We start from the raw sequence: 57,284 nt of genomic DNA, 5'->3' as shown, positions 1-57,284 counted from the left end.
ATTGTACTGTGTAATTTGTTAAATGTTTAATTTTCGGACCTTTTTGACTTTTCATTTCGGGCAATTTGACTCTTAGCGTTTGAGCTTTTGTCATTCGACCTTTTTGACAACAACCCTGACAGTCGTTGAGATTAATGTATTATTCAACAAGAAAACATAAATATGTTAAGTTTGCTTGCGTTACAGATCGCACGTCTGAACTTTGACATGGCCTGAACGACATCGATTTGCCGACAACTGGAATGTTGTTTGGATAGGATTTAAGTCTCCAAACAAGGCTGAACCTTCACGTTACATTATAACTTTCATTGATTTTACAATCCGAATATTTCATACCAGTCCTGAAAGGTAGCGACAATGGTATGCTGAGGCATATGAAATTAAGTCCCTCGGTCAATGTGATGATGTCAATATCAGCCAATCACTATTACGAGGCTCAGTCACAACAGTTCAGTGCGCGCCGTTACACCTTGTAAACAATAACAGAAGACAGCAGCTTAACCTATAATCACTATTTTACACAACTATAACAATCTACAATTAAAGAACCAAATACTTATAAAGTTTGTTCCTTACGGTTTGTTCCCTCCGACTTGAGTTTTCAGGTCCATGTATTGGACTGGAAATAGCACAGAGCAACATATATTATACAAGCACCTAAACCTAATAATCCACGATTGAGGTAGGCTGACACTTTCCTAAAAATGCATGATTCATCAGAAAATTTGGGTGTTAGTCAAATCGAGGCATTCACTGGACCTCGTTTGAAACTAATTACTTCAAAACTTAACTTTCTTCAAACAAACCGATAAAATTGTTTGGCTGAAATTTTGGAATCTATTTAGCGTGCATGAAAGAGAAGATGTTCCTACCAAGTAAATAGTGACTCAGTTCATGCGTTCGTGGACATGGAGAGATAGACTGACACTAACTCGCCTCGTGTATTAGGGAGAGTAGTTTCCTACTCTTCAGCTTTTCTTGTGGATTCATCTTCATCTGCAGGACAATGATGGATGTGATATAAGATGATGGATGTGATAAATATAAGAATTTTAATAAATGTATTATTGCCTGTAATTTTCTCCACACACAACTAGTTTTTGGACAGATAAATCGGTAGCCTCTAGTACAGATTCTGAAGCAAATATAACCAAGAAAGACCATGCAAGTGTAGAATATGTGGGAAGTCTACATTTCCACAGCTTCTGAAAAATATACCTTGATGAATTATACATGTTCTGAGAGCGGAGCATTATTGGGAAAGTGACAGAAATCATTTCGCTCTGTAAAACAAAACTAGTACTGCTTACCTAATTCAGAGATGAAGTATTGGTCTGAGCAAACAGACTGGAAGAGCATCAGGGGCACATCTGCACACCAACAAGCTCTGTAGTCGACTGACTTGGAACGTTGTCATGTAACCATTCTATGACGTCATTTACATTGTTCCTCTCTATGATGTCACTGATTTTGTTGAAGATGGCTCGCACTGCGATGACTATCCGTATGGAACTTTCATATTCCACTTTACTTGACCAATTCGACACTGAGGGCGTTCAATAAGAGATTACATCATTAGAATGCAAGCCTGGAATTGTCTTGATAAGTGTTTCCGATCGTTGCTTCAAAAATGCTAATTCTTGCTATGAAAAGAGGACATTAATAATAACACTTTTTTCACAGCACGGTATCTTTTAGTCAGAACAGACAGAACCGGGTTTGATCAATGAAGACTGACATTCACGTTGCTGGTTTGTTAAAGTGCCAAAGTGATTTTTTTAGCCGTGTAGCTGCTACACACTAATCATCATGTTCTTGTCAGCTGTTTAACCCTCACTCAGCAATATTCCATCCTATATGACAGTCTATACATGTTTCAGTCTGGACCAAACAACCCAATGATTCACGTCATGAGCACCAGTCCGTGGGATAGGAACACACTGGCAGGCATCAACCAATAACGAATGAATACCGGCACTACTACTCCTTGATAGCGGCTGGAAGCAGTGGAAACACATGTTATGCTCATCGAAAGTTAAATGTTATGTGATGTTGTTACTCTACGTGCTGAAATAACGTTTTAAAGGTCACATATAATCTAATAGGGTACAAATGCAAAATCAGTTGCTGACATCATTATAAATGAAAACCTATCAATAAAACTGCTCATTTCGATCTTTAATTACCTCAGATCGACCTTTTTGTCAACAGTGCACAATTCCCAACCGCAAACGAAATTTCAACCAATCAGAGCGGCGCGTCTCCGTGACGTGATAGTGGGTGTACAAATGAGGGTCTGTGCAGTATTCATCTACATTTCAGGGGTTAAACTATTTCGTTTACAGGTTTGTACAAACCTGAAATCGCGAAAGCTGTTGAGAAAAATGAAAGCTATATGTGCTCACAATCTACTATCATTTAGTTTTGTCTCCTGCTTTGCCTAGTTTTCGAGTTACAACCCTTGTTTTCATAGACGATTCTGTCAAAACCACTTGGTGTCGCTAGGTTGTAATCCGTGTTAGGTGTTATAAACCTACACGTTATTTGTCATTATTCACTTGATGCTCAGTTAATGAATTTATAACAGGAATAATTAGTGGTAACGCCAATTAGATTACCCGACAAAGGCCCCCATTTGGCATTTCTTTTGTCTGGATCGATCAAAGGATTAACCGATAACACGCTGATTGATTAATTTGTTTTATGGGGATTTAAATGGGGGATTTGTCAAAAGGTAGTGTTTATGTATGTACATTTACTAATCTATACTGAATACACTCTGTCGTGTCTGTGTCTGTGTAAAACAACACCCTTCTTTCAAAGGATTAACCGCCAATACATTGATTGATTGCTCATTATTGGCTAACTAAATACCTTTTTAAAAAGAATGACGCACATTATGCAATTAGTTGCCAAGTGTGCTATCTTGGGTAACCAATGAAACTATACAGCAATGTGAAAAACCTGAAACGATACATCACGTTTTCGTATATTAGACTGTTAAAAGACACATCACTTGGGAAATCTGCAGATGAATTATATATCACTTGTTTTTGTGGATATTGATGGATGCATTCCTCGAAGAAGGTAATAGCCTGACATTGCTCCTATAACTTTAATTTTAATATTTGCATTATTGTTTTTAATAAGTTGTCGTAGCTTTCAACAGAATCATTGCTTTCGTCGTTAAGTGTAATGATGCAGACGACATACACTAGGGCGTGCGTGCGAATTATGATTCATATAGGAAAACTATGAAATGTCTACATATTACATTCGCAGATCGCTTCTTTTTATTAAGTTTCAAAATGCATGCAAGTATGATTATAAAGTAATAAGGATTATGAGACCAAGTGTAAAGACGTATATTGACAAGTGTCAACATACTGGTGAGTGAACGTTACAAACCAAGTAAATTTAACAAGTGAAGAAATTTATCGCGCAGTATTTTCACTTCGACCCCGACCTTGCTTAGGTTATGTTACAGGTTGTGTCATACAAACGCCTTTTGGTAATGATTCAAATACATATTTATGTAGTTTTGATTTTCTAACTTGATGAGAACAAACACATTATCTCGTTAATTCAAATAGATTTGACTTCACGATTTTCAAAAATGGCAGCGCCCTGTTTTGGGATGAATGCTGTTTATGTTTGTTTTCACCGACTTACAAAATCAAAATTACTTTCTACTGGTAGTAAAATATGTATTTTATTGATGGACATTAGGATTTTACATGACATTGCTTATAACAATGGATACAATTTCAGTCTTGGAATCGGTCAATATAAGGGGTCAATATTACTTACGATAGTATTGTCACTTCGACCACAACCTGTTTCCGAGGAAGGAAGCGATATATCCATGCAAAAATGTGTAGTAAGCAGTCTTGATTTTATAAACTCGATGAAACTTGAACTCCATTTTCTATCCTGGAAGCGTGGTAGGGGGCGAACCATTCGATTTAGTATATACCACAGGCTTCCATAAAGCTCACTTCGCACACCCTAACAACCAGTTTAAGCACAAACTACGGAGTCTGGTGGAAATCTGTGATTAGTGACACCATCACCCGAACCCAAGGAACAAATGACGAGCTTCCTACACATTTTCTATAAATTTAACAGAAAATCGTTCCTTTTATGACGTCACTGTAGGGCTCTGGCGACAGAGTTACGTAACCTGTCTACGGTTTCGTTTGCGGGCGAGAGAGAAGCAGATGGCTTTTTAGCAACTTTTAAGTGCTTGGTATTAATTAACCACAAGTTTGTTTTTTAAAAAAAAGGTGTTTCGTTTATGACTAACCAAAAGTCTTTCATATGCAGTGGTAAAAGAGTACCGAAAAATTGAGTTTAGTGGTTCTTTAACATTTTACATACAATGTATACGAAACAGAGACATCATCACAGAGACAGTGCAGCACTGACCAGTATACAATCGTAAACCCCTAAAATTAAGACTTCGTAATCATGGAATAAAAGAGACCTTTGACAGTAGTCCACCAGAAATATATCAAACAGGTTACCAGTCCTACGAGAGTCTTCAACACATAAGATTGTGTTGTGTAATGTGTAGAGACGAGGCTCATGTGACGGTAATAATGGCAGTGGCGTCATAGACAGAAACATTGGATATGACGTCATAGAATGGTTCCATGACAACGTTTAATGGTTCCGAGTTAGTCACCTACAAAACTTGGTGTTATTCAGACGTACATTTGTTGCTCTTGCAAAGCTTCACTTTTGTTGCTGGTCTGTGTCTGTTTGTTCAAGTCAACACTTCATGTCTGTATCAGGTAAGAACTTACACTTTAACTGTTCCAGTTCATTTATTTTTTCTGAAAAAAAAAAACAAACTTGTCGTAAGAGGCGACTGACGGGATCGGGGGTCAGGCTCGCTTATTGGTTGATTCATTCCATCGGTTTCACAATTGCGCAGATCGATGTTCATGTTGTTAATCACTGGATTGTCTGGTCCAGACTCGATTATTTACAGACCGCCGCTATATAGCTGGAATTTTGCTGAGTGCGGCATAAAACTCAACTCACTCACCCTGAAAAAAGAGCTGAAACGTGAACATTTCGTTATCTGCGAATTCTGATAATGTTCCCACTTACCATTTCATCTTCAACTTAGTTCTGCGTGGAGTAAATCTCAGTCCGCACTGCAAATATTTCAATTCCAATTCCAAATCTAATATATTTATATTTCAGCCCACAGATGAAGATGTATCAAGAAATACGACTTAAGAGTAAGAAACTACTCTCCCCAATCCTCGAGACGAACGAGTGTAAATCTAACCCTCCAAGTTCAACAATGCCAAAACTGCACCTGGATTTACTAGGTAGGAAATATTCATCTTGTAATGCTGCACAGAATCAAAGAAAATTGTATATACTCGGACCTCGTTGTATCGCGGCATTCATGGTATCGCGGCAAACGGTATTTCCGGTTTTCCGATCGAGACACGCCTCGTAGAGATCATTTGCATATGTAAATCGGCAGTCAGACGTCAGTCGCTTGTTCACGTTTTGGAAAACAAGCACGATGTATCAAATCTTTATAAGTATTATCCAGGAGAAATGTTAACATAAAATTCTGGAATCTTTTGGAATCTGTTTCAACCCCATCCATGAAATAATTGCAATAATATTTACGTGTCGTTTATGACACTTCCCACTTGATCTGAACTAGGTCGCCTGCATCTTATTGATGCCATATAAGGTAACGGAAGTGACATTAAGAGCTATATGAATCAACCGGTGGATGGCAAAATTTGTAATACAAATAAGGAAAGAAAATGTAATATGATCCCTGATCAATGAAAGCGAATTTGCACACGATGGAGTCATTTCCTTTGGTAAACGTTAACCGGCTTCGTTCGTCTAATGGCTCTCGCTGAAACACTATCAAAGTTAAAATAATATTTTCTACACAGATGTGCTGATTAAATGTCATGGTAATCGGATTTCATGATGAAAAAGGCCACATAAGTACCAAATTCTTTTGACGATTACGGATATGCTAAGTACCGCGATACAACGAGGTCGCAGGCTACCACATTACCTCATTCCAAAACCTCATTCTTGCGTTTGAATATATGTTTTTATTTTTGTTACCAGTTTGGTTACCACGATCTATTTTCACTATGCCATGTTAATTAATTAAATGCCAATGTAACCCCATGAAGTGCTAATGTAAATTATGGAACAGGATGATATATTTTCCGACTGTTTTCTTCGTTTCTTTTATAGCATTCGAAGTAGGTGCTTTTGCTTACCTATTCAGTTGAATAGCGTTTTGTGTTTGAAGTAATATTTGTTTTTGTTCTGGCAGCTCAATATATGGACCTGAAATCTCAAGTCGGGGATTTGGAGGAAAGGTAGGCACAGTTTCGATTCAAACTTCTGTTGTGTCACAGAAAATGAATACTGAAAATTAATCTAAAACTGACACGTTATTCTCTGTTACTGATATGTCGTTGAAAGATGTGCATGGGCTTACAGTTACGAATAAATAGAGATTTGTGAAACGATAACAATTTAAGCACACTTACATTCAAACTATCAGCACATCCTTTTTCAGTCTTCTGGATCACCTGTTCAATGAAAACCAGAAGTTGAGAGAGGAGAACGAACGACAGGCCCGACAACTCCGGGAGGAAAACGTCTTAAGGCTGAAGGCAGAGTCGGAGAGACAGGACTTTAGGCTGGAGTATTACAACTATCGTCTCAGTTGCACAATGGAGCAGGCCGAGGTTCGGGAACTGAGACAGACGCTGGAGAAACTGACAGGCGACTGGGAGAAGGAGAAGCAGGCAGAGGTGGAGCAGAGGAAGAAGTTGGAGGAAGAGCTGGCAGCTCTCCAGCGGCAGACTGCCTCTCTGACCTGTCACGCTCTTGGCAATAAGCAGACCGGTTCTTCCATCGTCAGTCCTCCAGTTCAGCCAAGGAAGACTCGAAGACCTTACACAGGAAAATCTAAAGACAAGGTTCAAAGCAATATCTCACATGTCAAGACAGACTCCTGTGCTTCCGGTGACAATGTGGTGAAGGCCAAGGTCATGGACAAAAATAATACCAAGTTGAAGGTCACTTCTGGTGTTAGATCCATTGTGAAAGACTCCAAGAGTGAACAGGACGCTAGAATAAAGCCATTCCGATCCTCTAAGAACCTTTCTGTTAGATTTACAAAGGATGGGCCAGATGGAAGAATCCGTCAGGAAATGTAATTACGACAATTGGCGCAAGGAACAAACTTTATAAACTGTTTTATTTTTGGTTCTCATAATCATTGATTTTATGTAATTGTGATTAAATGTCACTGGCTGTTTGATAACATCTGGTGATTTCATCTTGTCATTGAAGAAACTGCTTTTTGTTTTTATTTAACATCGCAGCAGCTATAATTCCTGACATGTGGGTGAAACTATCACAAAGGTGGTGGCAGTCAGTCATCATTGATGTTCACATATCCTAGCACTGCTTTATGTTCACACATTCTAGCAATGGTCTATGCTGACATATTCTACCACTGGTCTATGCTCACACATTCTACCACTGGTCAGTGCTCACACATTCTACCACTGGTTTATGCTCACACATCCTACCACTGGTCTGTGCTCACACATCCTACTACTGGTCTATGCTGACACTCTCTGCAACTGGTCTATGCTCTTACATCCCATTACTGGTCTATGTTCACACAGTCTACCACTTGTCTATGCTCACATTCTACCACTGGTCCATGCTCACACATCGTACCCCTGGCTTTCGACCCACACATTCTACCACTGATCTATACTCATACATCGTACCACTGGTCTCTGCCCACACATTCTACCACTGATCTATACTCATACGTCGTACCACTGGTCTCTGCCCACACATTCTACCACTGGTCCATGCTCACACATCGTACCCCTGGTCTCTTCCCACACATTCTACCACTGATCTATACTCATACATCGTACCACTGGTCTCTGCCCACACATTCTACCACTGATCTATACTCATACATCGTACCACTGGTCTCTTCCCACACATTCTACCACTGATCTATACTCATACATCGTACCACTGGTCTCTGCCCACACATTCTACCACTGATCTATACTCATACATCGTACCACTTTTCTCTGCCCACACATTCTACCACTGATCTATACTCATACATCGTACCACTGGTCTCTGCCCACACATTCTACCACTGATCTATACTCATACGTCGTACCACTGGTCTCTGCCCACACATTCTACCACTGGTCCATGCTCACACATCGTACCCCTGGTCTCTTCCCACACATTCTACCATTGATCTATACTCATACATCGTACCACTGGTCTCTGCCCACACATTCTACCACTGATCTATACTCATACATCGTACCACTGGTCTCTTCCCACACATTCTACCACTGATCTATACTCATACATTGTACCACTGGTCTCTGCCCACACATTCTACCACTGATCTATACTCATACATCGTACCACTTTTCTCTGCCCACACATTCTACCACTGATCTATACTCATACATCGTACCATATGTCTCTGCCCACACATTCTACCACTGATCTATACTCATACATCGTACCACTGGTCTCTTCCCACACATTCTACCACTGATCTATACTCATACATCGTACCACTGGTCTCTGCCCACACATTCTACCACTGGTCTATGCTCACCGATTCCATTATTGGCATATGTTAACATATTCTACAACTGATCTATGCACAGATAGGTTTCTGATATGCATGTGCCTCAACCTGTGTGATATAGGTGTGCCCATAATTCTGAGTGACATAATATTATTGATGCTAACGTATGTGCGGCCTCAGCCTGTGTGATATAAGTGAATGAATAATGGGCAGGGCTTATGTGCTACGTCACATATGAGCAACAATAGTTGAATAGATAGAATAGGATAGAATGCATGTTCCAATGACTAAAGTGTCCTGATTCTGTGAGTGAGTAAGTGAGTTTACACATTTATATGGAATACTGCACACTCAGCAATATTCCAGCTATATTAATCCATGGGCCAGGTAGGGCAATCGGTACCAACTCAGGGGACTAATTATGATTATATTTTTATGTAGCTTATCATTATAGAAAGAGATTCTGATATGATAGACTTTTGAAAACTTCAGCGTTTAGATGTAGGTCATCTTAGTACACATGCCCCCCAAAACGCATTCAAAATGATGGAGTTGACTATATTCCTTGTTGAGAAAGACAAATACATCTAACCAAATGTATAGTGCCATTTTTTAAAATGTTAAAACAATGTTGTTTGAGTTATTCATTTGCAAGTTTTTCTTATTTAGTTGGGTAAACTTTGGAAACTTTCTTTCAGCCAAAATTCATTATTTTATAATAAGCTTATATAGTGGCTAATATACAGCGTACCGGATGCGTACCGGCTGACATACTATTTTGACGTCGGTCACAGTATCAAACTGTTCCCCAACGATCTGTGGAAATACATTTCATGGGGAAACTACATGTTTTGCACCCGCTAAGATCCGGGTTAGATGTGATCTTCTGTAATCTGTGCTCGTGAGGCGACTAACGGGATCTCGTGGTCAGACACGCGCGTATCCCAGTTGCGAAGATCGATGCTCATGCCGTTCTTCACTGGATTGTCTGGTCCAGAGGACTATTATTTAGAGAGAGTCGCCTTATAGCTGGAGTAAGCATAAAACTAAAGTCACTCACGCACTCACTTTTGTTTGCTTATCTATACCCTGTATTCATTCAAAGCTGGGTGGATTTAGTCTCACAGTATACTTTGTCCAGGTATTCTGCAGATTACGTATGTTGTAACAACAAATTGTTTCCATTTGTTGTTGAGCCCAACATCTGACCATGCACAAACAAATTCATTTTGTATCAACACTGAAATATTCTGGAAAATGCAAACTTTTTCACACCCTGTCATGTTTGGTTTTGTCTTTTGGCTCATTTGATCACCACCAAAACACAGTCACTTTTCATACACATTATGAAAATTATTAAAACATCATGGTGAATGGTGCCATGATGTATGGTGCCTAAACGGCATATTTGAAAAAGTATGAGAAGAATTTTGAGCCTAATAATTTGTTTTATGCAGTCTTAAGTAATCATGTTTAAAATTCAAAGAAGGCAAAATTTAATTAGTCATTTGTAATTCAATTCATTTAATTCAATTCAACTACAGTGTGTTGATTAAGCTGAAATGAAACACTGCATTATTTCAGCAATATCGCAGTTAGTGAGTGAGTTTAGGTTTACACCGCACCCAGCAATATTACAGCTATATGGCGGTGGTATGTAAATAATCGAGTCTGGACCAGACAATCCAGTGATCAACATCATGAGCATCGATCTGCGTGATTGGGAACCGGTGACATGTGTCAACCAAGTCAGCGAGCCTGACCCCGTTAGTCGCCTCTTACAACAAGGATATATCACTGAAGATCAAGTTCTAACCCGGACCTTCACGCGTCCTGCACGACATAAGTTTGTCATACAAATGTATAATTACACACCCTGTAAAGGTTTATACCCAGTCCTGTACGTAAGTTTGCATCTAGTCTGTGAAGGATATGTGTACCGCCGTGTCATCAGCAGAGGTAATAGTTTACTAACATATACTCAACCAAAAAAGTTAAGGACGGCCCAGATGTTCAATATTTAAGCATTATATGGATCATAATATGAACTATTAGATACATAATGAAAATTTGGGTGGTCCGTAACTCTTCCTGAGTATATTTTGATATAACTACGGTTTGTGTCTAGTTATATATAACCGATCGAAATAACTTCTTTAGTACTTAAAACAGTTACTACGTGTCATTATTCAAAAACGTCATTGATAAACCGATCACCTGCAACCTCGCAGTGAAAGTTGTGCGTCCGGACAAGTGGAATGTATAGATTTTTAACTAAGTACCCCGCTGTCACTACGTGAACAGTTTATGGCTTGCAGTGAAGTCTCCAGTTAAAGCGGCTGAAATGTTTAGGTATCGCTAAGGACGCTGTGAAAGGTAGGAGCGAACAGTTCAAGTTTCCTAGCAAACATGGATGACAGCAGGGAATTTATAACACGAGTTGACAGTGGTTATAGCAGTATATTCCACGACGAAATCCTGAAGCTACGAAACCACCCGAGGAAACAGGACTGCGGGGGTTATTGTCGCTAGGCTAGGTAGGACACGTGTTTATTTTAACACCCAGAATGTCCCTGTATATTACACGCTTGGAAACTCAATCATTGTTCCAGTGACTGTAAGCGCCAGCTCTATATGCCTAACCTCCGTGTCGTGACCCTAACGGCTTTACAACAGCGTTTATTAAAATGAAGCTTAACGGCCTTCTAAACACGGGCGGGTATGCTCGCCCACAGCAGGTTGGAGGTTATACCAGGTATATTGGAGTGCAACAAGGTGGATGTATGTACACCATGTTCTTTCAAATTCCGTCTTAGAGACGACAGGCACAGGTAATGTTCACTAGGCTGTGTCATTCTAATCTTTCTGGTCACCGATAAAATCCGTTTCTGTTTACATATGATAACAGGTGTGGTGTTATATGCTTTAGAGCATTCTGTAGTATTCACAATGAAATACATAGCTGATTATGATTGCCTAGATAATCGCCTCCTTACAACACTATTAAGTCTGTTGTATGCCGGTAACTCTCTAGCTATAATCCTTTCATAGATTTTATATACACATGCAGTGTGTACAACGGGACAACGTTACCTCTCGGTTAAGATGCAAAACACGTTCTTTGCTTGTGTTTGAGTTGGATCCAACCATGCTGTCACATTCTTAACAGGATTAGTGCAGTGAGATTGCTTAATCAGTCGAGGATACACACGTTTGAATGACAGACTGTGCAAGGTAAGAAATAATTAACACCGTCAATGGATCTGTTTCTCAGTAGTTTTATACTAGTTTTCTTTTCCCGTACTTTTTAATGTACAATGTATGAGGTGAGACTCGGAATTAACAATCTCTCTGCCTGTCTGTCTCTAATCTTGTATAGCTGATGTGCTCACAGTCGAGTGTCGGGCATGAATATATTCTTAATACAAGCCCCATTATAATTTGTGTCACAATAGACCAAACATTGTAGAGTAATGTCATGAAGGAAAAAGCGACATTAACTTTCATGCAAAATACCTACATGTATACATCCATGTTTGATTGTGACTGAAACTTAAAATGTCTCATCCGAAAACGGTTATTCAAAATTGATCTACTCGAGACGGATATCATTTGGATAATATTCGCTTATCTTAGGTTTGGACTGTTTTTCCCCAAGTTATTAACGTTTCAAGAATGTTCGAAGTTTTTTGCTCAACAACCTGCTGCATTAAGTCACGTCAAATAAAAAGCCTTGTAATATAGCTCTTTATTTCAAAATGTTTTTCAACACAAAGACACACAAACAAAACAAAACAAACAACACCAGAGAAACAAAAAAAAAAAAAAAAACCAAAAAAAAAAAACGATATCACCAGTTAATTGGCCATTACAAATAAAAGTCTTTACAAATAGGTCAAATGGTGTTTATCAGTCTAAGGGCTATTCCTTTAAAAAGACATTCAAATATAGATAGAATGCCAAAGATAGATAAAAGAATACACCTATCAGTATATATCTGCCCGGTATTCATACTTATTTTGGTATCTAAATTGGTATATACACCAATGCTGATTAATGAAGTTCTTGAGACAACACATAGAAGTTGGTATTAAAGGTATAAGACAAAAAGATGTCAACTTCTTTATTATATAGACAACGGTCCCGGACTATTCCTTGCCCCTTCACTTGACGAAGGGACAAGGTACAGCCCAGAAACTTTGTGTATGTACAATAAAGAAGAAGGTGACGGCCCTAATATATGCTGATTAATGTTTGGCAGGCATGGTTGCCATATTGATGTTGTTCAGCTTCAATGCTGATATATTGTAGGTGTTTGAACACTGTTTAGTACATGCAACAATATATCATTGGGCCCGGACACGGAGATAGATTATTCTTGTGTTTCATTGTGTCTTCTAAGCATGCTTCTTCAGGGACTGCTTGAGTGACTTCCAAGTATATAAATATATGTTTCACAAGCTGGTTCAATGCACCTGAAACACTCACACACGTAGAAAAACGTGATACGGGTGGACTCGGATATTATGTGCTTAAGGCGATAAGTGTAACGGTTCTTGTAACTAACACACACACGCACACACACATTCTCTCTCTCTCTCTCTCTCTCCCTCTCTCACACACACATACATACAAGTAGAGTTTATCGACTGCTCGTGTAATTAGTTTTTACTGACCCCTACAGCTTATATTCACCGTTCTCTCTCCAGGAGTGTGCTGAGATTCTCATGGGCGGTTATGTCCAGGTAAAAGATCTATTTTGAAGATGTGAACACATGTACGTGGTGGGCTTCAGCACTGATGACTTTCGGATCTGATCACATTCTTCGACGATGTGAACACATACGAAAAGGACTTAAATGACCTGCATATCCATACTAGAAGAACCTGAACATTCATACTGGAAGGGCATGAACACACATACTTATATGACCTGAATATTCATACTAGAAGGATCTGAACATTCATGCAGAAAGACATGAACATTCATATAGGACCTGAACATTCATACTACAGGGATCCGAACATTCACACAGGACGACATGAACATTCATAGCGGAAGCACCTGAACATTCACTCCAGAAAGACCTGAACATTCATACCAGAAGGACCTGAACATTCATACCAGAAGGACCTGAACGCACTTTCGTATAGTATCTGATCATTTACACTACAAGGACCTGAGCATTTATAAGTGAAGGATCTGTACACACTCGGGTGGAGGGCCGGAACACGCATTAATGGAGAAACTGGACATAAAGATGGAGTAGCCGAAGATAACACAGATGAACTGATCGGTTGTCTCAGTGATTCAATGAAGGATCCGACAATGCTTCAGCGGAAGCCGAGACAAGACCCCGTGGTACGTGAGTTTTTCAAGGCGGTGAGAACGAGGGACCATAAGAAGGTGAGGTTGATGCTGAAGAACAAGACCATACAGGACCCGGATGTGAGGGACATGGACGATCCGCTACGACCAACGGCGTTGTTGGTGGCTAGTGAGATGGACGACGATGAAACAGCATGGCTGCTGCTTAAACCGAAAAACAAACCAGCTGACGTGAACGCCGAAACCGTTCGAGGGAGGAGGGCGATATGGTGAGTTACGAACTGACCATTTTTATTTCTGATTGAGCTGATTTACGATTTCCGCATTTTCCGAAGTGTATCCACCAAGGAAATGTTTCTTTTCGTTAAATAGTAAAAACTGGTCCAAAACGTTTTTCTTTCCCATATTCTCATATCACCAAAATTTCGAGAACAATATCAACGATTCAAACACATTTTCTAATTGTTTCAATGAAGTCCTGATAGCCAGTGAACCCTACTTACGAACACTGGGAACATCTAACTCTATTACACAACAACAATCTCTTCACATGGTGTGTTAACTTGGTTCTGTATCAGAAGATGTTGAAGTATCGGTGAATGTTATTTATTACATTATTTACGTTTAGAATTTACAAATGCTATTTACGTATATTACTTAAGAATGTATTTTACGAGTGCATGTTGCTTCTTTCCGTGTAGGTGGGCGGCGAAACACGGAAGTGAGAAGCTGGCAGACGTTCTTCTCAGGAAACCGGGATGTGAGGTGAACGAGCTGGACAAGGAGACAGGTGGGTGTGAGGTGAACGAGCTGGACAATGAGACAAGTGGTGTAAGGTAGACGAATTTAGAAGAGAAGGGTGAACGAGCTGGACAAGGAGACAGGTGGGTATGGGGTGAACGAGTTGGACAAGGAGACAGGAGGGAGTTAGGTGAACGAAACGAGCAAGGACACAGGTGGGTAGGGATGAACGAGATGGACAAGGAGACAGGTGGGTGTGCGGTGAAGAAGTTTTCTCGATAGGACGACACAGATTCTGTCTTGTAACAGCGGGATCCAGATGACGTTTTGACGTAATATTGGGTACGTGAAAGTAGATCCACGGAGGGTCGAGGTTTGGCTGTGATGCTATATGGCAACAGTTCTTTCTATTTTTCTTCAGGCAGTGCCCCTCTGTTTCGAGCCATTATCAGCAACGCGGATGCAGTGGTTCAGCTTCTCATCCATCATGGGGCAGACGTCAACATGCGCAGACTCGGCTTTGGCGTCGGTGCAGAAACTCCCCTGATCAAGTATGATATAACCTTTGATGGTTTCAGTAGGCCTTACAGCATGTAATCGCACAGGGTCCCAACTATTATTAATGTACTGGGAGGGGCCTGAAAATTCTCATGATTACCGTACTACCCGACAACTGCTTAGCACTATACCTTCGACTGAAGATGACTATTTTGACTCTTACGGGTTGTTCTTTACTCGCCTCTATCCCAATTCACCTAGAATCTTAAAACAACATTTTATGGTCTGTTAATTCAATATGGAATGATAAACTAGTGTCATCCCTGTGAACAAAAGGTCTTCTAGAATATTCATATATTATCCTTAGTATAGTCATGGCTCAATAACAATTATATAATCTCTTATATGACACTCTGCGAACATTATCTATACTGACTCAAAGATTAAGAAACAAACATAACAGCATATTTCAACCAAACACATGTGTCACACGAAGATTCACAAAGTGTAAATAATCTACAGGCAGTTTTAACTTGATTTATAATTCTTTTCCACACAAAATTGTTTTGTGAAGTAGTGATGTATTCTTCAAGATATATTTGAATTACTACTTCACGTGAATATGTTTCACCTCAAATATGATTAGCGATTATTATTCATATTTAGCGAAGACATGGTTGCTCGTGTCAAGCTCCTTAACGAGATTATGATTACGCAAATCTCAGTTCACCAAGCTGTAAAATGGGTACCCGTGAGGATGTGCTGGAAATGTTAGTGATTCGTTCATTGTAACAGGTAGCATGGCTGTACGAACCCCATGGACGTGGTAAAGTATCGCATAGTACGATGGTATCCTATGATGGCAGTAATGTACGTGGGGCGGCGGGGTGGCCTAATGGTTAAAGCGTTCGCTCGTCACGCCGAAGACCCGGGTTCGACTCCCCACATGGGTACAATGTGTGAAGCCCATTTTCTGGTGTCCCCCGCCGTGATATTGCTGGAATATTGCTAAAAAGCGGCGTAAAACTAAACTCACTCACTCACTCACTGTAATGTACGCAGTGCCGTGAGACGGCAATGTGCCTGGATATCAACGCCATATAAGCGAACTATTACTATAATTATGGCTGACTTTATAGAGCATCTAACATGTCCTTCTCAGAAGATTTTCATGCAGTTTCTTTTCCGTTGCAAATGAAAATATTTCAATGATTGAAACCACTCTTTAAAACCTTTTCAGGGCCGTTCAACTGAACAACAAGGCAATTTGTGAAGCCCTTATCAATGCCTTGTGTAACATCCAGGCAAGGACAGACAACAACCTCAACGCCCTCCACTACGCCGTGGCATACAGGCGCTACGACATCTGCGAGGTTCTTCTGGAAAACCAGATCAAGATCCATGCCAAGAGCACACATGGCGTCACACCAATGGCGATCGCCATTGAACATCACAATGCAGCAATGGTGAAAATACTCATTCAACATGGCTACAAGATTGACAAGAAGTACAAATGGAAGGAAACACCCTTAGAACAGGCAATAAAACTCCATAGTGAGGCTTGTGCAATTACTCTCGTTCACTCTGGATGCAGCATCGACACTCTGCGGGGGAAGCCATCTTACTTCTACATGGCATTGAACGAGAAACTATTTTCCTTAGTGAAGCTTTTAGTTGATATACGACCTTCCTTTCTCAGTGAAAGGTGGATCTGGTCGAGGCAATGGCCTGTTGCAATATTTCAGATGCCTGAAGTCTGTGCATGGTTAACTAACGAGAGTCGCAAGCCGAGGAGTTTAAAGACTATATGCAGAGGGAAGATATTCAAAATATTAGGAAGATCTCCCAGTTCAAAATCTGACAAGCTCCCAATACCTGACGGACTTAAAGAATTTCTGAAATATAATCATCATATTACAGACAAATTTTATTGTCGAATACCGTTAGATATACAAGAATGCCCTTTCGACTGTCCTTCCAGCTGTCCCATCAAGTACTGCCCTCCTCTAGACATTTCATCATCAGACTCTGACGAGATTGAGTTTTGAACCGATTGGAGTTCAACTCCACTAATGATGCAGTGAACAGGTTGTGCTGAGCTATTTGAGTGCCTCCACGGTCTAGTAGAAGGAGCGTCAGTGTGAAGTGTGGGAGATAGGATCGGTTCGACCCTTTCATAACAAAAGCTGGTACTTGTTGTTTCCCTGCCTGGCGTTTGACATGACGGGAAAAGATCAACAGCTAACTGGCCCAGAATAAGGAAGGGTGTTAACATGCAGCACTGTGTGTCCACAGAACTATAACAAAATGGCATTGGCCTGTATTGTGGCGATCTCAAATGCACTTGCCCCTCCACACACACACGCACCCACACAAAATGTAGCGCAGTCTAAGTTATTAAAATTTGCCTAAGTATTATCCATTTCACTCAAACACTAGTCTAACAAACCCAAGTAGAAGCATGAGATGGGTAACCTTTGAGCGACCTACGGCCGTCCAATCAAATGCGAGATGGCCGAACGAATTTAACCAATCTGATAACAGCTACTGAATGTAAGTATAATAATCTTGAGCTTAAGTTAACCCTATTTCAGGGGTTCAAAAATATGTTGAAAAGCCACTTACCCCACTGCAAGTGACTTCAAGTGAGTAACTTGTCCTGACTAATTTTCCACTTGCCCTGATTTTATGACATCATGCTTGATGTTTATGTTTATTGGCTATTTATTGAAGAGCGATAATTTCACTCTCTACTAGCTTGACTTTATTGTTATTGCGAAATTTAATAGCTTCATTATTAGCAGAATCATGAACCAGAAGTCTCCCCCATGGTTCACTATCTATTATCAGTGCGAAGAAGCGTGCACGATTGTCTACCAGCATATGTCTAAAAATGTACCAGTTCTTCATGGTTCTTAAACTCATGAAAGATTTAGTATCAAACCCCTTTTTGCTTGTTTGATACCAAATCATTAACTCGTTTAATAAAAATGGTATTACATCGACGGTCGTTACTATCCTGTATGTACATCGCTTATTAACATCTAAAATGAACAGGACTAGTGCTGTGTAGAACATGGTGTGAGTAGGTCTCCCATGATTCTCTGTCACCAATCTCTGAATAGGAACTGACTTTGTGTGCTGGCGATCACGTGCCCGACTCTGGGAGTGTGGATTCAAATACTGGCTGGGACTCAACCCCACAAAAGTACTAGCATCTGTACTTTACTAAGAAAGTGTAATCCCAAATATTTGCACTTGAAACCAAACACAACCCACACACTTTCAGGTTTTAATAGTATATCAAGTCAAAAGACCTTTTGGTACTTCAACATAATGAAAGCACCAAGCCTACAAGAGTATAAAAATAGAGATAACACAGATGGGCTGAGGTCAAGTAGACCATACACACAGAGAGCACTTTGTATTCCTCTGACATCATCACCAATACCATATCTACAAAATGCTAGCAATTGGTCACTAGCAACAACTATTTTGTTTGCTGCTTCAGCAGATTTCTTCTGATTATGAAACATTTCTATTCTGTTTTACTGAGTATATTTGGCTTAACACTACATTACATTACATATACTTGAACCATCCACACAAAATCAGACCAAAATAAGCGATTACAATATATGAAATAGTTGAACATCCTAATTATCTGCACATGAAATACTGATTAGGCCTGACAAATTTTATTTCTTGTTTTATAGCTCTACCAGTCATATTTTCACAAGAATAAGAAAAAAAACATTTCCCACTCAAAAAATATAATCCTAATGTTTGTATTGGCCAAAAATGTAAACTTACAAGAAAAATTTTTTAGATTGTTCTTTTTTGCCCCAAATACACTTCATATGTTTTTATGCTTTTTCCAGTACCTTGTGTTGTGTGGGTATGTGCGCTATATAAATATCCAATATTAATAAATTGCCAAAAGTAAAATACCTTTAGCATAAAGAAGGAATGTTACTTTGACTGCTGATATATTTTTTAACCTCACGTATTTAGATTTCCCCTATGACAAAAATCTGTAAAACAAGAAATCAAATAGGTTGGTTTAGCCTTAGATGAAATAATCTGTTCATCATCTAGGAATTACATTTTGCCTTTATCAGACAAAAATACAGTAATAAAATGTTGCCATTTTAGGTATCAAAACAAATAGCACTAACATACACATATCAATTTCATAAAAGGTAAATTTTGATAAAAAGAGAACACATACTAGTCACTCTTCTTAAGCAGGTGATTTTTGAGGTAATTATTGAAAACTTTGATCAATATTTTATAACAAGCAATGCAGTTCCCCACATAATCAGACCAACGTGAAAGATTACAATTATAATCTTTCTTATAATTACTGTAATTGAGCTGATCAGCCTAATTATCTCACATAAATAAAACCATTTGGTTTACATCTGGAATTTTAACCATAATGCAGACAAAAAAAACAGTATAAAAATGTGGAAGACTAATGCATCACAAAATAAGACTAATATACATGTATCAATTCAATAAAAGGTAAATGTTTTATATTACATACATATGAAGAAAACATACAGCCATACTTTTGAGCATGTGATTATCGAGGTAATTATTGAACAACCTGATTATATTTTGTACCAAGCCATTCAATTCTGTTTTGCAGGCTTTAAAAGCTGCAAAATTGCTGATGTGACATCAAGCAATATTTGATCACTCACTGTAATCTTAGCTAATGAAACTAGTCCATGCAGAACTCACTGATGTAAAATCAGCCATACAAATTTGTGCAAATTCCTCCATTAGCTAATATGAAAGTAAGATGTATAACACAATGAGAAACATTGCAGTGTGTAAAGGGTGCAGGTGCTTGCTCATTTGGCTTAACTACTTGGTACAAGTAGTGACACACATATACAATGGTGAAGGAGTTGTTGTTCACAATGACACAACTTTATATCATATGGTCAGTTGTATTTTTTGTTCACAATGTCCATTCCAGATAGAAATCTTTCATTGTCCTTTAAAATGGGAGTTGCTATGCTGAATTCCAAAATGACACTTTAGATTTTGGGTTTACAGCTGTGTTTCCATTGAAGCGATCAACAGGTAACATGTTGGTCAGACAGCCATTCCTTGGATTACTGAGGCATTAGCCTCTTCACAGTTCCTCGTAGTCCATCCAGGGCCAACAACTCACCTGTAATCAAGCAGTTGATGAAATGCAGTTAAAATCAAACCAGGGGTGGTGGGGTAGTATAGTGGTTAAAATGTTCACTCATCATGCCAAAGGTCTGGGTTTGATTCTCCACATGGGTACAATTAGTGAATCCCATTTTCAGGCAAGATATTGCTGTAATATTGCTAAAAGCCTCATAAAACAATACTCACTCACCTCAGATCATCAAGCTATCTGACAAACCTTCCTTGGTTTAGTCGACCATCACAGCTTTCTAAATGAATCTGTTTTGCAGCGATGACTGTTCAAATGACATCACTAATTTCTTAATCTTGTTAACATGATCTTTTTCTCAATTTTGTTAATTTCTTGATGATTCTGTTTAAACCAAACCATAGGAAAAACACACAAAACACAATTTTCCCTTGGTTATAGCTCACCTGCAAAATGAACATGATGAAGTATTCTTGTCAAATTCATTAAGCAGTGAATGGGTACCCAGTGGGATAAGCAGGTCATATGACCTCACATACAGCTTGGGATAACCATAGTATTTGACGCATAGTTTGTCCCTAGAGCCACTGAGTATCTTTGACATGGATACGAATGTATTACACATATATATGTGTGTGAAGTCTATTCCTGTTGTCCTCCATGATATTGCTGAATTTTTTCACCCTCACTCACTCTGAATTGTTGGTGTTAAAAGGACTGTCAGGACTGACGGATCTCGACTGAGTGATGCATCCAACAAAGGTAAAAACTTATCTAAAAGAGTCACATTTTTGCATGAACTTAATGTGAACACATCATTCAACTTTAAGTCACCATAGTTGCTGACTTATTCCTCATCAGAAATGACACTTATATAAGGACATTGTCATACTGCCTTCTGATCTATTGAGGATATAGCTCACCTGAATTTATCCTTATAGTTGCGTCAGCCACATTGACAACACAGGGGATCCCATATTCTCGTGCTACCACCGCACCTTTAACAAACAACTGCGGGTCAAGTTATAATCCCATGAACTGATTTCAGTATTCTCTTTCTGAAGTTCTTTTGTAACTTATGTGTTTACTGTGTGATAAAAGGGACCAAATGTGTTTACTGTGTGATAAAAGGGATCACATGTGTTTACTGTGTGATACAAGGGACCAAATGTGTTTACTGTGTGATACAAGGGACCAAATGTGTTTACTGTGTGATACAAGGGACGAAATGTTTTACCATGGATACAAGGGACCAAATGTTTTTAGTGTGTGATACAACTGATCAAATAATTTTACCATGTGAGAGCAGCCCACCCATTTCTGTGACAAGTCCAGCTATTAGTGGGAAGTATGGAGACCAGCCCACGTCCGTGCACATGACAACCAGTATGTCACCAGCCTGGAACATACACTTGTTACCATAGAAACCAACATATATGCTGTTGTGACATATACACATGGGATCATCAAGACACATGCACATTTAAATCTATATTATGCACAGGTATGTTCTTCCAAGCACACAGCATGCAAGTATATTCTAAACTGATATACAAGAAGCAGTTATATTCTTAACGTCTTTGAGAGGCATTGAGAAGTGTGGGCAGTAAGGAAGGATGACAATATGTGGATGAACAAGTTCTTTAATGCTATGAGAGCAACCTTTCAGTGTAGGCTGTAACACCATTATCAAGCAAGTGATCGAAACGACACTCTCATAGCAATAAGGAAGTTGTTCATCCATATATTGTCATCCTTCTTTAGTTACATTCATGCATACATGACAGAAGTATGTCACCTGTGTTCAACACATGAGTATGTTCTTACTAAATCTTATTTGTATGCCACACACTGGAATATTCTCACCTGTACACAGGTCAAAGGTAAATCACCTGTATACAACATGTTCATGTCCTCGTCTGCACACAGGTATGTTCTCACCTGTATATTGCCAGCATCTTCAAGTCTGGTGATGATTCTGGCAGGACCCTGCACCTCACCTTGGCTGACTGGCATACCTAGATGCAGAGGTGAGTGTTACCATGGTTACCAATCAACACAAATGCTCATAGATAACCAACCTCATTACCCTCAACAAATTTCCCTCTCCGAGGAATCTCAACACTGGTATAGTGCTCACAGTTCCCTGGAGTATCCAACTTTTTGATCCCCATGAACCTCATCACCCCTAAACAACAGCCATTTACAGGACAAAAATTCAACCACTGACAACAGATTGAAAGGGAGCTGGTAACAGATGACACACACTGAAAGTCTGACTGTTTCACTGCCAGCCAGCACAGGCTGAATTAGAACTAACCGTTTTTATTTAAGTGTGTAAGCTCTTTCAGTGTGTGAGCCTGTAACTCATTGACTGGCACTGTGGACACTAACAGACAAGAGATGCTACACCGTCTGTATACAGTGGACAAGAAGTGTATGGACAGATGGTCCTTCATGCATGGTAAATTAGTTTAACACATGTTCACAATTGCAATAAGAATGGCTGTATGTTCTAGCTGTGATCTGAATGATGAGCAGTAGGGTATAAAGGCATATATAGGGAGGAAATATCTCACAATTATTCGTGCAATCTCGGAAAGCAAGAACATTCAAAATTATAATATAAGAACATTCCAAGGTGGAACAGAAAATGTTAAGATTGTTTTCATCCCAAGATTGTATGTAACACTCTTAATCACCTTCAAGTACATCTGCAGCATTGGTCACGGAGGTTTCTTGCTTGTCATCAATCTGGTTACAGAAACAAACAATTTATGCTGAAAGTGTGCCACATTACTACTGTTCAAGAGGGCAACAGTCATGTACCAGACACTGAATCATAGCATGCTCTTAAAACACATAGACAGGTGCACCGACCAAATTCCAGTTGCACTCAGTTTATTGCAATATGTAATGGAAGACATATGCTATTGAATCATATACATTTTTATTCAGAGGTTTACCCACTCAAAAATGGTGCAAGTTAGATTAATAACTAGGTTACAACATATGTCATATTTGGGAGTTCACCTTCTAAGTAAAGGTGTGGAAGTTGCGGAGGCTGAGTGGGTTAGATGGCTGACTTTGTGTGCTGGCGTTAAGGTGCCTGACTCTGAGGGCACGGGTTCGACTCCTGGTCTGGACTCAACCGAAAAAGTACTAGAATTTATACTTTACTAAGAAACTGAAATCCCAAATATGACATAGGTTTCATTTGACCACTTTCTAAATGACATTGTGTAATCATAACTAATTTGCACTTCGCAATATTGGTTTACCAGTCCAAGTTACAAAGCACTAAATCAAGTCCTGTATTATGTTTATTGATCACATAGTATACACTGGCTAACATCCCCTTGGCAAGTGATCCCTATGGAGGGCGTTAACATATATACACACATTTGACTCATTGGAATCTGTTGGAGTATTATCTCCAAAGCCATTTTTGAAAGAAGGTGGAAGGCTTTAACAACTCACAGGTTCAGGGTGGCCGATGTTGAGTTTGGGGAACCTAAGAGACATCTGCTTGGAATGTACACGTCTCCTCTTGACAGCCCTGCAGTGACCGCAGTACAGTTATACACATACTGTTGTAAACCCACTGTTTTATATCCATGGTCACTACTGTTATAAACCTACTGTTATACCCTACTGTCACTACGGTTATAAACCTGCTGTTATACCCTACTGTCACTACTGTTCTAAACCTATTGTTATACCCTACTGTCACTACGGTTATAAAACCACTGTTATACCCTACTGTTATAAACCTCTTGTTATACCCTACTGCCACTATTGTTATAAACCTACTGGTATACCCTACTGTCACTACTGTTATAAAACCACTGTTATACCCTACTGTCACTAATGTTATAAACCTACTGGTATACCCTACTGTTACACACCTACTGTTATTCATCCCATCTTGTGACACCTGCTGTTATAAACCTACTGCTATACCCTACTGTCACTACTGTTACACACCTACTGTTATTCATCCCATCTTGTGACACCTGCTGTTATAAACCTACTGCTATACCCTACTGTCACACACCTACTGTTATTCATCCCATCTTGTGACACCTGCTGTTATAAACCTACTGCTATACCCTACTGTTATAAACCTACTGTTATACCCTTATGCCACTAATGTTATATACCTACTGTTATACCCTACTGTCACTACTGTTATAAACCTACTGAGTTATTTATCTTGTCTTGTGACACCTACTGTTATACCCCTACTGTCCCCACTGTTGTGACAGATATCAGTTTCACTTAACAGTTGTAAATACCCAGTCACAAGCTCTAACAAACATGTGATGATGTTGTCCCATTGTACTGTAAAAGGTTATCTTCTCTCAGTAAGATCATGGAGTGAGTGACTTCAAAGACACATATGGGAGTTTTGCTATGGGACGACACAAATAGAGTTTGCTATGAGACGACACATATGGGAGTTTAGCTATGGGATGACACATATGGAGTTTGCTATGAGACGACACATATGGGAGTTTAGCTATGAGACGACACATATGGGAGTTTAGCTATGAGACGACACATATGGGAGTTTTGCTATGGGACGACACATATGGAGTTTGCTATGAGACGACACATATGGGAGTTTTGCTATGGTACGACACATATGGGAGTTTTGCTATGAGACAACACATGTGGGAGTTTTGCTATGAGACGACACATATGTGAGTTTTCATATGAGAAATAGCAAGAAGAAAAAGACTATTGCAATAGTATTCCAATAGTTACTCGAATAAGACTATCGAACAGTATGTTACAATACATGCAGCAACAGACTATCGCTATCCCAATGGTTGTTTTCCCCTTGTATCTAGTGTACAGATCTGTAGTACTTCCTACAACAACCAAACCATTGATCACTAAGTCCTATGGATTGTGTCGTCAACATACTTGATGATAAGGCGAGCTGATCGTGTGGAGATGAGGGTCCCGATCTCCTGGTGGGTGAGGAAGAACAGGAGATCTTCATCCGGAATACGACCCTGAGCAGAGGATGGAACACACCGTAGAAGACTCAACTCGTATTTCTTATTTGAACATAAATTTTGCTTTAATTTCTGCTATGTTATTTGTTTGGGAAATAAACTCAAGGTAAGCACCTAGTTGTTCATCTGATACTAATGAATACTTACTTTTCATCAACATTGAATTGAATTTAATCACTTTAAAAAATTTCAATTAATTTTCATTCAGATCTGAACAACAGTTTCTATTTACCATGAAACAGAAACAATCATGCTATGAGTTTGTCCGTGCCAGAAATGCCCGAATAGTTATTTTATCTTTCATAGCTATGTTTCTCAGAGAGATGAATATATCCTTACTGGACATCCAGAATACAAAACCTAATTCTGAGGATTTATCGACCGAAACATTCAATAACAGTGTAAGAGACCATGATCTGGGGCAGCCATCACTCACCTCTGAGACCATAAGGGATGCAAGTCTCCAGTATGCCTGCTTGAACTTCTCAGACATCACCACTGAGGTAGACTGCAACATCACATACCACAACACTGACCGATTTATCAAGCTGGTCCTCATTTACTGAAACTTGCCTTCACCCAAGATGTTAGCCATCAGCAGTATAATATTTTTGGGGCACGTTAGTTGTTTTAACATCAATCTGAAGCTCTCTCCATTCTCAAGACAAATGTTTCCTTGTTATCCCCTTTGTGAGTAGTTCTACATTTCGTATGCCATCTCTACACCCTGGAACCTACTACCTCAGTATCTACGTGACCTCACAGAACTTTCTACTTTTAAATCCTTACTAAAGATTCGCCTCTTCAGAATAGTCTATCAAACAATAATTCACTGAAATATGTTCCATGTATCTGTAATCCTTTATTCTCTCCTAGCATCTGTTTTGTTCATATTTCTATGTCTTACGCTTTGATCATGCTATACATAGAAGACAGCACATTACATTACAAGCATGTTATTATTTCACCTAATCAACCACTGCCTTTAAATGATTCTGGAAAACAACTCAGTCATGGATCATGTGAACAACAATCCTAGGTAGATCGATTGATTGCTTAACTGTTGTTTAATGCCACACTTAGCAAGTTTTGGACTATACTGCAATATTCTGTACATAAGTCTATAGCAGACATTCCAGTGATCAACAGCATGAAGACTTATCTCTGCAACTGGTGTGTGATGACATGTGTCAACCTAGTCAACGAGTCTGACCACATGATCACATTAGTTGCCTCTTACGACAAGCATGAGTTGCTGAAGACTAATTCTAACTCAGATCTACATTGAATTAAAGTGAGTGAGTGAGTGAGTTTAGTTTTGAGCCACTTTTACCAAAATCATAGAAAAATACAGAAATTGACTTCACACATTGTACCCATCTGGGGAATCGAACAGGTCTTCGGCATGAGCAAATAGTTTAACCACTAGGCTACAATGTGAACTAAATACCTTTATCATGTATTGGTTGTGTTAGGAATCCTTACATCCTTATCTGTGTTTTGGGGAGCTAAGTCACCTGAAATCTTGTAGATGGAAGATAAAGTTTCATTATAATAATGAGATGTATGTGTAAACATTTTTTTTCACTAACCATTTTTTCAGTTATTTATACTTACAGTTCATACAGTCAATGTGTGGCATTTAGGTACAATTGTGCTGATATACAGGTATACAAGCATTTGTTTGTGAATGTCACTAGCATGTCCAAATAGCAGCATGGCGTGTGATCATGTGTTGGGATATAGCTGTCTGTCACGTGTCAGCACATTTGTGTGTCATGTGTCAGCACATGTGTGTTAGTGTCAGTATGTGTGTTTCATACTGTCAGAACATTTGTGTTAGTGTCAGTATGTGTGTTTCATATTGCCAGCACATTTGTGTGTCATGTGTCAGCACATTTGTGTTAGTGTCAGTATGTGTGTTTCATATTGTCAGCACATTTGTGTTAAGTGTCAGTACGTGTGTTTCATATTGCCAGCACATTTGTGTGTCATGTGTCAGCACATTTGTGTTAGTGTCAGTACGTGTGTTTCATATTGTCAGCATGTTTGTGTGTCATGTGTCAGTACATGTGTGTTAGTGTGTCAGTACATCTCCATGCATTATTGCATCATCTCAGTTACCTTGCCCCATTCTCGCTCCCCGACTGCGGATCTCGCCTTTGGCAACAGACCTCTCAATATCAGTCTGCAAGAAACTCAGTGGTCAGTCTGGACACTTCCTGATAATTTCTTAGAAAACACTCGTAAAAACATAGATAACCAACTACTTAGAATAAGATATGATTTTCTTATCATAAATCAACCTGTTATTCCATAATACTGTTTTTTTTCAATATGGGTCATGCGTCATTTTGTTCAGCAGTGAAAAAAGTGTATTCTTTTCTTGATTTTATAAATATGAACTAAATTTTCTGTCTATTATTTTCATTTATTCACTAAATATTTGGAGGCAAAGGAGATACAACTTACTTTTGGAAGAATGTGAGAGGTGTTTTGAGCTTGGAAATGATCTGGGACACAGATTCTGATGGTTTTGGTTTGGAGTCATATGACTTGGTTTGAAGAATCGTCTGAAAAGGAAGGACATTACTAGATCTATGTCAAGATTTGATACTTCATGTCAGTCAATGGTTGTTTGAAATGATTAAACAATTATTTTTCTCAAATAATTGTTATCAATACTGCAATTTCAGTCAAACTGAATAGCTCTAACAACTCAAAGATGTTTTGTATTCAGATTATTCATAAATTACTTTAGCTGTAAATCTGAGATCTGTAATTGCAGAGTTGTCTACCCTTGCTGACCTTAATAACTTTGATGAGTTTTTCAGTCTCTGACTGCCATGATTTCTCCCGCATCTCAGCCTGAAAACATTTAAACAGACAACATAAACTAGATGTTGAACAAGCACCACAAATGCTTCATGCTGGACAGTTTCAGAACATGCAGAAAACTCACACTTCCACTTTCTCGAAAAAAAATGTCTGATATCTTGGAAGCAGCGTTGGATTGAGATGGGAGTGAAGAGGGTACTCAAATTCTCTTCTATGTGACTTCTCATTGACAGGATTGTATAATCTTTTATTATCGTTAATCTATATGTTGTTTTAGTCACGATATGGCTGAAATATTGCCAAAAGTGACCTTAAATTTAACTCACTAACTGTATGTGACTTCATATCCTACATGTTAACTGCACTGTTGACCAGATCACCTCATTACCTTACCATCACCTTTTAACATGTACCCCTTCTTCAAATTCCAGGTGTAAGGATCTAGGTTTGTTTCTAAGCTCATTTGGGTAACTGGATATCACATTTCTGTTGTCTTTTACAGGCCGGAGCAAGATCTGTTTATGACTACCTCACCTCTCGTATACATCTGTGTCCATGACGGGCGAGGAAGTCAGAAAACTTCCTCTGTATTACTGGATGTTTCCCCGACTTCACCATCTTCACACAGTCCTGCCCAACACATCAATACCTTCACAACTACTGACACAACTAATTCAGTAAAACCTGAGAACACTGGCACCTGTCTAATCTGGCCCACTGTCAAAACTGGCATAACATTATGGTCATGTCATTTTACAAAGACAATATGATCATTAAAACATTGCCTAATTTGGCACCGGTCTAGTATGACTTTCTGGTCTCAACAAGCCATCTTAAATGTACTTAACACTAATTAAATCTCCTTAGCACACTAGATGATCAGGAGGTAGTGATGTGGGTGAATCAAACACTCTAAACCGGCATGTACATGAGCAGTCCAATCTAGGAACAATAATCTAATACACTAATTAAATTTCCTGGCATGCTAGATAATCAGGAAGTAGCAATGTGCATTGCAGTAACTGTTTTCAAGTGAGTGACATGATAATAAACAGGCATTTAGGGCACAATTACAAAAGATCAAAAGCATTACATAGATAGACAGACTGACAAGTGTAAATGGCAGCCATGTTGAAAAATGATCATCACTGTCTAATCTGGCACCCTGTCTAATCCGGCACCCTGTCTAATACAGCACCTTGTCTAATCCGGCACCCTGTCTAAACCAGCATTTTAATATGTTATTGTACATCTGAAAGAACCAGCTTGAAGCATAATCTGTGACAGATTATGATTCAAGCACATGCTAGTAACAGGTTGACAGAGAGGATTACAAGTATCAGATGAAATACTATTTCCTACACCAAGTAATTCGTTTTAAACCAAAACAATAACAATATATATTTCCACCATATTTCCATGTATTTTTGTACATTTCAAAATCAACAAAACCCATCAGTTATTCTGTGCCTACATAGGTGACGTATTCCGAGCTTGGCTTGAATGGGTGAGTGGTCATGATGGTTGTTGAGGAATTATAATAAGGATCAAGCGTTCTGAATAGATGTGAATCTTACATGGCTGCTTTAACACTGAATATTGTCACTGCAGTGAAACAAGGAAGCTCACCTGATCTGACAGAGTCAGGAACTCCTCAAGCAGACCTGACGATGCAATTTCCTTGGCCAGATTCTGTATAAAAACATCACTTACATCAGAAATATCTATTATATCAGAAACATCACTTACATCCGAAACATTACTTATATCAGAAACGCCACATACATCAGAAACATCACTTACATCAGAAACACTACATACATTAGAAACATCACATACATCAGAAACATCACTTACATCAGAAACACTACATACATTAGAAACATCACATAATTCAGAAATATCAATTATATCAGAAACACCACCTGCATCAGAAACATAACTGGCATCAGAAACATCACTTACATCAGAAACATCACATACACCAGAAACATCACATACATCAGAAATATCTATTATATCAGAAACACCACATATATCAGAAACACCACTTACATCAGAAACACCACTTACATCAGAAACACATATTATATCAGAAACACCACCTGCATCAGAAACATAACTAGCATCAGAAACATCACCTGCATCAGAAATATCACACACAGGAGGACATTACCTAAACCCTTAACATCACTGAGAAATATCATTACAGGTAAGCTACATCAAATGATAAAGACAGCATTAATAATTTGCATTATTCACTTGGTGAAGACTGAAGTAGTCCTGACACACAGCACATATCTGATTGTTAACAAGCCAACATCCATCCATAAGAACACACTTTCCTAAATACAGCATTACCTGCATGCCTGATGGTACATCGGCACTGTACACGTCTGTACACTGGGACAGGAGCATGGCAATGTCTCCATAGTGTTCCATCAGCCACTCTGTATATACAAGACACATTAAGGAGATGACAGAGCAAACTGACACAGTTGTAGCACTTTCAGCAATATTTTAGCAAATATCAAAATGGGGAAACAGGTAATTGGCTTCACACACTGTATTGATATTAGATGAAAGCCATATTTTCAGTTTAAGCACCAGCCCTTTAACCACCAGGCTTAGCTTTATGAAGCCAAAGATATATTCCATATTATATTTACAGCTAGAAACTCTAGAGGTTACTATTGGTGCCTCTAAATACTGTTGGGGACTCTTGACTCTTGACATTCATTTTGGGGTCTCTAGGGATCGCTTGAAGTTCATACTGGGGATCCAGATACCAATGGGATCACTTGAAGTTCATATTGGGGATCCGGATACCAAGGGATCTCTTGCAGTTCAAATTTTATTATCCAGATATCAAGGGATCTCTTGAAGTTCATACTGGGGATCCAGATACCAAGGGATCACTTGAAGTTCATATTGGGGATCAGGATACCAAGGGATTACTCGAAGTTCATATTTACCAATGGGATTTCTTGTAGTTACTATTGTGTCTCTAAAAATTAAGTCACCATAACAAACACATACCTCCCTTCCCCTGAGTGAGCACAGACATGAGGATCGTGGCCCAACTTCCGGAGCGGGAACTGTTGATCAGCGTGTACAACCATACCTGGAACAATAACATTTCATTTTCATGGTACATTTATGAGTGAGTGAGTGAGTGAGTGAGTGAGTGAGTGAGTGAGTGAGTGAATGAGTTTAGGTTTGTTATATCGCGGTGGTCTGTAAATAATCTAGTCTGGATCAGACAATCCAGTGATCAACAACTTGAGCATTGATCTGCACAACTGGGAACAGGGGTTGACATGTGTCAATCAAGTCAGCGAGCCTGACTACACAATCTCGTTAGTCACCTCTTACGACAAGCACAGTGGCCATTTATGGGAAACGGTTATGAAATCTGAACTAAAATAGGAACAAGAATGAAAAAACACGATAGGTTCTGAGAGCAATTATGAGAGTATGGGTGTGCCAGTTAATATATCATCATTGTCAGAAAGGCTAATTTCTCCACTCAGTGTTTCCTATTAATGAATTCTTTACCCTTTCCGTCTGATTCTGCATTCCCACTTTTCATGTAAATCCAGTCCACTAAATCCCAGTTTCTGTAATTACCGACAATAAATACTGGCTGCCTCCATACATGTGCTTTGTCCTAGTATAAGTGTCCACAGTCTAAACGCAGTTCTTTGGCTGAATCTGAACCCCTGATAATGTCCAGAGAGTAGCTAGGCCCTTATTTGGAATCATATATGTTTCTCGTTAGTCAAGATTAACGGTGATGCTGAACCCTTGTACCCATTCTGGACAGTGGAACACTACAAATGCAACGACTATATTTAGATATATGATCAGAATTAGGAGCTGTACAGTTGCTTTGTGAAATGGTACCTAATGTCCTGAAGGTGTTATAACTGACCTCCCAGTAGACTTTCAACTTGCTGTGGATGTCAGCATACAGTGTCTCAGCTTGGTCACATCCTACACCCACACTGTACGTCTTCAGACGTTTCTCCCACATCTTTGTGTACTTGTTGCCATCCGATGATGTCTGCCACAATAAATGAGATGCTTCTGCAAGTGCTTTTTACCACGTAGCTGGTAATATCTCAGATATATCAAAGTGGATGATTAGGTTTAGATCATGACAGAACAGTATCGATAATGTATACTCTTGATAACTTTAACACGCATTGAGCTGTGTCATACATTGTTATACACTGTTGGCAAATGGGTCCTTCACAAAGCGATCGTAGCAAAATATGACTATGCCTATCGTAACTGTTACATAACACTGACTTGCGACCATCAAAATGAATACTTTGAGAAACAGGCCAGTCAGCTCTTATGACAGGCTTTGTGTAACAGGGCCCGACTGCTGAGAATTACAATTTACGGTAAAAAGAAATAGAAATATATAAACTTACAAATATAATGGCTTATGAATGAAACTAACCATCATATGAGGGTTTATTTGCAAAATGTAAAATGTGCAGTTTATACAGAAAGACATAACATACTTTAAGGAGATTGAAGAAGTTCATAATTTTTCCAAAGCTTGATGTGCTCCTGCCAACATAGTCCTTTACTTCCTCAATCCTCAGCTGTGGGAGAGTCATACCAAGGAGAGATAATTCTGCAATCTCCTTCTTGGTCCCTGCTGCTGCCAGTATCAGAGCATCAACATGCTGCAAACACAACAGAAATCTTGGAAACATGACCTGAACAAAAACAGATTCCTGCCAAGGAGTTTATAATACACAAACCAATGACTGATAGCATAAGCAGCTAGCTGATGAATATGAGTCAGCCAGGTCACATAAATAAAAACACCTCATCCCCATTTCAGGCTCTGATTTCCGTTATGAGTGGTGATGAGAGGTGAGATTAGGGGTGAGGTGAGATGAGATGAGATGAAGGGTGTGGTGAGGCAAGGTGAGCTGAAGGGTGAGGTTAGGTAAGGTGGGGTGAGGTGAGCTGAAGGGTGAGGTGAGGTGATGTGAGCTGAAGGGTGAGGTGAGGTGAGGCGAAGAACAGTTAAACACACACAGCTGATACTGAACCAACCAGTCTGAGGTGACAAGAACCATCTCTTCACATCTTTCAATATGGGCAAGGTTCGAGGCACTGACCTTATGCTTTCTAAGTAGACATTGTATACTCAAGACAAAGGAGTTGACAAGGGACAAGAGCGCCCAACCTTCCCAAACAGACACACACCATAATTAACTGTCTAATGACTCACATGCATGGAAATAAACAGGTGGTTACAGCAGGAATATAGGGACTTGTTGACAGTGGTGATCCTCTGCCGTGCGCCACAGCCTTTCATGAAACCCTGGAAGATGAATAGCAGAAAATTTTACACTCTGAAGATGGGGTACAAGAGTGCTGGAGATCTAACCAAACTCAATGGGAGATGAGCAAAAAGTAAATAAGGGATTACATCAGTGAAGATCTTACATTCTCAACAGTTGAGGACACAACTGAAGATCAAATACTTTCAACAGTGAAATACATCAGTGAAGATCTTACATTCTAAACAGTAGTGGACACAACTGAAGATCAGTTGAGGGCACAAATGAAGATCAAATACTTTCAATAGTGAAACATATCAGTGAAGATCATACATTGATGTAGTGTACGGAAATGGAGTGAAGCTAAATCACCAGCAACAGCTTCACATTCCCTGTGTAAACTTAGTCTCAGTATTATTTGTTACACTCCTCTACTGAGTCTTTGAGATTAACCAGTCAGGACACAACCAACCAAAGTTCGAAAGTGGACATTTGCACACCCGTTTTTACTTCAAAAAGGTTTGTATCCGAACAATTCTGAGTGCTATTTTCCGTACTGTCACCTGTAGGTGATGCACATGGAGCATGCTACAACACTGTCAACAGTGAGTGAACAGGCGCTGAAAATAGGGTTTATTTGTCAATATTCAAGCATGTCAGCTTGCAGAAATATTGGTTATTGGTAAGCATGTTATCAGATAGCCCTAAGCGTATACACTGCAGGTCAAATATCTGTGTTTTAAGCAGATTTGCATTTGTTGAGGGATCAGTGTTAGTGACTGGGGAATTTTGTCAGTTGCTTCAAACCCTAAACAGCAGCTGTCGTCTGACTGGTTAAATCTGTTTGTCTGTTTAATGTTTATTGGATGGTCATAGGTCGCTCAAAGGTTACCTGACCCGAACTTTTACTAGGGCTTGTTAAACTCAGTAGAGAAATGTAACGAATATTACTGAGACCAAGTTTACTTAGACTGTTAACATTCCCTTTATAGTTTCTTTGCCAGATGTCAGTTTCAACATAATATCAGTTTAAGCAGTCAAGCATGATGCTGAACAGTTATCATCCGATGAAATATCCTTACACAGCACTAATTGTGGCCTTGCAATCCACATCTAGTTTGTTGTTTGTTTAATACTGCACTCAGTAACATTCCAGCTATATGGTCTGCAAATAACTGACCTGGACCAGACAATCTAGAGATCAACAGCATGAGCATCACTTGACAAGACTGGGATATAATGATATGTTCAGCATGAGTTGCTGAAGACCAATTCTAACCCGAATCTTAATGGGGCAGACATAGCCCCACTATCACAACAGTAACAGATGGCTGTCTCATGCTACAGGAAGCCTGTACACAATCACAGATCAGCCAAACCAGTGGGTGACAGCATGAACAATGATCCGTACCACTGATGCAGGATGAGACACCATCTGAGACAAGATTCATCATGGCAACATCAGCCACTGTGTGGCCACCCTCCAAACATTCAGCCTTGCAAATGGGCATACCTGTAAGCTGTAGTCGATGGCCTGGAAGAAGAGGCTCCAGGTTAGCGGGGTGACAGCGTTGGGCATCATCTCTCTGGAGGCAGGAAACAAAGCCAGTTTCAGCACATAATTCGATTGTTTGAGACACTTCACTAAATGCCATAAACATTCCTTCAATAGTACTGTCATAGACATCTCAGGGCAGAAGCAAATATTGAGACATGAAATATTGTTGAATAATCCTTTGAAGACTACAGCAGTGTTGGGATGTAGGGACCGAAAATGTTTACCCAAGTGTGGACTAATGCCCACTTTGAAGTGTCAGCCAAATGCTAAAGTATCAGACCCTGCTCAGACATGGCAGTCAGAAGTCTCTCCATTCATATCTTGGCTTACTCAGATAATAAGCAAATAGTTAAGATAATAGACAAACCGTTAAATCATCTCATCTGCACCTGCAGATCATCAGTGTGTGAAACAAATGATTTTGCTTTCATTTCATTCAGGGGTAAATATACCCACTGCCCAACATTCCAGTCCAGTGTTTTTTCCTGTCATGCAAGCAATTTTGTATGTCTTGCTGTACTGGTTTATTTGAAAAAAAAAAAAAAGAACAAGAAAATCATATGGTATTGTGGAAAAATTATCAGGGCAAGTGATTTTACACTGGAGTACACTCACAATTGTAAAGTCATTTCCATCCCTGTAATTGCTGTACTGACTGGGTTTGTTATGTCATTAGTTCTAGTTAAGATTGGGAAAATCTGATGATCACTGAGAATGCGGTTCGATGTCCTGAATACCCTGTAAAATATATTGTTGGTAAGCTAGTTCCAGTGGGAATTTCAACTCTATCTTTCTGTGTGAGTGAGCCTCACCCTATGTTCCCAGTGGTGAGCAGCTCGTAGTCGGCAGCCAGAGGGCTGTCAAACTCATGTAGAAGCTCCTCGTCTGTCTCCTGGTCGGCTGTTGTGATTGGCCGAGACTGGAACAAATGATCAAATCAGCTGAGCATTTGCACATATGAACAATTTCCACTTCATGGATTTGGATTCAAGAACTGTCTAAAACTGAGAATTTACACTCACCTTGCCTAAATCACAGTGTTTATTTGTTTGTTCATGAGGCATCACTTGAGTCTGATTTGTTAGGTAGGTACATGTATATAACAGAACGTCTACATCAAGGGGCAGTAAGCTTAAAGAAATTTTGTCACTATAGGGCTGAATTATTTGCAAAGTGACTTTAAATTTCAACTCACTCCAAAGTGATTTTGGTGTCCATTAACATCAGTTAAAGATGCAGACAATGACCAGATACAGGCCCTGCAACCCTCTCCTCATCTTTAATATTAGTATCTGTCATTACTGTCGACCTGAACCTAGAAAAGTGCCCTGACCTCAAACAAATCCAGTTCCCTTACAGACAACATGTGTAAATTCAGCAAATACTGGTCATAACAGATGCAATGGCTTGTACTGTCTAAAAATAACAAGAGAATAATTCAATTTACCTGAAGAAGGAAGATCTTGTTCTCAGCCATTGCCCATTCAATATCTCGACTGTTGCCAAAATATTTCTCCAACTGTGAAATAAGAAATCAGCATGATTCATACTGGTCATGTTTTTTCAAAGACACATAAATTGCCAGAACATAGTTTCATGTCTTCCACGTCCTTAAAACTAAAACCATTCCATGCTGTAGAGACAATCTATGCTGACAATATAAGCACTGGACAGATATTTACAAAAAATAATAATCACGATGATGATAGTGAAAGTGGCATAACACCAGCATTTAAGTTTGACTTGACGCGGGATGACGGCCATAAGTAGAGGCATCATAATGATCATGACCCATGACCCATGACCCATGGTCACATGTTCCTGCCATACCTAAGGGATATAACTCTATATACAGTAGTAAACAGCAGCACTTTAGACATCTGGGATAGCCTGACTGTAGGCAAGTACTTTCATACAACATATGCCGTGTAATGTTCTCTTGTGTGCCAATTCTGTTATACTATTAATGTGAAAATAGCTAACTTTCAAAATTACTGTTTACTTTTTCTGTGTCCATCCATCCTTCACCTGTACTCACAGCTATACATCTGAAATGCTGTCAGTGTGACAGTAAATTTTAACTTGCTCACTCACCTGTATTCCAATGTGACACAGACGCAGGACATTGTCATCTGAGAGACTTGCCACAGCATCATCGGCAACAACATTCTTCTCCTCAACACCACTGGTCCCTGAACATGTATAGACACAGGTTGAGCCCAAACCCTGGATATCTATGTACAAACACACTGCTCCCTGAACATGTACAAACACCAGTTGGGTCCAAACCCTGTATAACTATGTCCATATTCCAAAGCTACTATCCTCATGTGTATTTTAAAGACCTGTCACTGGGAATCAACCCAAGCATTGTGTATACACCTAAACAACATCATGTAATAATACCAACTACTGATTTCATTTTCATGTAATTCCTACCTTCAAGCATATCGGTCAAACATCGTGTAATTCAGGTTACCACCAGTCCGGTAGAGTGTGGGTGAGATTAAGACTCCGGGGTCTCTATTCACAAAGTGTTTGCAACATTACGACCTGTCATAACTCTATTGTTTACCATAGGCTTATGCATGCCATAGCACTATGAATGCGTTGTGGCACTAGGAAGCTTAAAGGCACCATATTACACCACACTTCAAAAAATAAATAATTCATGTCTCTCAGTAATACTATCAGCCCTCAGGGAAGCTTCCAAATAATATATATTAAAAGTAATTTAGATTACAACATTATATGAAAATGTTTGAATGATTTAATGCAACGTTGCATTAAATCAACTCTCGCACCGTCCTCTGGCCAAATATTATTTCCAGCATATCCTATAGAGTTACGTCCCTTAGAGCACTCTTTATGAATGTCCTACACCCAACTTGTGACTGAAACCAGTTTGGTAAAGACCAACAACACCATGTGTGACAGTTTTTGATGAAGGGGGTAATTATTTGCAATCCATACATGGCACGTGTTTTCTGTTTGGAAGCTGTTTACCTCAAAGTTTCAATTACAGATTTCAAACAAGCCACACGGTATCATAAGTCTTTCACTGCATCTACAGGAAGATAAATTGAGTGCATAGTCCCCAAATACAGGCCAAAATATTGTCGAAAATATGTGACATTGTGCCTGTAAGGCACTGTATTGGAATAAGTTTAGTTTAATCGTCTAGCCATATTGCAGCAGTCTGTAAATAATTGAGTCTGAACCACACAATCCAATGATGGGTATCAATCGACACTGTTGGAATATGGACATGTGTCAACCAACTCAGGAAGCCTGACCACCTGATCCTGTTAGTTCCCTCTTACAACAAGCATGGGTTACTGAAGATCAATTCTGACCCACATCGGGTTGTATTGGGTGGGATGTCTGGGGTCTCTTACCCCATCTGTACCCCATCAAGACAATATGACCAGTACCCTAATGTTGTAGCATATGACAACAAACCTGTCATGACCATTATCATGTTCTTCTTGCCGAGATGTCTGTCTGTGATGTCCAGGTGGTCCCCCCATCTCCGCCTTACTGTGAAGGTGTCCGGATCAGCCTTCCCTGACACCACAGACTGGAGAAGAAGAGTCAGTGATTACCGTATATACCCGCATATAATGTGAGTTTTTCGTACCTGGAATGAGGGGGTCAGGAAGGGAGGGTCGCATTATACACGGGGTATAAAATCTTATGTTTTTCCAGCTGTTTCACTTTCAGTTTCCACTGATGATGTCAACCGGCATTTGATAGCCGTCCAGGCACTTTACAAGAAAACTCGCAACCTGGGGATTGGGAGATGGTCTCGGACATGGGTGTTGGGTTTCTTGTTTTGTATGAGGTGGTGGACAATTTAGCATTTAGGGTTTCGAGCTTGGGTTTTTTGACATGCTTTTTGGATGAAAGGGTTGGGGGTTTTGTGAGGGTGTAGGGAGTGAACATGGTTTCACACCACTTTTAGCAATGTTCCAGCATTATCTCAGTGGGCACACCACAAATGGGCTTCATACACTGTATCCAGTTGGAGGAACAAACCTGGGTCTTTGGTGAAAAGAACGAACACTTTAACCACTGGGCTACGCCACTGATGTATGGGTGTGTGGGTTTTCTTGGTTAGAGAGAGATTAATGGTTGAGGTTTATGGTCTGCATGTAGTGTTCTTAGTCAGGGCATGGAGGTTGAGAGAGTGGGGATCAGAGGTTAAAACTCTGAGCATGGAGTGATTAGATGGGGTAGGTTGTGGAGGAAAAATGAGGCAAAGAAGAACTTAAATTTCCATTACTTAAAAAACAAACCTCAAGACAGTCATTTATACGTGTACTTCATAATAATATATGAACAATTCTGGAATAGACACAACAGGTCTTTAACATTTCTGAGGTACTTGGAGGGCTGCCATAGCCAAAAGGTTAAAGAAGTTTGCATGTCGTGCATGCCGAACATCTGGGTACGATTTCCCACAAGGGTACAATGTGTGAAACCCATTTCTGGTGTCTCCCGCCTTGATATTGCAGGATATATTGCTAAAAGTGGTACAATACCAAACTCACTCAATCACTATGAGGTACAGCTAAGGGGTGCAACTCAGCACTCAAAGGTCAGCAGCTGTAATGATCAGATTTAACAGTTTTATACTCATAATACCTTAAACACACAATGGTTATCTCCCCTACCTCACCAAGGCCAAAGTTGGCATTGAGTGTCAGCTTGCTGGTGCTGCCTGAGATAGGATCTGCCGTGAACAAAACACCTGAACACAAAGAGTGAAACACTGTTAACACCTAAACACCTGGTGTATAAACACTGTTAACACCTTAAGTGAGTTTAGTGAGAGTTAGTTTATGCAGCATTCAGCAATATTCCAGCTTTATGGAAGTGTTAACATCTGAACATAAGAGAGGTCAACACTGTGAACACCTTGACACAATAAGAGTCAACAGTGTGAACACTTTAACAAAATAATAGTAGACAGTGCTCTCATTGGAGCATAAGGGCAATTAACAGTGTGAACACCTCAACACAAGATGAGTAAACAGTGTGAACACCTGAACAGAAGAAGTGAAAGCAAGCAGTGGGCTTTACCACAGACAAACATTTACGAATGTAAAGTAACACTGATTAGTAAAATGTATATGACTCAGAAAAACTTGAGTACCCCAGAAATTACAAGGCTGACACTTAACTATTTACTGCCTGAAATTACCTGAGACTTCTGATTGGACCATTTCTTGTATGACCACACCCACAGCTGTCCTGATTGGCTGGCCATGTTGTCTGGACATATAAAAAGTCTGATAAAGGTTCTGAAAGAGCTTATATTACACAGGCACCAGTGGAAAGAAGTATGTCATTTCGGTACTAGTTTCAAACATTTCATGATATCAAAGAACACTGTGCAGCCTCCACTGGGAGGCACAAAATGATTATCACCAATAATTCAGCCATTTTCTGTTATTTTCAAATTGGTTTTTTTTTCATATCACTGGAGTGCAGTGAAAGATGACAGTACTTTGATGCCTATCTATCAAAAGAGTGTATACAAACATGCAGTGTAAAGTAAACAGGCTTTCTTTTAGTTAACACTCACCTGCGATACTCCACAGCTTGGAATGTGTAAGCAGAGGCCCAGCATTTCCGTACTGCATCAAGAATCTATGGAGGACAACAGAACTAATATCACAATATTCATGTTAGTAAGTCCATTTCTGACCCTATCAACATTCCCAATTACTGTTAACACAAACCAATGACCCCCATCACTGACCCCCATCACCCACTCCACTGACCAACAACACAAACCAATGACCCCTGTCACTGACCCCATCATCCACCTCACTGACTCCAGCACAAACCAATGACCCCCATCTTTGACCCCCTATCACCCACTCCACTGACACCCAGCACAAACCAATGACCCCCGTCACTGACCCCCTATCAACCCTCTCACTGATGCCCAGCACAAAACCCATGACTCCCATCACTGACCCCTATAACTCACCTCAGTGACCCCCATCACTCACCTCTCTGACCCCAGTGACACCTAGGAATGTCTCCATCTGTCCAGCACTTGATGCTTCCTTGCCATCTTCACCTGCAACAGACAGACTTGTAGTAACATGCTGAACATGTATACATGTATTACAGCAAAATAAGGGGCAGTTGGGTAGCCTAGTGGTTAAAGAGTTGGCTCATCACACTGAAGTCATGGGTTTGATTCCCTACATGGCTACAATGTTTGAGGTCCATTTCTAGTGAGATGGCTCTAAAATTGCTATCTAAAGCCATTCTCAATCACTCACTCACCCTGACAGCGAAATCTGTGTGACGGTATTATGGTCACTCACAGTGGTGCATATTCTTCTGCCCAAATCAACTGAAGTTAATTACAGAGATTCATTGGATGGGTGACAGTGTTTGGCAGCTTGACACCTGAGAGTTCTAAGGGCTTCAGTCTTGCCCACAATGAAGCACATGTGACACTTGTGGTCTCACCCCTGTTCATCCACCAGTGAATGGGTACCAGGAGGGACAAGATGTTCATATGTCTTCACCTTCTACTTTCTTGCAGGCAGGTTAACCAGAGTAATGACATCTGCACATTGTGCGTAATAAGCACCACTGAGGTGGACATACGGTGCTCTACAAATGCATTATATATGTCATCTGTAAACCAGCCTTGTAGCATCTGGAGCCAAAGTCAAGCAGAACCAGTACTGGTTGGAGTACCACACAAGGGGAAAAGACAACTTCTCTGCAAAGTAGACACTCTCAGATCCTCTCATACATTTCTGCTTCAGTTCACCACAAAGTAGGGACTGTAGAGACCTCTCATGCAATTGTGATTCTGGGTAGCACAACAGTTACCTGCAGCTGAGGATCTGATAGCAAATCTCTTTGATTCATAACTCTCGGTGAAGAGAGAGCACAGACTATCCAAGATAGCCGCCCTCACATTCTCAAAGATAGGTGTGGTTGCAAAAAGTTCTACTGTGTCAGAACAGGCACTGGACAGGTTGTCATAGTTACAATCCCTACAAAAGAATAAAGTTTTTTGAGGATCGTTGTCAAGGATGAAGAAATTTCTTAAAATTTCTTCATAATGAAGTTAACACTGATTACCTGACAGGATGACACAAAAGAATCAGCTTTCAGTCTAACTTGCACATGGCCTAAGTTTGACAGAATTAGAGAAGAGGATGAACAAACGATAGAGGATTATCATTTTGCAATCATTGCCATATATGACCCTAGTGCTGTCTATCCAGGCTCTTCTGACAAAATTGATACTTTAATTTGCTGAATGGAGAGTGATCACATAGTATTGTGTGGAGATTGGAATGTCATACAAAATTATGACACGTATAATTATGAAAAACATAAATACTCCTACAGCAAGAGTGAGTGAGTGAGTTTAGTTTTACACCACACTCAGCAATATCCAGCTATATGGTGGCAGTGTGTAAATAATCGAGTCTGGACTGACAATCCAGTGATTGACAGCAATAGCATCGATCTGCACAATTGGGAACCAATGACATGTGTCAACCAAGTCAGCAAGCCTGACCACCCCATTAGTTGCCTCTTACAACAAGCATAATCGCCTTTTATGGCTAAGGCAAGAAAACTGATAATTAAATCAAAGGCTGATTTTGATTTCCACAATCCACAAAGTGAAATAAACCTGTGGACCAAATAAATCCCCTAAAACAAGGAATACCAAATGCTTTGGGGCATCACATAACATACTACTGTCTTTGTTAAAAGCCAAAACTGATCAAAATTGAAGTTTCAAACCTGACCATTCCCCATAACGGTTACAATCAAGATATCAGATATTATATGCGGTAAGGTTTTTTCAAAAATTAATAATTATTATGAGATAAAGATTATGTAAGCATGATAAAGACTATAATTACAGAAATGACAGCACAATACCAAAAAAAGATAGCTTTGATGAATACATCATTGATGACCAACTACATTTAGAAACTATTTAAATTATTATTATTGTTATTAGGGGTGGGACAATTTGGCAATAAAGAAAGATAATGTAAAAAGCAAAAGAAACAAGTACAAACAGATCTTGACAAACTGTATATATAGCTAGATATGGAAACCGCTCAGTTAAAACTAATACACTTCAAGAAACTGACATGATAAGCCATCCTTTAGAGAAAATATACCAGAATGAAACAAAACCTTGGGTGGTCAGACTCACTGACTAGGTTGACACATGTCATCGGTTCCCTATTATGCAGATAGATGCTCATGTTGTTGGTCACTGGATTGTCTGGTCCAGACTCGATTATATACAGACTGCCGCCATATAGCTGGAATATTCCCGAGTGTGGCGTAAAACTAAACTCACTCACTCACTCACAAAAAAAAGCAGTTCTTTTTTCTAACAAAATGATGGCATCAGAATACTGATATTTTGTGAGCATACATTGGCAAAATTTACATTATTTACCCATGTACTCTCGGTATCTCTCATGAATACTTACAAAATACTGCCTCTGATTTTTTCAATGGATACGTCCAGACAATCATTTGACTGGGAACAGAAAGGAGAAATCATGATGACAAGAGAAAATACATTGGTACGATTACAGAACAGCAGATACCTTCCACCATCTTTGTTTACCAAAGCAGAAGTGGGTCAAGGTCATTTTCTTGCTTGCCTGTGCTTCCTATACATCGACACATCAAGTGACGTCAATAGCTATATGTTCTAGGTATCCGCTATTCTGTATGTGTACAAATACATTTATTTCAATGCTTGGATCATGAAGTCAAACTGTATTAAAGTTATTTCACTTAATAAAGTATTGTGTCAAGATTAGACTTAGTGTCAAGATTACACTTAATCACTGACAAGGATTATCATCAACAAATGTTAACAGCATATCACAAAAGACTGGTGATTTATGAATTTGACATATTCCAGGAGAGCATAACAACCTATAACATTTAAAAAATTTGCATATTACACAAAAACGTACTATCAGACACGCTTTAACAATTAATATTTGACAAATGCACTTTTTAAATGTTCCACATACATATTCCAAGTGTATACAACAGGTGTGTATGGATTTACCTGGAGCTGTCTGTTGAAGGCCGCTAGTGTGACACAAACACCACTCGGTACTGTGATATTCAGCTGAAAGACGGCAAAGTCAGGTGAGGTGAAATGGGAAGTAACATCATACTTAAGAATATTTCGCTCATATGACAACATGCATGTGTGTGTATGTGTGGCTGCTTGTACTAGCTCAGGCTTAAGCTGGTTTTATATTGCCAGCCTAGTGAGGTATGTTGCCATAGTTAAGCATGAATACCCCACTCAGACACAGTATATTGACTGCTGATCAGCAGTTGTAGTACCCATTGTAGTACCAGAGATCGACAAGTACGCTATTGTAATGTCTTTTGGTATGACACAGGTGAGGATCGAACCTGTGACCGTCTGCTCCACCCACAACACCACGGAAGAGGCTTCAAGGCCCAAGAGGAGACACCATAACATTTAGCAACTGACCATTAGTTATGCTGGGATAGTTGCGATAACAACTTATTTATTTTAGGAAATATGGGAAGAATTAACAAAGCCCCTAAGCTTATACCTCAGCCATGACCTCACATAGTCAGCAAGTTCATGCTGTAGAGCTACCCTTGAGGTAAACAGAGGGAGTGAGGAAGTGGTTTCACGTTGCTTTTAACAATATTCCAGCAACATTAAGGCAGTGGGACACCAGGAATGGGCTTCACACATTGTACCCAAGAATTCACATAGTGTGATGAGTGAACACTTGAACAGCTGGGCTACCCCATCATTGCCTTAATAGAAGGAAGTGAGTTCATACTGTCATATCTTTGTTAATGACAAGGAGAACCAAACCTCTATAAGCATAAGCCTTGGATTCTCAGGGAACTGAAGGACTGAAGTTCCCATGTTTGACCTTGGTCCTGGATGAGTGAGTGAGTGAGTTTGGTTTACATCATGTTTAGCAATATTCCAGAAATATCATGTTAGGGAACATCAGAAATAACCTTTACACATGTGTAGAATCAAAACTGGATCTTCAGCATGATGAGCAGATGCTTTTACCATTAGGCTATCCTATTCCACATTATCCTGCTGGATTATCTCTGTCTGGTTTTAAGAGGTCATGTATACAGACAGTAAGGTTCATGATTTGCGGTCTACAACATTTGTCAATGTTCACAATATTTAACTTTAAGGTCATGGCGTAATGGCATGCAACACATGAAGATCTGACTTGAATTGATCTTCAGTAACCCATGCTTGTAGCAAGAAGCAACCAATGGGATCTGGTGGTCAGCTTCAGTGACTTGGCTGACACATGGCATTGTATCCCAGTTGTGTAGATCGATGCTCATGCTGTCAATCACTCAAATGTCTCATCCAGACTTGGCCATATACTGACTGCTGCCATTTAGCTGGAATATTGTTCAGTGCAGCATAAAACTAATCTAAATCACTCACGAGAAGTTATTGTTCATGCAATCTATCAGTGGTGTGTCCAGACCAGACTTCACTTTTTCTCTCACCTCAGCCTGGACCTGTGAGAGTAGAGCCAGCTGGGAGCCCTTGCCTCCTACAAGCTGGGAACAAGCACAGGCAGGATGGGTGAAAGTCAGAATGAGGCTGTCCTTTTCATGCACAGTCTCTTCACTAGAGGGCTCTGTCAGCATCCTGACTGATGTCTGCTGGATGTAACTGGGGCCATCAGGGTTTCTGTGTAGGCAGATGATTTTGGAGTTAAGTTGCCATCATACTATGACAGTCTGGTGCAGACATTTGACTGTATAAATTAAAAAGGTTCAACAAAAACATATTTGAAAGGACTATGCACATTAAAACTTTTGAAAAATTCTTCAAACAATCACTGTCAAAATGACTAACTGTGTGATCAGTTCATTAACAATTCCATGCACTAATGATCTTCACCAGGTTCTGGGTGCACGTGAGTGGCTCATTGACTTTGAATGTCAACATGGATCAAGCGATTGTTCTACCTGTAGAAGTACTCCACTAGCCCTCTGCCGTCCCGGCCATTGACTGTGTAGTTACAGAACACCTCCATCACCTTTCCCCCACGGTCATCATGGTGATACCACACAGGTGTTATGCCTGTCCGTACCTCGATGGTGTACAGCTGATTGTCTGTGATAATACAAAAGCTAAAGATTCACTAGCAGAGTCATATATCTGTTGATAACGAATGGCTACACCACTAAGGACCAATAGAAATCAAGATATATTCAAAAATTCTAGGTTTCCATATATCAGCAGTCAAGAAGTAAGTTTGTGTTAGATGCAGAGAGGTCTTTCACGAAATATGGACACCATACAACTTTCAGTGTGAAATACAATGAAAGTATGTGAAAGTAAATAAACCAATGAAAACAACAGAGTAATATTGTTTGATTCCTTTCAGGTTATTTGCAGGTTTGTTTATCATTTCACACTGCACAGCAATATTCCAGCTATATGATGGTAGTCTGTAAAAATTGAGCCAAGACCAGACAATGTCATTGATCTGGGCAACTGGGAACCAATGACATTTGTCAACCAAGTCAACAAGCCTGACCATCTGGTCCCTTTCGTCGCATTTTACAACAGGCACAGGTTGTTGGAGACCCAGTCCCGATTTCTTAAAGCAAGCCTAAGTCAGAATTTTGACTTTAGAGTTATTGCTCAAAATTGAGAAAACAGGAAAATGCATTTCCCAGAAGGAACTAAAATTGATGTCAAACACACACAAAGTACACAATTTCAGTTTGTGGATAGATTACTTAAGTGGGTATGGACTTTTTTTTATCTTAAAGTACAGACGAGTTAAAAATGCAGCTGTTTCAATTTGTCAAACTCAGTTTGAAACTGGAGTAAAAACTTAAATTTGTTCTGAGAAATCAGGTCCAGCTCTAGTTTGGATATTTTGACAAGCGGCTGTCAAACTGAGTGACTTCTAAGATATTCAGCTCCTGATGAAACTGTCCACATAAAACCTAGATAGGGTTATCTTTTTAACTGTAGGCTCACATCTACTCCACTAACGAGATTTTCCTAGAGTTAACTCCTCTAACACCTGACCTGAAGCTCATCTACACTAGTGAGACATACCTGCAGTAAAGGTGAAGCTGTACTGTTTGGGTGGGGTCCCATCTTCTCCTACCTCCCACAGTTTCAGGCTGACGTGACTCACTGACACAAGGTCCCCATTGGGGTAGGACACGTACCCAATCATCAAACTGGAGACACATGAACAGAATAACTTTCATGACTGTAAAACCCAGCTAGTATACAAGAACAGTTAGACCAAATACTAGAAATCAAACACAATCCTGAATGGTACAAATAAAGATTTAGATTATTCTGTGTCATGTATTAGGATTCAAACCGACAGTAAAACATTTCATCTCCATACAAATAAATCTTTACTCTGAAAGCCACATGATATATTAATGCGGGGGAGGCAATCATTGGTTATTTAAACCTGACCTGTTCAGAACCGTTTAAACCATTCGTGACCAATTCATGTTATTCTGGGAAAAGCCAAATAGCTTTTCGTCTTCTTGTTGGAGGTTACGGAAAGGGGCGAGTATAGACGAATGACATTAAACATGTATAAGACAAAATGTAACGTATGTCAACTTCTTCTTTATTCTTTACACAATGTTTCTTGGCTATTCCTTGCCATTCGTCAGGTGGATGCTAACTAATGATGATGATTTGGATGGGTTATTTCCATTAAACATGGTTGCCATCTTTGTTCGTTTGGCGAGGCAGCTGTAAGGATGGTTCGTGGGCGCTCATGTTTCTAAACATGCCTCTAGTTTTCCTTGAATAACCAAGGGGAGACAATAATGGGTTACAGGTTTCACAAAGGGGAGATAAGAAATGACTCATGAATCTAAGTCCCACTATTTCCCCACAGAGGTATATCATGCACTGTTATATTATCCTGCCCTGTCTAGACTCCAAACAATGGAGTAAGGCCGGTACTCACTGTGACATTGTATCTGGATGACTGACAATCCCCACCTGGGCCGTCAAGCCAGTCTGAAACACAAACATAAGGCCAGACCAATTTTTATTCTTGTTTTACGGATCCTGGTCATATTTTTTTCAAGAATAAGAAAACTAATAAAAATTGATTTTCACTACTCAGAAAATAAGGTTCTACTTTTATATAGGCCAAATATAAATGTGAAAGAAATTAGTTTTATATGGTATATTTTTTGCCCCATACGCACTTAATAAATTGCCAAAGTGAAAAATTTTGAACACTTAAAAGGAATATTACCTCTAATTGTGATTTTTTTTATATCTATTTTATCCTCATGCCTTTATGTTTTCTAAGGACAAAAACAATAAATATAATTGGCCTTGCCTAAATTTGTTATTCTCCCCTTGTGACTTGCAGTCCGTTTCACTGTCTTCAAAACTCACTAGTACCCACTAAGTATTTACTTTGATTGAAATGACAAACTGGCTGTTTCTTAGGTACTATATATGATCCAGGGTTAGCTGCAATGGCTCACCTCCACATAGACAAAATGGATCATGTATCGGTAGAAGCTTCTCCAGTCCCTCACACCTGAAACACAAACAAAGTGTTCAGAAAGGGATCGGTAGATGGCCTCCCAGACCCTAGAATATATATGAAAAATTGAATCAAAGGGAAATCTTGAATAATTTTGCCAGCACAAATGCCTTGTTTCTTAAGCATTATTCTGAGGCCTTGCACAGTTGTGGTAACAGACACCAGGGTCACTTTTGTATCCATGAGAGGAAGCAGGGTAGCTAAGTGCCTAAAGTGTTCATTTGTCACACCGAGATCAAGGTTCAGTTCCCCACATGGGTACTAGATTGAAACCCATTTCCTTTGTCCTGCACAACCTCCCATGATACTGCTGGAGTATTGCTAAAAGCAGCATAAAAACCACTCACTCACTCTAGCATCCATCAACATGTTCAGCCAGAAGTCTGAGCCACCATTGTTTCCATCAAGAACTCACCATAGCTATGATCTCGCATTGTTTTGAGATTGAGTCGTCTCTCCTCGTACCCCTCCACTGCAATCCTCCCCCTCATCTCCCCCCACTGCTCATAGTGGGTCTGATGCTTGCTGAAATATGACACCCCTCATCAGTGACAGATTTCCATGGATTTCACAACAGTAACGTACATACTATTTTTTTTATTTCTGATAGAAAATCAGACCCTTTCTTTTCAACCAAATCACAATATTGTATGTTACTTAATACTCTTTCAATCAGCTGCATATAAAAATATTGTAAATACTTGGACACAAAGTTTAACATGTTTGGTATTCTACCATACTTTGCAAAACACTCTGGCTTAAAAGAAATATTTATAACAAGTTTTTTTTTTATTTAGATACCATCTATGACTGTATATTAACTGATCTCATAGATAGCTGAGGTCCAAACTTGACCCTTAAAATATAAATATTAATGGTATGAAGTGTAGTTGACAGAAAATGGAAATCTATCGTTTGGATAATACTCATATTTGCCAACAAACTGTTTTTGCATAACATACACAAAATCACAAAGTGTACTTCTCCTTTTATAAAAACAAATAATCCAATTTTTTTCTTAACTGTCTGGGATGAAAATAGAAATATGGACCCAACTATCGCACTTCATGTTACCTGGTCGTCCACCATACAGGTGATTTTAATGTCAGCCTTCCTATTATAGCCATGCTAACATAATAAACATCCGTTTACAATGTAGCCATATCTCACCTTAGCTGTGGTGATGGGTTAGCGTAATGGCTAAAACCTCTGCTCATCACACTCAAGACCCTGTTTTCTATTTCTCACTATGGTACAATGTGTGGCACCATTTCTTGGTGTCCCCCCAACCGTGACATTGTAAAACCTCACTCACTCCTCTTTGAAGTCTGGACAAGAATTCCTTTGTCACTCACTCACTCACTCACTCACTTTTGAAGTCTGGCCCAGAATTCCTTCGTCCACAGCTCCCTAGCAACACCATCAGCGATGGCCGAAGCACTGATGTCCATGTCAAAGTTAAAGTGGTCAGTGAAGGCATCCCAACTGAAGTTTGTATAAAACTGAATCAATCAAATAAGATGTTCTCTGCTTTACACCATTTCAGTCATATCAAGACCTGTAAACTGATAATTTAAAATTAACCTGAGAAAACATACTGTCACAGCAAATTTGATTCAAGAGTTTTAAGCACCTAACTGGTATGTGATACTCAAGCAAGCATTGGGCATAGATGGACATAAGCAAAGGAGATAACTCATATTTTCACTTCTGGTATGAATTTTGAAAACTTTGTTTCTTTATTGTTTCATAGTAATCCAACTATATGACAACAGCCTGTAAATAACTGAGTCTGGACCAGACAATCCAGTGAATGACATCTTGAACATCTATCCACACAATTTGGATACGATGACGTGCAGGGCTGTATCCAGGATTTGGGAGAAATGGGGTGCACATAAAAGATGAAGTTCAAAGGTTAGGGGGAAATTCTCTTCAAAGGGAAATTTTGTTCATACCCACACCCCTCTCTCTAGATCCTCCCCAACATGCATCCAACAAATCAGTGAGCCTGACCAGACCAACCTTTTGATATTGATAGTAACAAAAATGATAAGTATTTGTTTACATGAAGGAAATCTTGGTCTCCACAAACTTGTCAGGTTTGGTGTCCACATCGTTGCACAGTCCTACTCTGGAAGTGAAATCAGAGCATTTAACTGTTTGTAAATCTTTCACTTTAATGAGGATTAAGTATTGCTATTCAATGATATTTCAAAAGCAGTTTCATCACTGAATTAAACATATATGTAGTCTTATATATTGGGTTTTTCCATAGCGGAACCTTACGGTACAAGGTCACACTTTCATAGTGATTGGGTGATAGATTATTAAACAAAAAAACTTCACTAAATCTTTTTGTGTGTATGTCAATCAAATTTCACCAAACAAGTAGATTAAATATGAAAATCCAAAAGATCAAAATTATCTTCATGTTTTTGAGATGGCTCCTGTACCTCATCAATCCACTGTATGTGATCTTCCATCTTCTCATTGGCTGAAGAAGTTCAAAGGTCAGTCCACCAGCAGAAAAACTCTGCCCATCTGTGTTATAAACATCCGTATCTGGGTGGACTGGGTGTTGCAGCTGACCAATACCGGGCAGATCCAGAAACAACCATAGCTCGGCACTGCGTCCATGGCGACGGGCAATACGGAACACAACCTTGGTACCATCCTCTCCAAACCCAGCATAGTAGGCTGTATCTATTGCCTGTGGAAGGAGCATCAGGATGAAGGGATCGTATAATTGGATTTTGGGGGGATAATGTCAGATAAGCTAAGAATATATCTGTCTAGTTTGCTTGTTTTATGCAATTCATATCAAGTGGGCTTACCTGTTGTTTATCACAATATTCTCATTGCTTAGATTGATACTTGTGCTGTTGATCACTGTATTGTCAGGTCCAGACTGAATTATTTACAGGCTGCTACTATGCAGCTGTAATATTGCTGAGTGTGCTGTAAAACCACAATCCTGTTACTTATCCTCATCACTATTATATTGTATAGAATTATCTATAAGACAAAAGTTTATTACACCTAGAATGAGCTTTGGGCTTATAAGGGGTTCTTATCATACACATGGATGAACAACATTGATTTTTTTTTTAGCATTTTTATGTTACCCTAATGATATTAACTGCTCTTTGAAACCACCCATCCCAAACACTGAAAGTGCATCTTTCACATATTCATCCAAATACTTTTAACTATTTGAATATTACAGCACTAAGTTTTTAGAATTACAGAGTCCCTTACAGGATTCAAATCCACGCCCTCAGAGTCAGCTGGCACCTTATCACCAACACTCAAATTCAGCCACCTAACCTACTAAGCCACTGTGACTATCACAGAGATGGAAATTGGACAACTGGTAGTCTAGACCGCAGACTTTGTGTACCCCTCTGATAAGTGTAAATTGGCATGGCACCCACGTCAGAAAGCCACAATGAAAGTTTAATCCCACATAAAACATATATTACATTTGACCACTTTCCAAAAGCATGAGCATCGATCTATACAGTTGGGATACAATGACAGGTGTAAGCCAAGTCAACAAACCTGACAACCTGATAATATGAGTTACTGAAAACCTGAATTATGGACTACTACAGTGCTTTAAAACACAAAGAAATAATACGGTTTACAAAACAAACACTTAACACAAGTAAAATGAATACATGTGTTTAATAAGTGCACAGTTAACATTTCCTCATAAAACATATAAACACTTTTAAGTAAACACCTTTGAAAGGCCCAACAGGAATATCCAAACCTTTTCTTTCACAGTATACATTCAAGTGATCATTCAGCTCAGGATAACTCACATAAGGATCTTCACCCAGGACCTGGGGGCCATCGATGCTTGCAAGGTCAGTGTTGCCCTTCCCGTAGCCCTTTGAAAATTTGTCAACTTGACCCTGACCTTGACCTTTCTTCTTGTTCTGACGCTTACGAGCAGAGAACATCAAATAAAAAACAACCTTTTTCAACCAGTACCATCGACCTGTAAAACAATTCAATTGTTTCAGTGAAACATAACAAGTGATCCATGAAAATTTAGATAAAGAACAAAACAAATCTAGTGTCACCATACAAAGCAATAATTTCACATAGATATACAGTCTATGTTACACCTCAGTGTGTAGTTTTTAAATACATGACTTGTTTTATGGATAAGAATTCCTTTTAAGTTTTAAATGATGTTTTACAGCTAATTCTTGCTCCTTCATAATTAAGATACTTTATTATCACTTTATCACATGCCTCCGTTATGGCTATTCTGTCCTATCCATGATATCAATATTTGTCTGTATTGTTGTTGATTTGGGTTCGATTGACAGCCAGGACCATTTTGGTCTGTCTAAAACTTGAAATGTGTGAAATGGATTGAGAATAGTTTCATCTGCACATTTTAACTCCTACTCACATTTTGTAAATGTAACATGGAGTTTTAATAATATCTACACTTGATAACAATGTAGCAAAGTGAACACAAGAAAGGTATGCAAGGTACAAACTACAGCTGTGCGGTCACAAGCAACAGTAAAATCTGTACATGTTTTTCTTTTAAGACCATAATAGGTTTGTCATACCAGTGATGATACCTGGTTTCGGTTTGCGCATGATCTGCACGTGGAAGTTCATCATAAGTGACAGTTTCTGTCAGTTGCTTTGAAGAGGGATAGCTGTAAGGCCAGGCAGCATCACGCTGAGCTCAACAATATGTTGTTCAACTCATATAGGACCACAGTACATCACCAAAGTGTATGTATTCTATATTTCTTGTATTTTTGGCACATTTCATGCTACAGAAATATTGTAAGCATTGTAATGTTATTACAAGGTATGTTTCCCACTTCATGAAAATAGAACCGCTACTTTCTGTATTTCATTACATTTATGGAATTTATCTTGATGTTTCTTTCCTGAAAGTTATGTTCAGCATGATAATTTGAGTGATATGTATGGGAATTTTGGTGTGGGAATATTTAGGAAGTGGGGGTGGGGGTGGGTGTGGGGGAAGAGTTTGCTGCACTCGGCAAATTTCCAGCTATGACAGCAGTCTGTGATGTCTTGACTTGACATTCCAGTCACTAACAGCAATACTTGGAATACAAGGACATGCATTAACCAGGTCAGCAAACCTGACCAGCTGATCTTGTTTGACGCATAAAGACAGACAGACATTTTATTAAATAATACCGACCACAAGGCCTTATAGTACAATTGTGGTTACTTATCATTTTAAATAGCCACAAGTTTTTAACATTTTGAAGAGCTTTGTGGATTTTAAATACATGTTTTAAGTTGGCCACATAATCGACAACCATAGGTTCATTTCTGACTCAGATCTTCATGGAATATTCCACATGAAAAGACTTTTGGCAGAATTTCACGATGATGTTGCCGATATGAAGTGCTCCAAGTAAATACATTCAACACATGACAAGGGAGTCAAAGATCTGGGACACCTGGCATAGGCAAACACTGACTGACCAATCTGGTAAAAACAAATATTTTCCATTAAATCGTTTGATCCAACTGTACATGTCTGTGGACCTTTCTATTACAAGCTGAATCAATCAATTGTACATGTGACAATATATCAATGTTAAATTGTACTTACTGCAGCAAAGTTTGCATTGTATTTTGCTAATACTATAGTCAGATATAGGCTCCAAATATCGCAAACTTTCAGTCTGAAAAGCTGCAATGCTTTGCATTGAAAACATGAAAGTGGTCAAACAGGTTTGGATAAAACTAAGTAAGTTAATTTTACTTTCTCAATCAAAATCAAATGTTCTAAGAATGCAAAAAATAAGACTCATGCATAACTGATTGCATGTGTTATGACTGGAACAGAAAGACATTACCTGGCACAGCATAAACACCATGGCGAGGATTGCTTGGCTTGAGGAAGAGCCAGATAAAGACACTGCTCGCAACACCAGCTGCCACTGCAAGCATCATCATCAACAACGCTGTAACAACACAATGGGACACAATTAGTAGCATGTTGTAGATAATACATTGTAACTCATCACCGCAAATATCATGGTATAAATCGATAGTGTGATGTTGGGATCAGTTTGTTGGTTAACACCACTCTAAGCAATATTCCAGCATATGGAAACTGTCTGTAAGTAATGGAGTAATGGAGTAATGCTCATATAAGAGTAGTTACCATAAAATTTCAGAGTCCTGTGTTAGGATTCAAACCACAGACCTTCTGATTCGAAGCTGGACTCCTTGTCCACATGACATAGAGGTTAACCCTGTCAGCAAGCTGACAAGGTAAGGATGTCATCTGTGGGATGACTCACTAGACAGCATTCATAGCAGTCTAAGTAAACATAGTCCTCCTACTAGGTTTTGTTAGACTCAGTAGTAGAGTGTAACGAAAAGTACTGAGACTCAAAGTTAACTTAGACTAGCATTCACAGTTGGCCCAACGCTGGCCCAACATTTTCCAATGTTGGGCCAACGTTGGGCCGACTATGAATGCAATCTGGATCCATGTCTTGTGACATAAGAAATCAATAGTTCTGGCATTATGACCATAATGGGTTGTCGTAGCATAAAATATCAATACTTGTGATCACATCAGCATTGCACTCAATACTATTTTACTTGAGGAGGAAAACATTTTATGTACTGACAACTTTTCTATTTGCATTAAATGTGACACTTGCTTCTTATAAGCATTGCATCTATACCCAGATGCTGCATCTTTGTAATAAAAAACAACTTCCTAATGCGACTTTGAGAAACTATTGTACTTGTCTAGTATGAGCACCGTAGTGATTATGCCACCGCAAGCACCAGGATTTCAGAACTGTAATCACACAATGCATGCATTAAGAGGTATTAACGTTTCTACAAATAAAAAGATTGTCTTGATCCACGATAATTGTATAAAATATGGTTCTGTAGTGAACAGGAGGATAGTTTTATGACTGACTACAGTGAGGGGTATCGATAAACACACACCAGAGACCGTATAATAGATGTAGTATATGGTCTCTGCAGACACTGACAACAAGCAGAACAGCTGATGGTAATACCTGATTGAAATTCGTTAGTTCTAGTTATTCAGAAGTCTGTTCGGCTTGACAGCTACTTCCAGCGTCCGTCCCATATGTAATGCCCCAGTCTAGTCACACTTTGCCCTGAGTGGAGCATCGGAGCCGATAACTAGCATACGCTATCTGTTGTCACCTACATTTCTTGCTTTGTTTACATTTTGCACACTGCTATTGAAGCGTCCGCGCAGCAAACGCATTGAACCGATTGAAGCGAGCGGACATGTTGGGGAGAAGTTATTATTTTGAGCGGTTATGTTTAGAGACGGGACTGTGGGCTGGGCTCCGTGTCTTCAGATCAGATAGTGGCGATGCGTTGACCGAACTGTGAGATGAATTAGATCACATACAGAAATGTCATTAGTTTTTAACTCAGATTAGTTGAATTAAAAAATCTAGTTTACATAAAAAAAACATTATATTGCCTCGCACTGTTGAACAAAACTGTGTATTTTTCTGCCGATTATAATGTCAAATGAACTGATTGGTATTTGTCATATTCATGCGTTAAACTTCCAGCATATTCACTGCAATAGGTGTGTGGTGACAAGCATGTCTGTGGGGTCATTTATTACCAGGGATAATCTACAACAAGGTCGTGGTGTTACAGTAGTGATCTAGTGGCATTGTATAAATACAGGACAGATATATTTTTAAAACATAGAGAACATGCGACGGCGGTATAACTAAAGGCCGGTAATACATAATTCGGGCGATAAAACAGTAGACATATAGTTTCTGTACAGTATCATGTATAGGAGATGGATAGTTTCTCTTCAGTAACATTGAGGACGGATACTTTCTGTGATATAACATAGAGGACGGATAGTTTTTACGATATAACACAGGAGACGCATGGTTTTTACGATATAACACAGGAGACGGATGGTTTTTACGATATAACACAGGAGACGGACAGTTCCTGCGATAAAACACAATGTTTTATATATATTCTCTTCAGTAATATAGAGGACGGATAGTTTCTTTGATATAACATATGAGACGGATAATTCTAATAATAACATAAAGTGTAGATAGAATAGTTTCTGATATAACACAAGAGGCGGACATTTTCTGTGACACAACATTGGAGACGGATAGTTTCTGTGATATAACAGGAGATAGATAGGATTATATAACAGGAAACGGGGAATACATGGATGTGGTGTTGTAACACTGGAAATAGATAATGCATGATGTATACTATGGAGGGCAGTTCAGGAATTGCATCTCAAATGTAAACAAACGCAGCCCACTCGCGAAACAATTGCAGCCATATCGGCAATTTAGCGGTAATAATAGAAACACATCGACCATATCGGAAGCAATGTCGGTAATACTTGAAACACACTCGGCCGTCTTCGGAGATTTTTCGGCTCACATTCTTGATTTGTCAGTCGCGAACGGAAACTCACGCAGCAAAACAACTG

The 57,284-nt window shown here is 39.3% G+C and overlaps 3 protein-coding genes across 4 annotated transcripts; 2 read left to right on the top strand and 1 right to left on the bottom strand.

Moving 5' to 3' along the window:
* The first annotated feature begins 5,221 nt into the window (after positions 1-5,221).
* On the top strand, positions 5,222-7,232 carry LOC137258551 (uncharacterized). Its single transcript, XM_067796259.1, has 3 exons — positions 5,222-5,345; positions 6,338-6,383; positions 6,587-7,232. Exons 1-3 carry the CDS (start codon positions 5,222-5,224, stop codon positions 7,230-7,232), a joined length of 816 nt encoding a protein of 271 aa, XP_067652360.1.
* Positions 7,233-13,374: 6,142 nt separating this feature from the next.
* Positions 13,375-18,243, top strand: LOC137258290 (serine/threonine-protein phosphatase 6 regulatory ankyrin repeat subunit A-like). The gene is made up of 4 exons (XM_067795918.1): positions 13,375-14,263; positions 14,696-14,784; positions 15,157-15,286; positions 16,474-18,243. The coding sequence occupies exons 1-4, from the start codon at positions 13,980-13,982 to the stop codon at positions 17,279-17,281; spliced, it is 1,311 nt and encodes a 436-aa protein (XP_067652019.1). The 5' UTR covers positions 13,375-13,979; the 3' UTR covers positions 17,282-18,243.
* A 268-nt stretch (positions 18,244-18,511) lies between these two features.
* LOC137258289 (rifampicin phosphotransferase-like) lies at positions 18,512-56,030 on the bottom strand. 2 transcript variants are annotated; one of them, XM_067795916.1, is made up of 42 exons: positions 55,837-56,030; positions 54,646-54,753; positions 52,597-52,775; positions 51,223-51,479; positions 50,835-50,900; positions 50,138-50,251; positions 49,182-49,291; positions 48,705-48,760; positions 48,170-48,222; positions 47,284-47,411; positions 46,176-46,323; positions 45,708-45,894; positions 44,233-44,295; positions 43,637-43,686; positions 41,997-42,163; positions 41,153-41,223; positions 40,720-40,784; positions 40,336-40,406; positions 39,806-39,882; positions 38,592-38,709; positions 37,224-37,321; positions 36,577-36,648; positions 35,942-36,048; positions 35,085-35,157; positions 33,520-33,612; positions 32,795-32,962; positions 32,194-32,325; positions 31,299-31,383; positions 30,621-30,709; positions 29,889-29,951; positions 28,794-28,889; positions 28,230-28,289; positions 27,894-27,994; positions 27,546-27,609; positions 25,858-25,929; positions 25,327-25,418; positions 23,875-23,953; positions 23,097-23,148; positions 22,336-22,412; positions 21,691-21,793; positions 21,318-21,392; positions 18,512-20,421 (listed from the first exon to the last, which is right to left on the bottom strand). In XM_067795916.1, the coding sequence occupies exons 2-42, from the start codon at positions 54,743-54,745 to the stop codon at positions 20,363-20,365; spliced, it is 3,990 nt and encodes a 1,329-aa protein (XP_067652017.1). In that variant the 5' UTR covers positions 54,746-54,753; positions 55,837-56,030; the 3' UTR covers positions 18,512-20,362. The 2 variants fall into 2 exon arrangements, with proteins under 2 accessions (XP_067652017.1, XP_067652018.1); XM_067795917.1 differs by having other exon boundaries at positions 54,646-54,729.
* Positions 56,031-57,284: the final 1,254 nt, after the last annotated feature.

This window comes from Haliotis asinina, chromosome 12 (genome assembly GCF_037392515.1).
Source record: "Haliotis asinina isolate JCU_RB_2024 chromosome 12, JCU_Hal_asi_v2, whole genome shotgun sequence".
Lineage (NCBI taxonomy): Eukaryota > Metazoa > Mollusca > Gastropoda > Lepetellida > Haliotidae > Haliotis > Haliotis asinina.
This window is presented reverse-complemented; position numbering and strand designations above follow the sequence as displayed.

Bases quoted from the DNA above. Each gene is read 5' to 3' on its own strand.
- LOC137258289 (XM_067795916.1), bottom strand. From the start codon at position 54,745: ATGATGATGCTTGCAGTGGCAGCTGGTGTTGCGAGCAGTGTCTTTATC. The intron at 42,164-43,636 runs GTAAGTATTCAT...ATTCTTTTGTAG, and splicing joins AAAATCAGAGGCAGTATTTT to GGATTGTAACTATGACAACC. The intron at 30,710-31,298 runs GTATGTGTTTGT...TTGTATATACAG, and splicing joins GCTCACTCAGGGGAAGGGAG to AGTGGCTGATGGAACACTAT.
- LOC137258290 (XM_067795918.1), top strand. From the start codon at position 13,980: ATGAAGGATCCGACAATGCTTCAGCGGAAGCCGAGACAAGACCCCGTG. The intron at 14,264-14,695 runs GTGAGTTACGAA...CTTTCCGTGTAG, and splicing joins CGAGGGAGGAGGGCGATATG to GTGGGCGGCGAAACACGGAA. The intron at 15,287-16,473 runs GTATGATATAAC...AAACCTTTTCAG, and splicing joins GCAGAAACTCCCCTGATCAA to GGCCGTTCAACTGAACAACA.
- LOC137258551 (XM_067796259.1), top strand. From the start codon at position 5,222: ATGAAGATGTATCAAGAAATACGACTTAAGAGTAAGAAACTACTCTCC. The intron at 5,346-6,337 runs GTAGGAAATATT...TTGTTCTGGCAG, and splicing joins ACTGCACCTGGATTTACTAG to CTCAATATATGGACCTGAAA. The intron at 6,384-6,586 runs GTAGGCACAGTT...ATCCTTTTTCAG, and splicing joins GTCGGGGATTTGGAGGAAAG to TCTTCTGGATCACCTGTTCA.